At 33.5% G+C, this 72,089-nt stretch overlaps 2 protein-coding genes across 3 annotated transcripts; both read left to right on the forward strand.

Annotated features, from left to right (window-relative positions):
* Positions 1-19,166: 19,166 nt before the first annotated feature.
* LOC149184599 (3-oxoacyl-[acyl-carrier-protein] synthase I, chloroplastic-like) lies at positions 19,167-54,142 on the forward strand. 2 transcript variants are annotated; one of them, XM_089418949.1, is made up of 8 exons: positions 19,167-19,310; positions 28,337-28,686; positions 36,936-37,367; positions 37,940-38,113; positions 38,219-38,332; positions 38,654-38,755; positions 38,895-38,961; positions 53,934-54,142. In XM_089418949.1, exons 1-8 carry the CDS (start codon positions 19,280-19,282, stop codon positions 53,999-54,001), a joined length of 1,338 nt encoding a protein of 445 aa, XP_089275075.1. In that variant the 5' UTR covers positions 19,167-19,279; the 3' UTR covers positions 54,002-54,142. The 2 variants fall into 2 exon arrangements, with proteins under 2 accessions (XP_089275075.1, XP_089275074.1); XM_089418948.1 differs by lacking the exon at positions 19,167-19,310 and adding an exon at positions 28,062-28,246.
* Positions 54,143-66,507: 12,365 nt separating this feature from the next.
* LOC149184600 (wax ester synthase/diacylglycerol acyltransferase 11-like) lies at positions 66,508-71,725 on the forward strand. Its single transcript, XM_089415392.1, has 2 exons — positions 66,508-66,552; positions 71,144-71,725. Exons 1-2 carry the CDS (start codon positions 66,508-66,510, stop codon positions 71,723-71,725), a joined length of 627 nt encoding a protein of 208 aa, XP_089271518.1.
* Positions 71,726-72,089: the final 364 nt, after the last annotated feature.

The following is a 72,089-nucleotide window of genomic DNA, read 5'->3' on the forward strand; positions in this document are numbered from 1 at the left end:
TATTCATAATTGTACACCTACTATAAGGTTATTCTCAAGCTAAATAGTTCTCATAAGAAGAGTTGGATTGGTAAGCCATCTTTAAGCATCAATATCATGACTAACATTGTCATCATAGTAAGGATGTAACTTGACAAGATCTTTCCTATACAAGAGAATAATGCGGGGAGGCTTTACGTGAGATACCACACTACCTCTACAAGGTAAATACCCCATTCGGATGTTCACTAGGTATGCCCTTTTAGGAATTTTCTTATCTTGGATTCCCAATCCTCAAAGAATATCAATGCTCTTCAACCACTCTTGTCTTGGATACGTGTCCAATCCTCAAAGAGTGTCAGTCCATTTCCTATATTGTATTTTTTTATCCTCAAGGGAATCACAGATTCTTATCCAATCCTCCATTCTCCTTCCATGGCCTTCACTTAGACGTACGTGTTGACACCTAATCCTCTGAGATTGGGTGAATTTGGAATGTGAACAGTCATCAAGAAGATGAACTGATCAGTCACATTCATGTATATAACAATAGCTACCTAATGAAATAAACGAATCAGTTTTTCTACCAAGTCTGGAGTTACTCCTGGCCTGACATGGTATCAGAGCCAGTTCTTAAAATAGTTGTAACTCCCTTCATTTCTGTTGTTGTCCTCTGTCGTTCTGACCTGAGCTCTGTCCTCAAACGCCTCTGTCATTCTGCCACACCTGCGCTGCCCTGAATTCACTCAGAATCCAAAACCGTTCCAGCGCCTCTGTGCTCTGTCCATTAACGCATCTGTCCACTGAGCTTTCGATGCCAAAGATCTGTTTTGGCGGTTGAAGGGAAAACGACTGTTGTTTGAGGGGACTCGAAAATATGGTGTTGAGAGTGGGATAGAGCCATTGTAACCTGGAATCCATTGTTATCACTGTATTGCCTGTATTGACAGTGATTCCGTTCCGCGGACGTTTGGGCAGACCCATGAGCTAGGCCGGTGTATTACCCGCCATCCTTACTAGATGCTATATTCTTCCGAGTGACCGCACGATGAACTTGCAGTTCGCGCAACGCCATGAAGTAGTACCTTCCGCCATTCAGATCGATCCTTTTGACGGCAACACGCTCATTATTGGAAGTGTCCTGAGCCATGCAGACAGTTCCAAATCCGCCATATCCCAGAACTTCAATAACCTCGTACTTCTCATCTAATTCGAACAATTTCACTTGCGTCGGACGTATATCTTCTCCACGATATTCCACTTGTACTATGAATTTTCTCTTGCCTGGAGACAAATTCATAAATTGTTCTGTAATTGTTGTGTAAATTTTTTCTGAGAGGACCCTCCTTGGGAAATGCAAGCTTCTGAAGGGCTGCTTCAAAGACAGGCTGCAATACGTGGAAGACATTCCTCTGTCTGTAGGAGTTTTCGGCGTAACATGCATCGCCATTGCCGGAGTACATGTGAAGAACTCCCTGCAGATTAATGCCGCCTCTGTGAACGATTTTCACATGTTGTAGAGTGCCCTCATCCATTGCCATTTTTGCAACTTCATTTGAATTGGGTAGCGTTTAACACAAACGCTCAATTTTTATGTGATATATATATGCGGTTATATATGTTACAGTAGCAGCGTTTAACACAAGCGCTCATTTTTTATGTGATATATGGTACGGTGATAGCGTTAAACACAGTGCTCATATTTTACAGTGGCGGCATTTAACACAAGGGCTCAAATTGTTTATGCGGTGATATATATATGTGGTGATATATGTTACAGTGGTAGCATGTTATCAACATTTGTTTCAATAGTCAATAATATATAAATGGCGTAGCAGAATCAGAATCATTCTTTTAGCAGCAAAAGTTTTTTTTCTCCACAAAAGCACATTCTTTTTGCCATTAGAAGTATTATTCTATCAGCAGAAGTTATTTTTTTTTCACAGAATGCATTCAATCATCTCTATGGTAGGAATAGTTCTCACTGGCAAGGAGAACTATCCTGAATGGTCCCGGATGATAAAACACACCCTCATCTTCAATGAGTTGTGGAAAGGAGTCTGTGTCGGAGAAGGAGAAAATGACCCAGTGCAGCCTACATCAGACAAAGAGCTCGTCATTTGGGAAAACAAGAATAGCAAAGCCTATGCATTAATCGCAGCATCTGTAAATGAAGAAGTAAGTCGCCATATTTCATCATATTCAACTGCCTTTGAAGCTTTACAAAAGTTGAAAGAACTCTATGACTCACATTCTGCACTTGAAGTTGTTCAGCTCATGATTAAACTCTTCACTCTTGAACTGAAAAATAATGATCCTCTTGCTCTTGCATCTGAAGTAAAGTCTGTAATGCATGATATTAAATCCACTAAGGTTGAGCTGGATATCCCTCTTATTGCTTTTCTCAAGGCACTCTATCCTACCTACTCCAATTATCTTGAGTCTTTACAAGCAAATGGAAATCTTAAAGATATAACCTTTGACTCTCTTGTGAAAAAGTTTGCTGAAAGAGAGAAAGCCTTTGGAAAGAAGACAGTCCCTGAATCTTCTGAAGAGACTGTTTTCCTTGCTCATAAAGAAAAGCATCCTGCTCAAGATTCTACAAGTGGAAGAGGTGGACGAAGAGGAAGAGGAAGATACTTCAGAGGCAGGGGGGGCAGACATTCTCAAGCAGAAAAAGCAGATCTGCATTGCATTCGCTGCAAACGAAATGGATCACATGATGCTTCTACATGCAAGCTACCATGGGACAAAATTGAGCAGAAAAGAAACCAGCAGAAAGGTAAAACTGATGATACAGACAAAGGTAAAGCACCTGAATCCGCTCACTATATTGAGGCACAATGTAACATTGGAGTAAATGAAGATTTGTTTAATGCTTCACTTGCTTCTTCGAAAAATCATTGGTTGCTTGATTCAGGAGCAACCTGTCATATGACTCATAGGAAAGATTTTTTTGAAGATTTCACTGACAATGTTGATGGAGCAGTATACTTTGCAGATCAGTCAAAAATCAAGCCATCAGGGCTTGGCACAATCAGGCTTAAACTGCCTGGTCTTCCAGACTTTCTTCTGGATCATGTTCTATATCTCCCACAACTCAAGAGAAACTTGTTGTCCTTGGTCCACATCCGCCAGCAAGGTCACTCCATTCATATGTTTGATGGCAAGCTTGAGGTAAGAAAAGCATCTGACCACTCACTTGTCATGAGGGAAATAGAAGAAGAAAGGCTTCTCAAACTGCAAGGAACCTCTGCTCATGCACAACATTTCTCATATATTTCTCATCATGAAGAAGATACACTTCCATCAAGTTTATTATGGCATGCTAGATTTGGACATTTAAACTATGACAGTCTCCGCTTATTGAAGAAAAATGGTGTTGCTGGTTTGCCTACAATTCCTAGGAAACATAAGCAATGTGATGCTTGCATTCTAGGAAAGCATAGCAAACAGTCTTTTCATGACTCACATTCAAGAGCACATAGGAAGCTTGAACTTATTCATTCAGATTTATGTGGTCCAATGCCTGTTTCTTCTGCAAATGGAAATAAATATATCATGACATTTATTGATGATTACACCAGAATGTGTTGGGTTTATTTATTGAAGAACAAATCTGATGCTTTTCAAACATTCAAGAATTTTCATAAATGGATTGAAAATGATGCACAATCTCATATTGGGTCTATTCGCACTGATAATGGAAAAGAATATACATCAAATGAATTTGAAAACTATCTTCGCCAACATGGGATTAAACATCAAACAACTGTGCCTTATAATCCCCAACATAATGGTGTAGCTGAAAGAATGAATAGAACAATCTTGAATATGGTACGATCCATGCTCTTTTTCAAAAATGTAAAGATAATGTTTTGGGCTGATGTTGTTCTATGTGCTGCATATATAAAGAATAGATGTCCATCTAATGCTATAAGAAACAAGACTCCTTATGAATTGTGGTATGGACATGTTCCTTCGGTAAAACATCTCAGGATCTTTGGTTCCAACTGTTATGCTTTGATACCAAAGGTACATAGAAACAAACTTGGTGCTAGAAGTCGTAAGTGTATCTTCCTGGGGTATTCAAACACCTCTAAAGCATATCGCCTCTATGATGAAGTAAATAAAAAGTTTTTTGTATCTAGAGATGTCATTTTTCTGGAATCATCCAAATCTGACAATGTTGTTGAGCGGCAACTTGATCGCTTGGATAGATTCACAAAAACAAAATCATTTCAAGAATTTGATAATCAGATTCCACATCTTGAAGGGGGGATTCCTATACTAGATCAACATGTGGAATCTTCTTCTGAAGAACAATCTCCCCTGCATGAAACTCCAACAACGGATGATGCTTTAAGTGATGTAATTGATAGAATTGGGAGACTCAATCTTGATTCAGTCACAACTCAATCAACAGAGCAGCCTGGACCATCTCAGAAAGGTCCCCCAAAGTGGCTGACAAAGACACTTGAAAGTGTTCATCCTGATGAAATTGGAAAAACGAGAACCAGAAATTCAAACCGACAAAATGGAGGTGATGTAGATGACTCTAATTCACCTGTTGATATGGATGTTACTTATGATTGTGAATTGAACTTGTCTACAGATTTTGAACCAACTTCCTTCAAAGAAGCTGCTTCTCATAATGAATGGAAAGAAGCGATGAAAAATGAGTATGATGCCCTCATAAAGAATGGCACTTGGAAGCTGGTTGATCCTCCATTTGGAACCAAACCAATTGGTTGCAAGTGGGTCTACAAGAACAAATACAAAGCTGATGGCTCACTTGACAAGCACAAAGCTAGGCTTGTGGCAAAAGGCTTTGCACAGAAGGAAGGGGTCGATTATGAGGAAACTTTTGCCCCCACAGCAAAATGGGCCACCATCCGGACACTCTTTGCACTAGCTGCTCAGAACGGTTGGAAAGTCCATCAAATGGATGTAAAAACTACATTCTTGAATGGAGATCTAAAAGAGAATGTTTTTATGTCCCGGCCTGAAGGATTTGCTGGGAAAGGACATGAACATAAAGTATGCAAACTTGTGAAGTCCTTGTATGGCCTCAAACAAGCACCACGAGCCTGGTATGAAAAACTAACTGAGCATCTTCTGAAACTCAACTTCAGTCATTTTGATCTTGATGATGCAACTTTATTTGTCAAGAAAGTTGGAAAAACAGTTGTATATCTTGTGGTATATGTAGATGATCTTTTAATGACAGGGAACAATGAAAGCTATATTGCATCCATAAAGAAAGAATTAGGAAAAAGTTTTGAAATGAATGATTTGGGCTATGTTCATTACTATCTTGGCATTGAAGTAATCCAACATCCAAAATCCATATTTCTTTCTCAAAAGAAATACATTGGAGATTTGTTAAACAGATTTGGCATGACAGAGTGCAATCCTATTTCTACTCCAATGGAACAAAACTTAAAGCTCACATCTATTGAAGGAAAAGAATTTGAGGATGCAACAAAGTATAGACAGCTTGTAGGAAGTCTCATCTACCTCACTACTACCAGACCAGACATTTCATTTACTGTTGGAATCCTCTCCAGGTTCATGCAAAAGCCTTGTGAGGGACATTGGTCTGCTGCAAAAAGAGTTCTAAGGTACTTGAAGGGAACTCAAGACCTTGGAATCAAGTATACACAGGTGGACGACTTCAGCTTGATTGGATACTCTGATTCAGACTTCGATGGAGACAAAGAAACTGGAGTATCTACTTCAGGATATGCTATGAGTCTTGGATCAGGAGCTATCTCTTGGAGATCACGCAAATAATCAGTTCCAGCAGATTCCACAACAGAAGCAGAATACGTGGCAGCAGCTGAAGCAACGAAAGAAATTGTGTGGCTTAGGAAAATTCTTGAAGATTTGCAGGTAAAACAAGTACAATCAACTCCACTCATGATTGACAACACCTCTGCAATAAAGTTGGCCAAGAACCCAAAGTTCCATGATCGTACAAAGCACATCAATACTAAATATCATCTGATCCGACATCATATTGAGGCCAAAACAATCCATCTCCGTCATTGTTCCACAAATGAGAAAATTGCAGACATCTTCACCAAAGCGCTTGGAAGAGAAAAGCTTGAAAGATTCAGAACGATGCTTGGACTCACCAACATCCCTTCAGATTAAGGGGGGGAATGTTGACACCTAATCCTCTGCGATTGGGTGAATTTGGAATGTGAACAGTCATCAAGAAGATGAACTGATCAGTCACATTCATGTATATAACAATAGCTACCTAATGAAATAAACGAATCAGTTTTTCTGCCAAGTCTGGAGTTACTCCTGCCCTGACAGTACGACTACTAGTCTTGGCCTAGCGCATGGCACATGAAGAAGACAATACAAATGTGAGGTTTATAATCACTCCCTATCAACTAGAGAGGAGATCCCTATTCCCACTTGATTTAGGGAATAGATCCTTGCTCCTTCAAAAATATTAAGGAGACTTCATACTCGCTCTAAAGCATATAGAGGAGATTCTTTCACTTCCTTTCAATTTGGAAGTAATAATCACAAGCCTTATATCTTGTCTTCATAAATGTATCAAGTAACAATTATTCATGGGGATAGTTGCATGGCTCCCTCTTTCCTTTGCATCTCATCATGTTGAGCTTCTTTCTTCTAAGATTTTTTGGAACCATTCTTCCTTCAATATTGTGATAGGGTTTAGGCCATCAATCTTGCATATCAATTTCCTCTATATATCATCAATGGAGGCATTATATTGAGCCTTTCAGAAATATAGTTAACCATAACTTCCCTTAAACATGAAAGTGACATTCATGAACATCAGGTTATCCTCTTATATTGCTACCTTTAAATCCCAAGGTGATGATGTGAACACCTTGACTATAAAATTTCCAAAACTATATTCAATCCATATGTTCTCTGAATTGATTTCAACATCCATAGTTGAATTTGCATCATTTGTCATAATGTATTCCTGCAATATCCTTCTAGATAGAAAACTATGTTGTTAAATAGATAACCAATATCAAAATATTAATATCATAATTACCTTATCATGATGGACTTCCCATTAAAGCATCAACTTACTTGAGTTCTTTGATATCAACATCCTTTCACATGGTTCATATACACATGAATATTTCTTCATGCATTCATTTTAGTCAGAGTATCGATGGATCGAACTATATTACCAAGCTACAATATCTTCATTGGAGTTGTTATTGTTAACTCCCTTTCTTTCTTTTGAAGACTATCTGATGTTGATCAATGTCCTATGCAATGTTGTGAGAGAGTCTTGATCTCTATCCATTCCAAAGTATGTCAAATTCCTTCTTTCAAGCATCATGTAACCATATGGAAGACTTTCCAAGAAAATTCTCACAACCAACTCTTCTTGTATGATTCTTGTAGATATGAACCTTACCCTAGAGAAGATTCAAAATATGCATACCTTTGCTTCCAAACAACCATCTAGCCATCCTTTCTTGAATGAGCCTGCTTCTTATACTTGTTGAAGATAGTTTCTTTATCTAGGATTAGAAAGAATTTCATTATGCCCTTCATACTGCGACTTGACCATATTCATTCCTTCATCATTCAAGAGTATTGTTTCCATACTAGATGGAATATATACTAGTCATGTCATAATGCACCTTTAAGAACCTTCCAAAAATGATGGTTCTTATAGGATCTTGATGATCCTTCTTAGCAAAATGACTACCTCTAACATTATGTTAGAAATTACTTGGATGAATAATATGAAACATGGCCCCAATATTCTCATTCTTTGACAGTTAGATGACTCTTCAAAGCAGCTCTAATTATTATACCATCACATGCTTCTATCTATGATGCCATGCTTTTACAAAAATTGAGACTTTTCTATAGTATACAACAATGCATGCTACTCAACTTTGTAAATACGAGGAAATACAAATAAAGAAACTTGTAGGGATGAAGCTTCCTTCAATAGTAAATATCCTTGGGATCTTCTCCTTTCAACTTCTTCTCAGGTTCTCCCTTCTCTTTAGCTATGTGAGCTTCACTTCTTTCCTTTCTTTTGTTGTTCTGCTTGTTTAGATAACCCCTCTTAAAGTGGCCATACTCGTTGCATCCAAAACATTGAACCATGGACACATTAGTTTTCTTCTTGGAATTTCCAAACTTCCCCTTCTTCAGCTTCTTGGTCCTAGTAATAAAGGCTTGAGACCTTTCATTTGATTCAGTTTCATCCTTTGCCTTGATCCTATATTCTTCCAAGATACATTGAGCCCATAATTCATCAAAATGTTTAGTATCCTTCGTAGAGTAGATACTAGTTAAAATTGCTTAATACACAAATGGTCATTTCAAAGTTGGAAACATTCTCCCCAAGCCCTTGCAACTAATCTCTTATTTTTTAGATATCCATAACATAGGTCTCCATGTCTTCATCATTTGATTTCATTATTCTATATAGTTGATTCCTCAAGGAAATATTTTGACCTAATGTATAACATTACCAACTTATCATACATAGCCTTCTATGTCTTCAAATCAGCAACAAAGGGAACAAGATGATATTTTATGGATTCAACATTGATCCTTTGTGCTCTTACTTTTTTATTTTATTTTTCAAACTCTTGAGTCTCCTCTTTATCTAGTACAACTACATCACGAAGGACATATTCCATGAGCTCATTTTCTGTGAGTGCCAAGTCAATCCTCTTCTTCCATGCTAGGAAGTTTTTTGATCTAACAATCTTGTTACTTTCCTTGAAAAATGCAGCCATATGATCTGAAGATTGAGATAGAGAAGAAAAAATAATACTTGTTTTTTAACCAAGAGTCCTTCTCCCTAATGATGTCTCCAACTATCTTCATGTTTTCAAGACCTTCAAGGAGACTTCAAAAATGCCCTAGAATGATGACTTCTAGGATGCCATTCAATAATGGTGTCCTTGAATAGCTTCAAAGAGTGAATGATGATCCCAAGATTCTTTGATGCTTCTTATTCTTCAAGATGATGGAGTGTACTACAAGAATTTCAACGAGAACTTGTCCTTCGTCCCTTCAATGATAACTTGAACCTTCTTGAGATGATAAAACCATTGATGTAGTGTCCTTCCTTCAAGGTAAATAAGACTTCTTCTTCTTTCTTTGTGTCCTTTTGAAAATGATTCCCTTAGCAAGAAAACCCTTTGACATGATCTTCCCAGCTGCCTTCTCTTGTTCACCTTATCTTTCCTACCATGTTGGAGAATGCAGTGGGGAAACTATTAATTCAAATTCTAATTAACCTTAATAATTTCTTGGGAAATTTACTTATCTTCTTATGTTTCTTTATTAAATCTTTTCATTAAACAAATATCAAGAACAAAAAACAATAAAGACAATGGACACAATTATTAGGCTCCAAGACAGGGTAAAAACCCCTCCACGGGGAAAACATCTCCTCTTCTTATAGAATTTTTTTCAAATGAGAAAACCAAGACCCAAACCCCTAGAACAAATCCTCTTCGAGGCACTAAGTTAGTCCTCCTACAAAACCCTTCCAAGATGACAAAAATCAACTTCTAGTCAACCCTCTTCAAACCTGCTTCAATCACAGGTTTCGACCCTCTATCTTAGAAATTCGGACCTGCAGTAACTTCATAATTTTAGCCTGCAATTTTTGACATCCTTTTTGTAGAACAAAAACCATAATTCATCCATTTGGGAGAGCATTAGCCCAAAATCAAAGTCTTCCTCCTTTGCTTGGTTTTTCCTCTTCTTTTCCTCGTCTCTTTGCTCTTATTTCGTCCTCCTTCTATTATAGATCAAACTTGTTGTGTGTGTACCAAATGAGGTCGAAGTTCCTTCAATATATATATATATATAGCCTTTACAAGAGGCTGAATAGCCCTCTCTAGTTTGACTTGTCCTTGACTAAGTCGACTTGTGCTTGGAGGACCATCTAGACTCAAAATCATTAACTTTTACATGTTACAACTTGCCCAATAGGGTCTTATAAAATATAACGACTCTCTTTACTCAAGAAAAATATTCTTTTGACATGACAAACTCGGAAGCATAAAGAACATGCTTTACCTAGATGGTCATCAAAATGAAGCATGAAACCCATGATTTAAATAATATTTTTCATTCTTATTTTTCTTGTAACATAAAATACACGTAATGATTTGAGTACATTAAAAATTATGAAGATGGCTCTAGTTACATTTTCCAACAGCTAAAAAGCTGCTTCTGGCCCCCCATACCCCCTCGCAGCAGTAGTAGGGGGCAAGCCCCCCCACACAACCCGTTATGGATTTAGATCCAAATGAAGCTAAAACAAGACCTCTGAATTAGGAAGATAAGCAAGCTCCACACCCAACAGAAAAATGTTTTCCTAAAGTTATCTACCCAAGTGTAACTCATAATAAATAAGTATTTCATCTTATTAATTATATTTTGATAAGCTTATTCTTGTGGTTGTTATTGTGAATGAGTAATATACTCTTATTTCATAAAATTACAAGGTCGAAAATTAATATTGGCCCAAGAATACGATTTTGTGTTATTTGGTAGTTATTTATATATTGACGAGAGAGATTGTTACAACCGTACATGTCATTTAGAGGGCATAATTATGGCTCGATTTTGTAAATTAATCTTTAAATATGTAAAATTAATATAATTAGCTTTCAAGTACATTGACGTAATTATCCATGTATCAACTATAATAATTCACATATCATAAAAAACTAGGTTTCAAGTTCATGGGTAATCGAGTAGATAATTTTAATTCCAATATTATATTTTTAATTACCTATGTAATTATGTTCATTACAACTTATTTAGGTTACTAGGTATATTATATCCAAGATTTTGAAATAATTGTTCTATATCCTAACTAAAGAGGGTTGACTAGTCCTTAGTAAAAGTTGGCTTTGGCTAGGTTGATTGATAATTTAATGGTGTTACTTATTATAGAGTTAATAATTTCACCTTATATTGAATTTCCTCTTAATTGTCATTCGGTTGAACTAATCAAATCAATGTCCTATCATTTAACTTCATTTTTCTTAATCTCTCTATTAAAATAGATATTTTTATTAATACCTATATTAGTTAAGAATTATTATGAACTTAATATCACTTGGCTATATTTTTCTTCAAACATATAGTTTCTATTTTGGATTGTATAATAACATTAATATCTTTTTATTCAGTTAGATATTGTCATTAATCCTTTTATTAACTGAAAACCATTATGAACTATAAATCACATTATATTTTTTTTGTAAGCTTGGTAGTATTACATATTCATCGTGTCCAACTTCTCACCCCAATCGGGAGATAGCACAAGATTTGAACCTAAGACTTTTGGTTTGGTGAGACTTCATTTCCATGGCCATTGCCAATTAAACTACCCCAGGTGGACCACATTACAATATTTGAATTCAAACATTATACATTTTATTTTAACTTACATTATTTTATTATTAAATGACTTCATTTAAATTAAAATTATATTTAGTGATTTCAAAATTACTTATATTTTAAGATATATTTACATTAATTTTATTTAAATTATAGAATTTATATTAGCATAACTTTATAAATTAAATGATAGACATCAATAGGCATGCCATCCATAGTTCCCCTGATGGGTGTATTATGATGGAGGGAGTGGGGTTTGGGGCAAGTGCCACCACCCTTCAGTTAGTACTTGTGCATTGATGAGGAAAGGATGCACATGGCATCTCACATGTAAGCGCCTACAATGCTTCAGCTCGCAGAGGTTCTATGAAATGGTAGGGTTGGGTGGTAAATCCTTTTGCGAAGGTTAAGTTTGAAGAGGGGAAAGTCCTACGATGCCATGGAATTGTTTGAATTCAAGCTCTAGTTGTGGTGAGGTTTTGGTGCAATGGGACACATCGATATGGCATGAAGGAAGGAAAGGGAATTCATCAAATTGCTCCAATTTGGGAACTGTTAATGATATTTTTTCCTCTTGGCATGGTTTGGCTAGAAGACGGTGGCTTTTGATCGGAGGTATTTGTTGACATCTGAACTTGGTAATCTCTATGAGATTTTATTGATCTTATCTTGGTTATATTCAAATTCCTTACCAAGTCGTTTCAAAAGTGTTTGTTTTCTCCGGTTCAATGTCTTAGTCTCTAGGTGTGGGTTTTGTTCTTGGGGTTGGGGAAATCGTTGGGTTTGTGAAAGTGGTTCCGTGTCAAGCGTTGGGTTAGCCTCTTCTCTTGGGAGTGGGTAGCTAGTTTTCTTTATGAAGTGTGGATTGGGTAGTTTTAATTGTGAGGTTGTTCAAGTACAATGGGTTGGGTTTGGTTAATATTTTGTGGGTTCTAGAATGCAAAGGCTTCTAGGGTTTGGGGTGGTGTCATGTGTGCTCAATAGTTAAGGGATAGAGTCTTTGGTAGAGGAATTGTTGTCCTCATTTCTCTCTGATGGTTCTTCATCAAAATTAGGTCATTTTCCTAGTGCTTCTATGACGAGGTTATTTGTTGGTATCTTGGTTTTGTAGTGGAAAGGTCGAGTTGTTCCCTTTTGCAAGAAGAGGCAACCCATGTAGAGAAATTGAGGAACCCTACTGTGACTCTACGATGTCGCCAAGGCAGAGGGAGAGGAGCAGGAGGGGAGGAGGAGACAGATCCCATCACAGGCAGCAAGGGGAAAATATCTTTTACGGTTTACCATGACTCTATGGTGACTTATTTTAATGTTATTCCATTTGAGACTCATGAGAAGATCTGTGAGCTTGAGATAAAAGTTGGGGAAGATAGACAATCCCCATCAGACTCAGAACTACTGGAATACATGTCTAGTTGGGTGCCATACCCTGGGCACACTAGGGGAAGGCATAAACAATATCTAAATTCAGTAGTGTTCCACTGGGAGATGAAGGTGTCACTGGGTTTGGTTTTGAGAGATAAGCAGGTGGAAGAGTATAGTATTTTTGCCTCCTTAGAGGACGTGAAGAGAATGCTAAGGAACCTGAGGTTTGGAGTGGATAAAATTGAGGCCCGACTGATGCATGTGGAGAGTTGCATAGCATGTGACTCGGATGGTGGGAAGCAATTTGATAAGATTAGCTCTACTACAAGGGTTCTAGCCAATATTTCCTCCTTCAATGTACTCTATTTTTTTTTTGAAGTAATATAAAGTATTTTAATTCACAAAAAAGGGCATGAATCCATAGTATGCATCAAGACACTTAATTCATTTCATGATGCATCTCACATTGTTAAATTTAAATTAAAAAATAAATCATAAAAATTAACTAAATTATAAACTTATTCTAAATCTTTATTATTGTTCTTATTATTTATTATAAAAAGAATTAACACGAGTTAAACTGATATACATTTAGAAAAAAATTATGTAAAAAGAAAAATATAGCAAAGCTAAAATAAATAACAAACATTACTAGATGTAGTGTAGTCTCTATCAATCACACACACACATATAGCCTGTGAAACACGATCTTCAATATTTTTGTACATATAATTTTCATATTTGCAACAATAAATCAACTAAATCATAATACTAAATCCTTATACTAGAGAGAAAATAAACAACTATCTATAATAAATCAACTAAATCATAACGCTAAATCCTTATACTAGAGAGAAAATAAACAATTACATATAAATATAATACAAATAAAAATAAAAAATTACGATTTAGAAAATGACATTGGATATGTATGTAGTGTTAGGTTGTTAGTTCTGTCGAATCATGTTATTTGTTGCGAGCACTTTTTCTGTGGCAAGAATTGTCAAACAAATAGATACAATACCATTTCCTATAATACAAATAAAAATAAAAAATTACTATTTAGAAGTTGACATTGGATATGTATGTAGTGTTAGGTTTTCATTTATGGTGAATCATGTTATTTGTTGCGAGCACTTTTTATGTGGCAAGAATTGTCAAACAAATAGATACAAGACCATTGAAAAGGTAGTTCAAAGCCCACTTGGAACCCATCTCCTTTGCAACAGTTGTCATGAATTAGTGTTTGTCTGTATAATTCAAAGCAGAATAAGTAGAAGTCAAATCTTCCTATGTTGTACACCCAATAAAAAAAACAATACAAAATAATCTTGTAGAACACTTCACTTGCATTATTTCTACTAACTTAAAATCATAGTCTCCATTTTGGTGCTCAATAATGAATGAAATCCAATTATTTTGGGCGCGAGGGTAGAGGTGAACTACAATATTCATCTCATATTGGCAAGGAAACCTAAGAAAAAAGAAAGTTATTCTAGAAAATTGTTTTTTAGGATTTTATCAAATTCCAAAATATTTTCAAAATTTAAAATGAAATGAAATTTATTCAAATTTATCATAATTTTTTGGTATCAAATCTCATAAGTGGTATTCTGGTAAATGAATACTATTGGGATAAAAGAGATACATCTCTAGAGTTTTGTAGAGCATCATCTTTACTAGGAGCTACAGTTGCTAATGGTAAGGCCATTGAGATCAATGGGTGGTTTTCTAGGTTCACAAATCCTAACTGGGCACAAATCTGTAATAGTTAGAGTCACACATTGGGCTACACAAATTCTTCCTTGTGCACTTTACCTACTTATACATGACTTATAAGCCTCTGTGTGTTCTTGGCCTAATGGAAAAGAACAATGGTATTCTAACTTGAGGTTATTCCCATGTAGTTAGGTCAATTATGAGATAGTCGATAAAATGTTAGAAAAAAATCAGTTTGGGGAGAAATGCATCAAATAGCTAGGCTAGTAACAAATTTGTAGTGAGTGAATTGATGGATGATGACCAATATTGTTTAATGATACATATTAATTAGAAGTATTAACATGTCAAAATCTAGGTCAATTATGAGATAGTCGATAGAACCTTGGAAAAAAATCAGTTCCATCTTTTCATGGAGAGAAATGCATCAAATAGCCAGGGGAGTAAACAAATTTGTACTGAGTGAATTTATGGTTGAGGATCAATATTGTTTAATGATACATATTAATTGGAAGTATTAACATGTCAAAATGTAAAGCATGATGGTATACATTGGCCTTGAATAGCACCAACATTTCAGAGTTAGGAGAGTTTATTGATAAGATTGAGACAGATAGAGTTAAGGGCTGTAATATGACATCAATTTTTTTGTCAAATAAAATGTTTACAAATTAATTTTTGTAATTATAATGAAAAATGCATTATTTATTTTTAAAGTTTAATATTAAGTTTTGCATAAGTTAAAATTAAACTAATAACAATCAAATTGCTAGTGAATTGCTAAAATTTGCATTACCAAACACTAATAAAAATTTAATGTTATAAATAAAAGCTAAATAAAAACTAAATCTAATAAAAAAAAATTGCATAACTAACTTTATAAAAATCTCAACCTTATATTTTTTATTACTATTATTGAATTAAATCCTACACTTTAATTAATAATTATTAATAATTAAAATAAAATTATAAAAATATTATTTTAAAATAAACAAATTTATCAACCTAATTATATATATTTATAAAACCTAAAGCATGGAGAACCATATCCTTATTTATATATATTTATAAAACATAAAGAATTGAGAACCATACCCTTATTGGCTATTTGGGGCATATGGAAATGGAGAAATGGAAAAAATTTCAGCTCAAAGGTGGAAACATGCTCTTTTGTAACTGCTTCTATAATAGCTCTATACAGTGCCCTCGACATATCCGGGAAGAACAGCAACGGTAATGGAAGGAATTATGACTCAACAATCTACAGGTATGAGAGTGGAAGAAGAACCATGAAAATGACTGCTTCGGCAACACCATGTGCATATTTCGGCAGTGCAGCTCGACAAGGAATTTGTGCATGTGGTGTTTACATCAGAACATCAAATACACAAGCTATAGAAATCTATTGGAATGCTGTTCCGGGGACAAACAACAGAGCTGAAGCAGTGGCTTTAGCGGGTCTTCTCTCCTTCAGCAATTTTCTTGATATTTCGAACTTGCAAATCTATGGAGATTCCAAGGTAATTACGGACCATGTTTTGTCAAAGCAACACATAAAAAACATTCATCTTGCTGGATGGTTGGACAGGATTGCAACGTTATGGAACAACAGGTGGGACTATTCTATTTCTCATATTGACAGGAACAGAAACAAAAAGGCTGATGCTTTATCTAAAATGGGTCTAACCTCGCCCCAAGGTTTATGGAGAATGCAGATACAGATGGACAACAATATCTACCAGATCCAGGATTTTCATTTTCAGGGCATATAGCATTAAAGAATGGTAGAAAATTTAGGTTTTTTTATAAATGTCTTATCCATACATGATATTTCTAGCAGTGTAGGTACTTCTTCCTTATTTGCAACATACATTGCAGATTCTGAAAACTTTTTTCTTGATCCCTATCACATTTGATATCTGCTCAGTTTCTGGGTATGTATCCTGGAAAATTTTCATTATTTTGTCAGTTTCAAAGTGGGATATGTTTTTAATCTACTGTTTATCATCAAGTAGTAACATAGACATTATATGTATATCAATCATGAATTATAATACAAATATATAGTTTTTTTTCGTGTTGAACATTATATGTATATCAATCATGAATTATAATACAAATATATAGTTTTTTTTCGTGGTGGAAAAACAACATCTATATTATAGATCAATTATAAATCTATTTATAAAAACACTAAACCATTTATAGATCCTTATAATCTTTATGGTTGTGGAGAGAGCTTGCATCATTTAATTTCAATGCATATTAAACATACAAAATGAAGCATTCCTTGACCGCTTTGATCCAGATGTAAACTGTACATGTTTTTTCTTTTTATTATATTGAGTTTCAAGGTTGCAAAACTTGAAACTTAAAAGTTAATACTATATATATAATTCATTTGTGTGAAGTTAGATATTCGTCTTTGAGTTTCTCAATCTTGGATTAGTGAATATTAACAAACATGTTCAATGCTCATTTAAACACAATTTATTAATATATATAAATAAATAAACACATCATATAATTATATTTAAATAAATATTAATCACTATGCGATAAATTAATTATTGAGGTAAATATTAATCACTATGTGATAAATTAATTATTGAGTTATTGTTTTTTTTTTAATAAGATGGATGATAGATAAATGGAATGAAGATAAATAAAATGAAAAAGCAGTCAGCTCGTAATTAATTGAGTAAGATTTGCTCAACTATTTAATATTTGCATTTAATTTAAAGGATGTCAACTAATAAAACTAATTATTTATTGGAAATAATGAGTCCGTGTCATATGTGAGTTATTATTATGAATTTTTAATTTTAAATTTAGAAATAGTCAGTTTTTTATGTGTGAATTTAGAAATAAGCAGTTTTTATTGTAAACACGGCAAGGGCTAACCAGCTTGCCATAGGCATTAAATGCCCGGTTATCTGTATATTCTATAACAAAATAACACACGGGTGTTCTGGTTAGATAATAAAAAATATGTGCAGTGTATTATTTTGTTATAAAATATGCAGGTATCGAACATTTAATGTCCTATGACAGGCTGCTTAACCCTTGCCTTGTAAACACCATGTCTATTTCTGACATTAAATACGGCTTACTTTTCGAGTATTATTGGACATACTTTTGCTGCTGCCGGTGCTCTGGAAGCAATTACGGGCCCCGAGGCTTGTTGGATTTCAATATAAATAGAGTGCTATTTATTTCTGACTCCTAGGCCTTATGAGCGGAGTTGAAGATTTAAATGCAGCTTGAAGTCCGATGTGGGTTTCACGCCCTAGCTTTTAGTGTAATGAAATTTAAATTTTTTCTAGTTTATGTTCGGATAATGATGTGCGACTTTACTTATCTTTATGGATAAGTTCGAAAGTTAAAGCATTTTCTGTTAAAAGTATGTAATCTTTTGTATTAACCAAGTAGGGGTGTTTCGCTATTAAGAGTAAATAAGAAATTCATTAATGAGTTGTTCAAAGTTTTTTTTCCAACTTTAGTGGATGACGATTGGTTGATATTTATTTTTATTTTTTTAATCGATGGTTTAGATTGATTCTCAAGGGAGTATGCACAATATATGTTTAGTCTTAATTCTTATCAACGATATAGTGTATTAAAGGATTTGTTAGGTTGCATTAATTTTAATAAACCCACCAATTTTTTAGGGATTTGAGATTATTCCAATTCTCATAAGTTCTTCCATGATAAATTTGAAAGTTAAAGCATTTTTTGTTAAAAGTATGTAATCTTTTGTATTAATTAAGTATGGGTGTTTAACTAGTTAGGTTCGCTATTAATGGTTAGATAAGAAATTTGTTAATTAGTTGTCGAAAGTTTCTCATTTCAACTTATCTTTATGGATAACTTTGAATTTACTTATCTTTATAGATAACTTCTAAAGTTAAAGCATTTTTGTTAAAAGTATGTAATCTTTTGTATTAACTAAGTGTGTGTGTTTAGCTAGTTGGGTTTGCTATTAATGGTTAGATAGATATGAAATTTGTTAATTAGTTGCCGAAAGTTTCTTATTTCAACTTTAGGCGGATGAGGATCTGTTTTTTTTTTTGGTTTATTCAATAGAGGGCCTAGATTGATTCTCAAGAGAGTATGCTCAGCATATGCTTAGTCTTAATGCTTATCAATGGTTATAGTGTATTAAAGAGTTTGTTAGGTTCCATTGATTTTAATAAACCTACCAATTTCCTAGGGATTTGAGATTATTCCAATTCTAATAAGTTCCTCCATGATAAGTTCCTCATTATTTATTATAAGATTCATTTATATATAAGCAAATTTTATTTAGCAAAATGGTCCATTAGTTTTAATAAATTTAAAAAATTAGATATGTGCCACACTCCCCACCAAACAATTATTCCAATTCTAATAAGTTCTTTCATGATAATTTTGTCATTATTGTGCTCCATTTAAATGATGGTGCTAAAGTCTTTCTTGGTATGGTGTAACAAACCAAGGTGGATCACTACCAAGGTATCACTAGGGCTCATGTACCGTACCTTTATGACGCTTGAAATGGCTCGTATAGGTTTGGATTGGTGGAACAATCCGTCGTGGACACGTATACCATGCCCATGTGAAGTGCACCAGGGTGTGTGAGTTCCTCCTGCACGAATGATGGGATGAGAGTCTTGTGGATCGACGGTGGTTGTCTCTCTTCAATAACCCTAACAGCCAATTCCTCCTTGCCAGTTTCAATTTCATTCATCTTTTTCATGGATGGTCCGGCCATTTCGCTTGAAACCATGGCACAAGTTTCCCGAAGAATGGCAGTTGAGCCATGGTCTGAGCCATGGCAACCAAATCAATCCCACCACCGCCAGGTATGTTCGCTCCCAGGTGGTTAGTAATGTTATGGTCAACCCTTATTTCACTAATGGAGCGTTAACTACCTTTCTCATTCTTTTAATTTTTGTTCTCATTCTGAAACTCAATTAAGGGTTTTTAATTTCTATGGTTCACTGCTAGAGTGCATCGTTGCAATTTTAAGGGTCTCTGGTGCACCCCACTTTGTTCCTCTGGGTGCGCCATAATTGTTCCAACGACTTCATCAGTTCACAAATAGTATGATTGTTCCAGGTATGTTTTATGGCAGTTCTACCGTAGTCGAATGTGACCCCTAGCAAATTCATGTTGTCTTTCTTTTGTTCCCGGTTCTAAATTTTTTTGCCTAATTGTCATATGTTTTTTGTTATAGTCCTAGGTTTTCATCACCATTCTCTATAAACTTAGGCCCATTTCGATGTACGAGGGATTTTGACATTCATATGTTACGGTTTACAGTTATACTTCTCCCTTCAACACGTGAGGCTATGAAATTCTTCCTAATTAAATTTACTTTCCTTGTACATAATCTTTTATGCGTTTTTCCCTGTATCAACATATTGTGGCTTGTTGACTCCCTAACACTTCCTCCTTGGTGTTCTAGTGTTCGAATGGTCAAGGAAGCCTATTTTCTTTTTTCTCAAATTGTCTCAAATACAAGTAAACTCTTCTTACCTTTAACATTGGGTTATTACAATTTGTCGAGTGTCTTCTCTTAGATATCCTCCTTACCTAATATTTGTGGTTGACATGTCCTATATGTATTTTCACTCTCTATTCCTGTGTACAAACATTTCTACTTCGCGTTCGCTACAGGAAGTTGGTTCCCTCTTTCCTAGTTGCCATATAATTTGCTGCCTACCACGGGATATGGGGTCTCGATACCAAGCCTAACTCACCAAATCGCTGTGTAGTGTGGTGACTCAAGAAATCTCCTTCTGAAAATGTAGAGTTTGAACATAACTTATTTTTCTCTGTGGATGAGTGAAATCAATTCACCATTGACTTGTAGCATTGATTGAGGAGGATCCTGGAGGATTAATCCAGGTGGATCTTCAGAAAAGTACCAGTGGCATGGTAAAAGACTCAAAACTCAAAGTGGAAGAATCTGAATAAACTTAGCATTGGATCGAAGTGCCTGTTACTCTGATTCCAACAGTGTGAACGACACTCAAATCCGAGTTCATATGAAGAAGTTAGATAAAGTCAAAGTTCAAGTTTGACTTGTCCAGGTGGCAGGAGGAGATGATGTGACAAAAGTCTCATGGAATGGGGGAGCGCGAAATGGCACGCTGCCATTAGCCCCACATATCACATATCGCAGCAAGGAGATGAAGCGGCTTAAGGGAAAATCAGCCCTAGGTAAATTGCGATGCGATAATCGCATATCGCACTCGCAAAAAAATAAAGTGGTTAAGAATCGGCCCCGATAGGATCCCGGTTGTGATTTCGACATCTCACATCACGGATCGGAGGAACAGGTGTTAAGGATCAGCACTCGACAGAGCCTATTTGCGATGCGATATATCGCATATCGCAATCGCATAAGGGCAAGTGGATGCAAAGCAGCCTAGTTAGTGATCGTCGATTGCGATAGGACTACAGGATGCGATGTTTTATACATTGAGATTTATAATCCCGACGGGTCTGTGTTATCGCAGAACTTAAGTTGGGTTGATATGCCGATGGTTTAAGCGCCGATTGCGATTACGATGGTGTCCCCGGATGCGATATGTTATATATTATGTTGTATAAGCCTGACGGGTCCGCTATATCGCAGGTTGCGTGATATAAGGGCTAGTCTGTACGCTGATGGAACGCCGATTGCGAAGAACCATTGATAGCATCAACCGCCAAGTTCAACATGCAATCAAAGAGGTTTCATGCCATATTTAAAAAGGGTTTCAACATACTTGTAAAGGTTTGTTGCATGTATCATTAAGGGCCGAGATCCCTGGTCTTAAGACAATCTCGCATGCCTAACTTGGCCTATGGTTAGAACTGTCCGGGAGTTGAGGAATTGCGCCATGTTTGTATAAAAGACCTTTTTGTGTCGAAAGAAGGCGGGGAGGACTGATCGATTAATTTACAATCCATTGTATAATAGACCCTAACCCTCGCAGCAAGTCAGGACCTCGTCTTGAGTAGTAGGGAGGTTCCGAGAAGTTGCAAAAAGCCCGATTATCCAAATTAGGAGCTTGGATAGGTGTTTTTGCATGATTTTTCGCTAGGAGTTCAGTGGTACTGTCTGTTTATGAAGTTGGGCTCTCTATTATTTGTCCATCTTCCAGCGTGAAGGTATAAGGATTGTAAAGACTCTTTCTTGTACTTTTATCTCTTTTTTTATGTCACTTAATGAATGAAGGCCTCCCCACTATTGAGCAGGGCTCGGAGACGTAGTCCAAATTGGATGAACTTCGTAATAAAATCTTTGTGTCATGGTTTTCATGTTCTTCTAGTTATTTTTGCATTGTTTATGTGTTTTTAAGTTCTATAGTTAAGAAGCTTTGTTTTATGTAATTCTGATGCATCTGTAAGTACAAGTTCTTGGATCAAGTTTGGTATTAGAGCAGGTCTTTGTAGATGTGAATTGCAGGATTTTATGCTAACCCGAAACAATCTGTGAAAAGGAGAAGGAACACTTCAGTCCTTTGATCCTGAAGCAGGATGTGCATAACGAACAAGAAACATGGCCAATGAAGAATCTCGTTGGGAAGAGAAAAATTCCCACAAGGTATTCTACAATATGGCAGGAAAAGTGGACAAGCTATTCGCAGAGTATGAGGAGGACAGTGCAATTATCGATGGTCTCTGTTAAACAAAGGAGATGATCGAGGCAAGGAAGCGAGATTATTTTCCAGGTTTAATTATCTACCTGGGCTAAGAAAAGGAGGAAGATTGCAGGAAGCCAACAATCTAACACAAGAAATGCTTGTTAATTGATGCCTAACCGATTTTGTTATGGCTCGATTACTAATGGATATTGTAAGCAAGAAAAAACATGTTGCCATCAACGTTACAAAATGATTTAGAATTTTGGGCCTTACTCTAGAATCCTTATTTATCATGGTAGAGCTTTTGGTATTTTGGATAAAACACCATTTGATGGAGTACCTCTTAGATCATTTCAAATTCAAGTCCACTTATTAGGAATAATCAGGGGTTGCAATACATTATGTCCAAGGAAATGACTCTATAAATATGAGAACAAGATCCTTCCCAATGTGATTTGCAAAGGCTGGTTGAGGATGCTTAAATTGAAATGAAAACACTGCCATTAATGTTTGAACAAAGGTAGATGTTGGTAGTTCTTTCAGGATTTTTTGTGAACATTTTGAAGCTTGGGAAAAACCCTGAAGAGGCCACATGCTTTAACAACACTATGGGAAAAAAAAAGACTGTAAAGGGGTCCAAATTCATATCTTTCTTTTAGTCAATTTATTTTGTTTTAATATCATATTTTAGTCAATTTATTTTGTTTTAATATCATATTTTTAGTCAATTTATTTTGTTTTAATATCATTCTTTGTTTGTAAATATGTATGACCGATGTGTGTTTCTTACCTGTAGAAGGAAGGGAGTGAGAAATTTGACCATATGGAGGGAGCTAGGGTTTCTCAAAGAAGTTGCAAGATGGAAAGATGGTTCCATGCAAGTTTTAGGAACTAGTTAGCGATATCAAAGGAACAACATCAAAAGGTTGATGGATGCAATTAAAGCGCAATATCTCATGTAAAAGCCCCATTGTGTGTGTAGGAACTAGTTAGCCATATCAAAGGAACAACATCAAAAGGTTGATGGATGCAAGTAAAGTGCAATATCTCCTCTAAGAGCCCCATCCTGTATGTAGGCGCGACTACCATCATGTTGGTTTTCACTCTTCATTTTCAAATGAGGAGATGTCATGTTGGTTTTCGCTCCTTGTTGTCAAACGAGGAGATGTCTGTTGGTTTTCACTCCTAGTTGTTAAATGAGGAGATGTTAAAGTCACACTTACATATAGGATGGGGCTCTTATCCCTATCAATGTGAGCTCTAATTGGGTCTTCACATCGGGGAGACCCCCTAATTGTTGGTGGCATCTAATGCCATCAACAGAATGGTAATATTTTTATTCAATTTTATATATTTAAAGATCAACTAAGATATATCTTCACCAAACAATTGAGAGTAATTATTTTATAGTTTCAAAAACAATGTTTAGACATTGTCAATACTAAAGAATATAAAATTTAAATAAACTTATTAAACCATATAACCTGGGGTGTTAAAGAAAATTTAATTAATTAATTATTTTACTGTTAGTAATTAGTTAATATTAATATTAATAATTAACCTATCAAAAATTTGTTATTATCATTTATCTTTATTTAATACATAGGGAAAAAAATTTAAATCCTAATATTAATAATTAACCTATCAAAAATTTGTTATTATTATTTATCTTTATTTAATAGATGGAAAAAAATTAAACCCTCATACAAAATTAAAAGAACAAACTAAACCCACATTTAATTACCATTCTCTCTTTTAATTTATATAGTCAAACATTAAACTAGCTCGAATCCTTTTAATTTCCACCATCAAACATTAAACTCTCACAAACTCCGCCGTCAAACATTTAACTCCCACAAGCTGTATCACTTGAAGAGTTGCGGATATTGCTTACAGAAAAAGGCAAACAAACAGGAACCTACGATTGCGTCCGAGTGCTTCATAAAGTTTGGTGGGCTTTGTTTATCATTGGGAATATCAAAAACTTTTAAATTACTCTAAATTTTATAATTTAATAATTATCATTTGAATTTTTAAATTAGAAATAAAATTAACATTATCAAAAATTTCTAAAACATTATAAATGGAATTATTTTTAGTGTTATTTTTGGAAGTTTTTCAGCTGGATTTTCGATATATTTTTCAGATTGCTTCCGAATGCTTCATAAAGTTTGGTGGGCTTTGTTTATCATTGGGAATATCAAAAACTTTTAAATTACTCTAAATTTCTGGTATATTTTTCAGGTTTAATTTCTCTAAAATATGGCCGGAATTCATTGAAATCACAAGATTGATGGGTAAACCCTGTACAATAGAAGTGCCCTAGCGGTGTTTAATGTTGTCTTTAGTGCGACTTTTTGGAATATTTTCGGGTGGATTTCTGGTTTAATTGCTCTAAAATCCAACCGAAATTCATTGAAATCACGATATTGATGGGTAAATCCTGCACAAGAGAAGTACGCTAGAGGTTTTCAATATTGCTGAATCCATATATATACGGTGAAAAAATTATTATAAATAATACAAATAAAAATTTCACCTCAAATTTTTCAACCTAATTCCAAAACCAAAAACTCTAAAAAATCATTATAAACAACTCCATTACAAATTCCATAACTTAATAACTATAACCCAAATTTTTTAAAAATTCGACTAAAAACCAACATTTTCCCACCAAAATTATCCACTGTTAAATTACTGAATTTTTCTTGATTACTAATTTCAAAAGTATCCCAGAAATTGATAGAAATACTTTTCCCCACCGAAAATCCTACTTTGCTTTGGAAGCCATAACTTTGGAAACGTCTAAACGATGGAAGAACCATCTGATGGGGTAAGAGGACGCCCTTTCAACTCCGCCAAATCAAGCCGAGATTGCATATATTCTTCCCTCACTTGTCTATTGCCTTCGTTAACCAATTTCACGGTGTAAGGCGACGGGCGGTCAGTGAGATCCTGGGCTGTTGTCTTAGCGTAGGCAGAATCAAGTGCAGTGCCATGGTAGCCGAATTTTTTATTTTTTATTTTTTTTTAAGTCATGGTGGTAACTGTTAGTTTTAATTTGTTTTTTTATCTAACACCATAGCAGGTCAGTGTACTCAATGAGATTTAAATTTCGGTCTTTTAAGTTTATACTTTGGCCTAAGTGTACTTATCATCAAACCACACATCACTATTCTTGAAATCTTTTATTATGAACATTTAACAGGGAAATTTAAAATCAATTCTTGTTCCACGGGGATATTTAAAACCTTTGTTCCCGATTCCTGCGAATGGGTTAGAAACCCTAATCCCTTCTACCTCTCTTTTCAACACTCCAGATTCTCTTGAACCAGAGCATAATCTTTTCAACCCCATTTCTCCTGGTGCATCAGTGGGCATTGTTCTTTCTTGATATTTATAGTTATATAGATGTAAATATTTACCATATGCATGATGAGTAAAAAAGAAAATATTATTGTTATAGTCATATAAATTAAATATTAGTAAATAGTTATATTAAAATATTTAATCTTTTGAAGCCCATTTCTCCTGCTGCATCAGTGGGCATTGTTTTTTCTTTAAAGCGATAGTAATTATATTGATATTTGTATAAATATAAATATTTATAATAATGTAGGATGAATAAAAATAAAATATAATTGTTATAATTATATAAATTAAATATTTAGTAAATAGTTATATTAAAATATTTACTACAAGATATAAACATTAAAAGATTTATTATATAATACATGTTATATTAGTAAAATTAGAAAAAAAATTGTTTAGAACAAATAACTAAATTATAATTTAATCTAAATTATTATTATTAAAAGGAATTATTATGTAATTAAAATTAAGGAACAATATTTTTAATTATTTTATTTTGTAAATAGATTTTATTAGAATATCATGGCTTATTAATACCACATGTCTAAACAACCATAATTTAATCTATCAATTTAATTAAAACAATGAATAATTATATAATTAAAATTATGGAGCAAGATTCTTAACCATTTTAGTGGAGATTTTTAATTTGTAAATAGATTTTATTAGAATATCATGACTTATTAATACCACACGTCTAAAAAAACCATAATTCAGTTTATCAATTTAATTAAAAAACAAAAACAAAAAATACTTAACTACTTTGAAAATAAATGTCAACTTTTCATATAAATACTACTACTAAATTAAATATCTACAATCATAATTAAATTGAAATTCTGAAAAATTTATTTTATAATAAACATACCTATAAACATAAAAATAATAATCATATTATTAACCCCACAATAAAATAAAATATAATAAAAAATTAATTTAAAAAATTTACTAAAATAATCATGGAAATCAATTTACCATCATGAAAATCAATTTACCATTATCTCAGGAAAATATTTATTCTTCCAAAAACTACAATCAAATATGTTAATCTGGTTACTTACCATAATCCATAAATATTATATATGTGATTTCAGAATTTTGTAAATTGTTTGTCTAGTATTTAAATTTAATCATTTAAATATAGTGTATTTTATTAAATTTTTAATGGTAAATATAACAATATGGGTATATTTTTAATAAAAATATGAAAGCATTTAATGATTAAAAATTTGCTTACAAATTCAATTTCAAAATAATAAAATAAATATAACTTTTTCAAACTTTGAAATAATTTCATATTTATCCTTATCCTTTTTCTCTTTTTTTCTATTATATCTTTTATTTTAATGGCCAATCCCAACAAATCCTACTCCATTCATATCTCACATGCCGGGAACGACAGAAAGATGCATTACCAATTCCAACAAAACCCTATAAATTCAAAGGTGTTTAAAAATTTAAACTCCATTTATCATCTCACATGCATCGCTGTCAGGCATCAAATCATTTATTGAAATTAGTGAAGTGATCAAATATCAAACAATGTCAACGACCACAATTTTATTATCAATGCTCCATGTATCAAACTTCAATGAAGTTATTAAATATTTTCGTTTAAAAAATAATGGAAACTTTGACATTATTTTAATAAAGTAGAGTGGAAATTTTTGAGATTTGAATTACCATTATTAATTTTGAAGATTTCGTATTCCTTAAGTTTCTATGGTATTAATCTATTTCCATAGTTTAAAAATAAATAAATTATTCAAACATTTTTAATTTTTTATTCTAACTAAAATTCATTCAAATACTAATAAAATAAAATAAACTAAATTCCAACGAAAACCCAAATTAAAGTATCAAACAATGTTAATGACAACATTTTTGAAGACATTCTGTACTTTACCATCATAAGTATATGAGTGTCATGAAGAAAACAACTAGGATCAGGCCGCATTTAAACTCCATTGATCATCTAGTATGCTATGATCAGCAAAATGTGAACAATTTGTCCGTAAGGGTGGTGTTGTCTAATTAGGTTTTGAGTTTTTTAACCAATTGTAAGAATTTTTTTTTTAAATATTTTTAAAATTAGTTAGAAATTTATTCATATTATAAGTTTGATAGTAATCTTTGTACAATCGAAGTATTTTTGGGTTTTTCAAGGCGCCGAATTTATATATAGTAAAAAAATCAGTTTAAATAACACAAATCAAAATTTCACCTCAATTTTTTAGTACATTAAAAAAATCCAAAAAATCACACAAAAAATAACTTGGTTTTTTAAAATAGTCTTGTGTAAAATGTATTGAAATCATCCACATAAAAAACCTAAAAGAATAACTGCATAATAAAAATAAGAAAAACCTAAAAGAATAACTGCTTATAAAAATAATTTTTTTTATTAAAAATATACCCCAAAAAAAACCTGCAAAACTCAGGATAGTTAGAGTACTGCCAAACCTCCAACCCTCCAATAACTCGTTGAAGTTATAAATGCTCGACTTCAATGAGATAGGTGAGGGATTAAATGTACAGTTTTATTGCTACAACGAAAACCCACCGTAAGTAAAACCAATAGGATTCTCCTCTGTATATGTTTGATGCAATTTGTCCTTAAAAAGGCCAAACTACGTTGTTATAGCGGAGTTTCAACATGACAACGCTGCGCGCTGCACCGTTCTCGAATGAAGTGAAGTCCTTCACAAGGACCTCTTTTTCGCAATATGAAGGCTTGAGAGGGATAGAACCGGTGGAGCGTTATCGACGATATTTTCATAAGCTGAGAGGTGGAACGTTAATTATACTCGCAATTTGTTATGATTTCGTTTGTGGGTGATCAATACAATGGAATTGAAATTGTGGGTTCTCGTCTGCAGGTGGTAGAAATGGCAAAACAAAGGCCATAATGGCGTCGGCTCCCAAACGAGAAAATGATCCGAAGAAGCGGATCGTTATAACGGGAATGGGACTCGTCTCTGTTTTTGGAAGCGACGTCGATACGTTTTATGATAAGCTTTTGGAGGGAGAGAGCGGTATTGGGTTCATCGATCGATTCGATGCCTCGAGTTGTAATGTTAGATTTGCAGGCCAAATACGTGGGTTTTCTGCAAATGGGTACATTGATGGCAAGAACGACCGCCGGCTTGACGATTGCTGGAGATACGGTTTGGTCAGTGGGAAGATGGCTCTTGAAAACGCTCATCTAGGCCCGCAACAGTTGGAGAAGGTATTTATTTATTTTTCACAAAACTTTACATCCTGAAAATTTCTTATTAATACTGAATAGTGATTTTTTCACTCTATTCACAATATTTATTCTCTTAATCCGAGTAAATTAAATCATAGATTTAGACTCCAAGAAAAATTCTCCCATAAACTCAATACTGATATTTCTCCACTGAATGTACTGATCTATCTATATAAACTTAGTGTCATATTCTAGGTTTTGTTGGGACTCTGGACACCCCATACCCTTCTCCCCTCTCTACCAACCAGGCCAATGCGTTGGAAGCACACGCCCCTGTCTCGAGAGCTTGCTCCATCCCAGGTCAACTCCTCTTCACCGTATCTTTGTAGCTTGCTCCATCCCAGGTCAACTCCTCTTCACCGTATCTTTGTTTCGGCATTCCGAGGATTCATCCACTTGGGTAACCTATACCACTTGTCGAGGATTCATCCACTTGGGTAACCTATACCACTTGTTGGGACTCTGGACACCCCATATCTCCACAATGGTATGATATTGTCCACTTTGGGCCTAAGCCCTCATGGGTTTGTTTTTGGGTTTTACCCCAAAAGGCCTCATACCAATGGAGATATTTGTTCATCCTTATATACCCATGATCCTTCCCACTTCTACTACTTCTAATCAATGTGGGACTTTGTTCGTATACCCAACAGGTTTATCATAAATGTCAGAGCTATCAGGGATAGAGAGATCAACCATTTTGAAGTCATATTCTAGGTTTATCATAAATGTCAGAGCTATCAGGGATAGAGAGATCAACCGTTTTGAAGTCATATTCTAGGTTTATCATAAATATCAGAGCTATGAGTCATAGAGAGATCAACCATTTTGAAGTTAATTTTGCTAATGTAAAATTTTGAAGTTAATTTTGCTAGTGTAAAATAGGTTTGTGTTTTTTAGATGTTCAATTTTAAAATTTATTTGTTGGAATATTTTTTTTTAAGAATCTTTTATTTTTTTAAGAGCTAGAGTGAGGCTGTCACTGTTAGCACTACTTCAATTTATAAATATAACATTAGAAACTAGTACAATAATATTTAGATATTATAGTTTAATATGTTATTAACTGAGATTGAGATTAAAACTTGGATAACACCAATTCACAAGTATTTTTCAGGTATATAAATATTTTAACTGAATTTAATTTATTTTTAGATTGATTAAATATTAGATATAATTTAAAAAGTATTATTTAAAAAATCATTGTAAAAATTATATAAATAAAAAAATGAATAATTATAAAGTAGTAATGTTTAATAATAAACCATATGGATGGTAATTAAAGTAATAATATGTATATTATAACTAATAAATAATTACACTAAGATATTTTTAATTTGTTTTTTATTGATTTTCATTATAGTAGTACATGTTAATTTTTTCATTACAACGGGCATTTATATATAATAAAGGATATTAGTGTCTAGATCTTAAAATCAATTGAGAGTGGCCAGCATAAGGAATACATATATAAAAATTAAGGAATTTCAGACAATAACAACTCTAGTAACCAACTCTTGTACATTTATATATAATAAAGGATATTAGTGTCTCACTCATAAAATCAATTGAGAGTGGCCAACATAAGGAATGCATATATAAAAATTAAGGAAATTTCAAACAATAACAACTCTAGTAACCAAAGCTTGGGATTCTGGGACATTGCCTTTGCCTTTGGATTTTGACTTCATTAACTTAGAATTTCAACTTCACCTTTTGCTAAGGATTGTTATGCACCCAATCTGATGAAAGAAAAATGGGATTTATATGAATTTTTGGTTTGAATTCTTACCATCTAGCGTCCAAACTATCATGTGAAATTTCAATTTGATATTCCAATTTTATTAAACCATGATTTTGATCTCATATGATCCTTTATTTTTAATTTTTTTTTATATAATTATGATTTTAGAAAATCTAATTCATTAGTTATTGGTTGTCTCAAAACTAAATTCGTTTACTATGTAATGACTTCTCGTAATTCTATTAGTCAATCATTTCAAAGTAATGAGAAAATATTTTTCATGTATCCTTTATCCTCAATTGTAAATCCTTTTTGGTGATTCACATTAATGTTGGTGAATGCTTTATTCATTGTTCAAATATTGAAATCAATAAAATATAGTAATAGCATCAATGCAATGTTCCCACGACAATTATGGATGGACCCAACACCATATCGTCCATAGCATATACATTTAGTATAATAGATATGCAACATAAGCCACTAATTTTAACATCCCTAAATATCACATTCCTAGTATTTTTGGAATTATATTAATGACATTTCTATGATTGGGTGGATATATTATTTTTTATTTTTATTATTGGATGGATATATTATCTTTTAATATAGTTCAGTCTTATTGATATATAGTTTCCTCGTCCTCATTTGATAAATATGTAGATTTATATTCATCTTAATGTGTCATATTATCCATCATATTTTATTTCTTTTTATCTCCTCTAGCCAAAAGAAATTATAACAATCACCATGACATGTGACAATACAATCCACATGAGATCTCTTCTCATTGATGCAAATATTCCATGTCATAAATGTTATGCACAATATAGAATAGTGAAATTTATCTATTGTACAATGGATAGTTGTAGTTGCAAGTTATATGTTTGACAACTTCCACATAAGATAGAGAGTATAAATCTGCACAAAGAAAAGACCTTTGGCTTTGAAATGTCCATATTGTGCTTTAGAAAAATCATATGAGGTAGTTACATAAATGTAACTATGTGTCATCAAGTATTGCAATGTTGGCTCCATGGTAAAATGGGAAAATTATAAAAATCTATGAAAATGAAATTTCTCTTCAATTGATAGAAGTTAAAATTGATAAATATTGCGCATAGCATTCATTAAGGGTTTAATTTTTGGAGGCTGAATTGAAAGTTGACAAATTTAGATCAACAATTGAGATCATCACTAGATTTGAGTTTGTCAAGGATTTGAAATTTTGGTGATGTTGTGAATTGACAAGGATTAATCATATGAGTGAGATCAACAATTGATACAATCACACATGATTCAAGTTCTATGTGGACTCACATTTTTGAAAATGTCATAAATGGTGGATTTTCTTTCACTAGATGAGATCAATAATCATGGTTTTACCATAAGTTTAGAGTTTATTGGGGATTTAAGAATTCGAAATGTCGTGAACAATTAAGATATTTTTGAATAGATCAATATACAATGGATATATTTTCAGGGGGGTTTGTAAAGTGTTGAGTTGATGGACATAAATTTGTTGGGAAATTCTCGATCATTTTAATGGTCCACATCTCATTATAGCATTGGGAGACGTTAGAAAATGAATAAAATAAAATGGCAGAAATAGATATCTAATTGGAGAGTGCCATGAACAACCTAAATCTCATCATGATTAATGGGAAAAATGTATATACGAGATAAAATCAAGTGTTGTAAGTGGCCACGATTACAATAGGAAATGAGATCCATATTACAAAACATATCACAAAAAATGGGAAGAGCCATATATGCAAGAGAATGACATGGTAGAATCAATGGGTATGTTGATTCAACTCCATAATTCCAAAAAAGGCAATTAATGGTTTTTGAAGAGAGAGGGTAATCACTGATAGGAGCTCAATCGGGTAAGAAATTTGGACAATGAAGAATAGAAGAAGACACAAAGAAGCCTAGTTGGATTTTTGGTTAGATTCCAAGGGGTTTGAAGTGCAAGTGGAAAAATATGTCAAATTCCATTATTCTAAGAGTGAATGGAGTATTAGATCACTAAGAAGAAGCTATTTGAGTGTTCATAATAAGAATTACTATCTGCACTGATACAATTTTTTTCTTAGTTCTTGCTAAATTTTCTTTTATAGATGGAATAAGTAGCTCTTACAACTTAATTGCATTAGTGAGAAAAATGGCGAAAATGGCGAAAATGATAATTTTTTAGAGTTATAATTTTTAGCTTAGAGCTTGGAATTTATCATGTTTATAGTCATTAGATAAGTAATATATAGGAGAATGTAATAAAGGGTTATGATCTCCAAAACATGTTTCTAATTATTTCAAAAAGTTAGCAGAATAAAGCATTTGGGCTTGAGTGGACATTATAATTATAAATATGCATAATTTCCAAGGTACCCTAAATATTGAGAAACAGTTATATAGTGCTATAGTAGTGTCCCAGAGATGAAGTTGACTAAGAGATGGTTGCATATAATTCATGATGGTGCTTTCACAATAGAGTGGAGGAACAACTAGATGATTAAAACATGGTAGAGGTGCATATTTCCAATTAGGGTGAATTATTAGGCCTATATAGTTGTATTTATGAATAATAGTGCATCTCATGAAATTATTATGATCCATGTGTGTAATTTGAATTGCAAAGAAGAGCCATGGAAATTCTTGGTTATTGTTTTCCATAAAAATATTTAGTGAAGGCATGGAAGACAACAACATAATGTTGTGAGGTTTCAATTGTTGAAGCTAGTTATTATATATAGCCAAGAAAAAATTATAGGTATAGGGAATATGGAATAGACTAGCTAATGAGGATGACACCAATATGCATGAAAACAGAAATGAAATTATTATCCTAGTGGAGATATTTTAAACCATCAATGTGATGGAGGTTATAGTGCTTGCATGATAAAGGAGAATTTCCAAGGAAAGAGAATATGTGTATGAAGTAATGTATGAACTATGTAATATGTGGACCATCTCTATGGGAAGGATTTGTGAATGCCTAGAAGAGTTGCAAGATATGAACCAATGATCTATGTGTGATGAGAAGAAAAATGGTGAACTTCAAGTCATTGGAAGGATGTTGACAGTGGAATAAAGAACTCCATGTCTCGATTGGTATTGGTGGATGGACTTAGACCCCACAAATAATTGTTCAATTAAAATAGGAAATTTTAGAGCCTTACGAAGTCTAAATATGACTCGATATTAGGGCATCAAATGTCATACAATGAATGTTAAGGTTGTTCAAAAACATTACAAAATTGAGGAAATGACCCCAATAGTAAATGCCAATTGGTGGATGAGATAAGGATGAGAAATGTTGAGTGCATCCTAAGTGTATAAAGGGTAGCAAATCAAAGCATGATATGGTAGTTTTAACTATAAAATTTCAGATGAGAAGGATAAGGATGCATATAGAGTATAAAACTGTATTTAAACTTGGATGGTTTGTGAAAGAAAATGGACTTTCAAAGGAGTACATATGAAGATGAAACAATGATTGCAACACTATGAAGTGTTATAAGGTCCATTTAACATTAAAGTTGGAGAAAGAAGTGTTAAATTACAATGCGATGGAACTACTCAAGAAAAGTCAACAAGTCGTATAGAGGTGAATAGAATGAAGAGGAAACACTAAAGAGAATAACAAGATGATTTCTCTAATCAAATGGAACTTGAAGGCAACTTAGGACAAAAATGAAGCTACAACAATGTTAAGAAAGGCTACAAATTTCTAAGGAATTTGTTGTAATAGAAAAAGTAGAAAAAGACAACAACATAGGCTATGAGTTAAATCAATTATGCTTTGGCAACCCATGCAATATAGAGTAGAAAAGTATAATTCCTTGACACTTATATATTGTTTTTGTACCATTTAACAGCTAAGAATGAGAGTGAATAAGTATTTATACTCATATCCTATAATGAATACCATATGAGATAGCCGTATGTTAGACCATAATTTTGTTGGTTATGGACAATTTATAGCATGGTAAATGTGTCCAGTGGTCTTCATACTAGTGTTGGTGTCCTAGATAGTAACCTTCGTCCAAACATATAGACAACACTACAGGGAAAGGTTTCATGGGGCCACCGGGTCTCCACTTATTTGACCAATGTCATAACAATACTTTCACGGGATACTAAAGAATACTTCTACTCTCACTAGATATTGATAAAAGACTCCCAAAATATTTTTTTGAACCCCTCTCCGAATACATATTTTTAATAAAAATAGTCGCTATATTTTTGTAGATACCCCTTGTTTTAACGAAATGCCCTTTTATATCCGAAATTGTAAATACAAATAAAAATCTCCTACCCCAAGTTGCCCCCCACCAAATAATTACAATATATTGATTCTATTTTTCACAATTTTAAAACCCCATTTATAAATGAATGTGATAAGATATTGGTCAACAAGGTGAAACCCCTTGTGCTCGGGGTACTACTAGGAAAACAAAGAAAATACCTTCTAGTATGCTTCAAGAGATTGTCTAACATAGAAAGGTTATATTCTTGGTGTTGTGTTGGGATAAAAATTAAAGTATTTGAATAAAATTGAGCAAAATTGAGGAAGAAGTTGGATAATATGTCAAGTTGTTTACTAGAGCTTTCAACTCATCATGGTGAGATGCATGATATGAAGCCATGATATTCTTGAATCAATGCAATGATGTGTTATGTGAATGAACACAATAATATTATGTAAGTATGAAAGTTGTGGTTATCCACATGTCTTTCGATGCATTGTGTGAATGCATGCATGTTCTACTTTTCATTACAATTAATATGTTAATTATTGAAATGATGGAACTACTAGTAATTCGTAATTAGAAATCATTTCATAAGGTTGTTGTGGATGTAGTGGAAAGAATTATATGAAAAAACAATCATGTTTTGATCGAATACAAGAAAGATGATTGAAAAAACTGAGTCGGAGAAGGATATGACGGTAAAATTAAGCCATATAATGAAGTGAATGACTATCACCTACAAAATTGAAAACTAAGTATATGTGAAACTTCCTAAGTTCATATAAATCCAAATTTATTAATATTTTTTTCAAAATTGGTTCAAAGAGAGAGATAATTCGTAATATTTGTATATCAATGTTTATGATATAGGTGATTGGTGAATTTACCTCGTAAATGAAAATAATAACTAATGTAAGATAGAAAGCTCGAGAAGAAGGCCAATATGACAACACCAAAATCCTATGATTTTTGTAAGTTATTGATTTAGTAGAGGCTACTAGTGGGATTTCTAACAATGACACATCACACGCTAACACTCTTCCTACAGGAAAGCCTTGTTAAGATGAATCCCCCAAAGAATTATTGAGTAGAGAAGGGGATGCGTGAGCCTAACAGGCCGAGTGTGGAAGGAAAGAGACAACTTAAATGAATCTATGATGAAATAGTCATGTGGAATCTTTGCCAGGATCAAGGATGGGTGTGTTAGAAAACATGATAAGACGAACTTTTGCCCTTGACAAAATTGTGAAGTAGATAAATATACATTCATATAAGTATTAGATTAGTATTGCATATTTATTTTTATGTTATGAATATACGTGTATACATTATGTATTAAAAAATTGTTGTGACTGGGTTAATAGATACATAAAAATGGATATAACATGCATATTTAAAATTGGAGTTATATTTCCCTAGGAGCAAGCCAATGAGAGAGGAAATAGGGATGAGTTCAATAAGTTTCTTTATTTGAATTGACAAGTGTTTAATTTGGTAAGCCTTCCCTTTAGTATGTATTATATGCCTATATGTTTTATTTCTCAAATTTATATATAAACATATATTTTCCTTGCAAATTTAAAGTGCATGCAAGTCTTGAGAAGGTATTTTGCTAGTCTTAATTAAAAATATATATATAATAAAACAACTCTAAATAATAAGAAAAGTTCATTTTCATAACAAAACTCATAAAAAATGAAAAACAAAAAATACATAACCATTTTTAAAAAATCTCATCCTTATATTCTTTATATTCCTTACTACTGCTATAAATATATTCTTTATATTCTTTACTACTGCTATAAATATTTAGTAAATTAAATTCCCACCCTCTACTTAATAGTTAAAACAAAATTATAAAAATATTATTCCAAACAAAACTCTATATATATATTAAATTAACACCAACCTATCCTATTTTAAATTAACATGCAACATTTACTTAACAGCATCCATATTATAGATAAATTATAAATCCTTTTGTCAAAACACTAAACCCTTGATCTATGCTTATGGAGAGATCTCATTACGATGCATCATTTAAATTCAAATTAAATACAATTTATAAATGCTGGTGGAAAGTGCCCATTACAATGCATCATTTAATTTCTGGGAAATTTAAACGCACAAAATGAAGCATTCAGTGCCCACTTAGACCCAGATTGTAAAATGTCCCTGAGCTGGGATAAAACTAAATATCAACTTTCTGACACTTCCACTCTGCACAGGTAGACAAGAGCCGTGTAGGGGTGCTGTTGGGAAGCGGGATTGGTGGTGTTACAACCTACTCTGCTGGAATGGAAGCTCTACTGCGGAAGGGCCACGAGAGGATCACGCCATTTTTCATTCCTTATACAATTTCAAACATGGGATCTGCATTGTTGGCAATTGATACGGGATTTATGGGTCCAACCTACTCAATTTCGACAGCGTGTGCAACGGCAAATTACTGCTTATATGCTGCTGCAAACCATATTCGCAGAGGTGAAGCAGACATCATGCTTGCAGGTGGCGCAGATGCTGCGATTGTGCCGGCAATAGTTGGTGGGTTTATTTCCCTTAGGGCTCTTTCACAGAGGAATGATGACCCACAGACAGCATCAAGACCGTGGGACAAAGATCGTGATGGATTTGTCATGGGTGAAGGTGCTGGCGTGCTGGTGAGGTTAACCTGAACTTAACAGCTATGTATTTTTCTTCTATGTTACTGATTGCAAAAAATATAACATAAACAATACTAATCACAGTGGAGCCTCAGATTTACAATGAACTGCTACCCTGATCATTGATCCCATTGACTAATCTGAATGGTTTAGCCTGTTGGGTTAAAATTGTTAGCTTGATTTCAGTTTCAAGGGACTGTGTATCTGAATTGCATCGCCTATTTTATGAAATAACTTTTTCAAATATCATTTCTTATGGCGAATTTGAGTTTGATTTAGATACAAATGATATTTAAAATATCGTTTCAGACTTTGAACCGTTTAGACTATAAGAACATTGGCTCTCTCTTTTCATCCTCAGATGCTATATATTTTGATTATCAGTTTTCTGTCAGATGATTCATGCTACAAATCCATCAGATCAACAGATCTTCTATGTCTGTCTCTCTTTTCAGATGATCATCCATCGATCTTTTCAGATCTATCATGTCCATTTTGTATATATTCCCTCAATATAATATAAAGCTTTTTCTTCTGAAAAAAGAACATTGGCTTTTCTCCAAAAGCAGGTAATGGAAAGTCTTGAACATGCAATAAAGCGAGGGGCTCCCATAGTAGCCGAGTACCTTGGCGGGGCTGTCACTTGTGATGCTTATCACATGACCGATCCACGCTCTGATGGGCTTGGAGTTTCAATGTGCATTCGGAAAGCTCTGGAAGATGCAGGAATTTCACCAGAGGAGGTAAGTGGTTTTTATTTTTTATTTAAGGTTTATCAGTGGTGTAGAATTACTACAGTTTCAATATTGGCTTAATTACAAATTATCGTATGCTCAATAACAATGCAGGTCAACTATATCAATGCTCATGCAACCTCAACTCGGGTAGGAGATCTGGCAGAGATTAATGCTATCAAAAAGGTTTTCAAGGATACTTCTAGCATCAAAATAAATGGAACAAAGGTGAAGAATTCATTGGAGATTAGATCCTTGGGTTAACTGTTATGTTTCGTTTGTCATCTGTACATATAATGTGTGCTGATTAGTATTGATTAGTTATTAAGAATTAAAACATGTTACCTCCAACCAAGATTTTACGATGCTGTTCAATTTGCAAGTATCTTGAATTCACCAAAATGATTCTCAACCAGTGCTTTCTGATCTTAGCCGAATGCATTTAGCCTATAGTTCAATAATTTGCTGCGCTTCAGAATGTTCTTGTGCCATTCTTCGATTGCAAACACTATCTCTGTTTCCGACATTAAATATGGCTTACTTTTCCAGTCTATGATTGGGCATAGTTTTGGTGCTGCCGGTGCACTAGAAGCAATTGCCACCATAAAGGCTATCACTACCGGGTGGCTTCACCCCACAATAAATCAGTTTGTAAGTTGCTTACATGCATTGCAGATTTTTTTTGCTAATAACTAGATGGAAACGACCAACTCGTTGCCCTTTGATGTACGAATAACATTTTAGCTATCGTTTTATCAAAAAACAATTTACATGTGGAGACTCTTGGCAGGATACCGAGCCTGATGTTACTATCGACACAGTGCCAAATATAAAGAAGCAGCATGAAGTACACGTTGGTAAGTAAATTTCATTAAATTTAGGGTACAGCATCAATTCTCGTGAAGAATTTAATGAACAACGATATGAGAATGATCTTGGTTCCCTTGATAACATAGCTTGTGGTTAATCTCAGTGAATTCCTTGTCAGAATCACACGCTGCAATGCTTATATGTGATATAAATGTTGGTTTCTCTTACATGTGTTCACCTTTCGTTATTAAAGCCAGCGTTGTTATTTGGAATTTATTGTTCCTAGGCATTACATTACTATCTGACAATTTGCATAAATGTGGCACGCTGTTGATCTATGAGGTGTATCTAGGACTGCGAGTCCTATTTCCACCTCCATAGCAAAGTTAATGCTATGGAGGTACCCCTCTGACAGCCGCATACAGCATCATCGACCATGCATCATAAATGGTATTCGTCTCTGGCATCCCTCTCCGGCTGTCCATCGACGCCCCCGGCGACCCTGCCCGCAGCCACGGGTGGCCTCCACTCAGATCGTATTGATGACGGACGGGAGAGCGTGGCCTCCACTCAGATCGTATTGATGACCGATGGGAGAGCTCATTTACGTCATGTACGAACCGGACCAACTTCCTCCAGGCCATTCAAAGTCCCGGCAACCCTATCTGCAAAACCATTCCGCCACAATTCACCTTTTGGACTCCGGCGAACAGAGAGGGAGGTGAGCACTCCGCGGCGAACAGAACAGAGGAGACGTTCAATAGACAGAGGAGCTGGCCATTGGTTATCGAGATTTGCGGTTGGCAAGGTTAGTACATCTGAAGCCTGCGAATTCTCGGTGAATTTTAACATCTATTTGGACTCGCCTAACATTCTAATTTGAGCTGCAAATCACTTCATTGAAGTGCAAAATTTTAATCTGGTGTAATAATTTCCGTCATCACTGTCTTTGCGTAAAAGACCATTTATCTCCTCTGCGAATTTATGTCCGTTCGTCAATCTGTGGATAAAATTGCTGTTTTTGAATTTATTGCTCAGTTATGTCCGTTCATCCATCTCGTGATAAAATTGCTGTTTTTGAATTTACTTTCATTTTGTTCAAATTCGAGGGTTCATAATTTATGGTAAATAGTCGATCACCCTAAGATATTGTTTTTTACAAGATGGGTTGCGATCATATACCATTATTGCTTCGTTTTGTACAAACTGGTTGCGATCATACACCATTGTTGCTTCGTTTACCGAGTTACGGTATTAAGAGTTTTGGCCCAAACCTTTAGTGTGGATTAGACTGTCTTGTCTTTTTTTTTCATATAGCAGTCTGCTAAATTTAAATGCATAGTTGTAATTGTTTTGTTGTGTCATTTTCATTTTTTCAAATATTTTTACCAAAATCTCGTTTGTCGTCGTATAAATTTTTGCAATTCTAATGCTTAAAAGATTTCTCAGAAATAGTTTCTTTACAAAAAAAACTTCAAAACATAAAATTTCAGTAACAATTAAATTACATTCCACTTTATAAATTTACAATTTAAATAATAAAATACAATTTAATTTTATGAACTCAAATGATAGATATTTGAACCAATAACCCTTTTTTGGAAAATGTAATTTAACAATATACTCATTTACTATCAATTCAAAGCTTATATAATCCATAAACTTAAATTACTTTCAAATATTAATAATAAATTATAACTTAAATTACTTTAAAATATTAATCACAATTAACAAATATTTTAGTGACGCCCAAAATTCTAAGCCTATCATTATTGAGCTCTGCTGGAACTGAATTCCAAAAAATGTATTAAACAGTTCGAGGGTTTGCATGATTATCGGATGGATCAAACCCTTGATTGGGCCTCTTGACGCATTTCCCTCCGCTTCGGTTGCCTCATAAATGGATTTAGATTTTGTAGTGTCTTTGACTAATTCTACTTTTAGTTGCTGCATACAAATCAAATGCGTTCAGAAGTCAAATTTTAGTCAAATATCATATCAGAGCTTACTGGGTAGTCCAAGTACCAGTGGTAATTAGGCTGGGACTTGTATGACTGGTAACAATAAAGGTTCAAAATTATAATGTATTGTAACAATAGTGACAGCAATTAAAGTTTGGCATTCTCATCAATTGTATATAGTTGTATAACTAAAACCAGAAATAATGTGAGCCTGTTAATTCCATCTAATTGATTGCGTTTAGAAACTCTCTATACTTTGAAACACGATTTCATTGAGTATACTATTCTACTTTAGTTTGCTTGAAATCCTGGTCACTTTTTCTTTTTAAGATTTGTTTTATGTAAGAATTTTTCAACAGAGTTCATCATTCTCATACTTGTCTCACTACTTATGGAGAGCTTGCCATAATCATTCTGGAATTCGTTAGATTTCTGTAACAATTCTCACCATAACATTAAAACTTGTGATTAATAAATATTCGTGTTGCCTGCAAAATCTAACAACAAATCATCTGTCCTCATTTCATTCAATTTTATATTATACAAATGAATTATGAATACTGTAGATATATTATACGCAGTCGTATAAAAGATTATGAGCTGTTGAGGTGTGCAAAAGTGGAGCTGCAACAGTTTAAGATAACTACTTTTGATTATTTCAACTACTATTATCTTACTCTTCATTATCTTAACTATGAAATTATAAATTAATTACTTTAGAATTCAACCATCATTCGCATAATTTTGTATCAAGCACCGGCATAATTTTGAAACAAGGGTTGCGCCTATAGCAACCATAGTCTATAACCTTTTTTTAATTACTAATGATAATGATATCGTCAACATCCATAGACTCTATCCATCCATAGACTCTATCAACGTAAATATGTACACAGAAAAGTTCATTTTTAATTAAATACTAAAAATGATGTCATCACCATCCACAAAAAAACTCGAACAAAACAAAACTGTATAAAGAAAAGTCCATTTTATTAGGTTGGTTTTTGAAATCTGATGCGTGATATGAGTATGTTTTTCCTTCATAGATTAATATCTACTTCTGCAATAGAATGTCTTCTATATTGTATGAACTCATATCACGCAACCAACATTAAATAATCCCCTGTTTACATCTTAATTACAGGGTACCCATTTAAACGTGTATGTCGGTAGATGAAACTGGTGTCATCTGTTTGGATGGAGAAATGGAAAACGATAGTAAAAAATTACAAGACAATTGCATAGTCTAATAAATGTGGAATATTGTTGTTAAGGAATCTGTTTAGTTATTAACACTGTGAGTATATATGCACAGTGGAAACACTAGATAAATTTGATCTAATAAGTATAAATGGAGAAATAAAGAAATGAGGTACACATGGAAATAAGAAGAAATGAGAGTTGACATTATTTACATTAAATATTAACACTTTAGATATTCAGACTAAAATCAGTTGATGAAAGCACTTACAGACTTTGTCCTTGGTGGATGTGCAACAATAATGTGCTCAGAATTTAAGTGCCAACAGACCAACCACCGTATATTTAGCTTATATCTATTCACTTTGTTAACTGGAAAAATATATATTTATGTGTTGACATTATTTAACTCTTTTCATTATTTATGTGTTGAGTTTTTATCATCTACATAAAAAGTTGAGTTGCAACAAATAGATATGTTTTTTGTCCAGTAACGTATTATATATAGCTTTTTAAATATATCAAGGATTTAAGAACATTTTATTCTATTCCAGTTTTCAAAATTTTAGTGTTTAAAATGGATTTTAGTGTTTATTCTATTATTATGTTGTTCTTTTTAGATTATGGTATATGGCGAGCATTAGTGTCTTTACTCTCCTCGTTATGTTTGCAGGGAAAAAATATGTCCTGTAAAAAAATGGCATCCTATTTTGCCTTTGTTGAAGAATCCATAGAGCCCTCCCCCATGGAGTGTGCGGGTTACGAGCAGTATGTGCATCTCCCCGAGCTCAGTGCCATGTGGAAATTCAAGGAATGGCCTGGTTGGTCTAGAGAGGGGTTGGTAAAGGCTGCCTTACAATCATTGGAGATTACTCTTCAGTTTGTTTCGTCTGTCCTCTGTGACACAAGGACTTACATTGACAAAGAGGAATGGAAGAGAAGGCTTGAATCCTTAATTAGTTCCCAGATTGAGTTGATTTCAATGATTTGTGAAAATGACAAGCAGGTTCCCACTCTTCAGTTGTCAGTAAGTAGTGGTGTTCTCTCATGGAAAGTTTTCCGTGAGGTATGGCAGAGACCTGGTGCTTTACCTGTGGTTAGCAGAACAAGTGAAGAGAGCTTACTTCCTCGTTTGGGTACATGGAAAAGTGCTGAAGCTATGGTTTCTAGAATATGGCTTGCCATTGAAGGCCATATGCAGAGGACTCCCTTCACTTTAGGTCTGGGGGAACCAAATATGTTAGGTAAGCCTCTTCTTGAATATGATAGAATCTGCAAGCCAAGATATTTGCACTCTTTAAAACAACATAAACAGTTCCATAATCTAGAAGATGCCAAACTTTGCAATGTCCTCCAGATCTTTGAGGCCTGGGTATTTGTAGGCCAAGAATTGTTGCAGAGAGTATATGAAAGAATAGACTCTGGGGATTTCGTAGGAGCATCCACAGACTGTTGGATGGTTGAAAGGATGTGGAACATGCTCACAGAAATTGTGAATTTGCTTCTAGTGATGGACCCAGATGATTTCCTTTGCCTTAAACACCAGTTGGCAATTAGCAGCACTAGTACGCTTGCAAGCGCATATTGCCTTCGGTCTGCCCCCCTTAGAGACCTTACAAATGCATGCAAGGAACTAAGGCATCTGGTGCCCAAAGTCATCGGTGTTGAGGCTGATCCAAAGGGTGGACCAAGGCTCTAGGAGGCACTTATGCATTTGTTTCATTCACATGGACTGCGCTCACATAACACTTCAGGTGCTTACCATGTTGCAATAATACATGTTTTGTTGGCCTTCCAGGCAATAGAAGCCGCGGTGAAAAGGTTTTTCTTCTCATATCAGCAGCTGGTAGTAACAACCATTGGTAGCACTGAAATGAAGGGTCCATCATATCTAGGTGCTTGTGATGCCCTACGTCAGATATATTTTGAACCACCTTATTTCCCTAGTGTGGATGGTGCAAAGACATTTTTGGGTTACTATTGGCACTAAAAGTTACAACTATGGTGGATGGTACACTGGAAGATCTACAGACAAATCAAGTGAAGTTTACAAGAGAAAGAACAGTGCCTTCAGTTTTTCAATGTATTACCCCAAATTCATACATACACTTTTTACATTGACAGTTTTGAGTACTATACATAGAATTATATTGGATATAGGATTAGACTCATTTTTGTTCATCCCCATCAGTAGGACCAATCAATAGAACAGTGCTAGAAATTTGGGATTTTTTTTTTTTTTTTTCCCTCTCCAACATGGACCTCTCCCCAACATGGGATTGGACTCATTTTTGTTCATCCCAAATTTCTAGCACTGTTCTATTGATTGGTCCTACTGATGGGGATGAACAAAAATGAGTCTAATCCTATATCCAATATAATTCTATGTATAGTACTCAAAACTGTCAATGTAAAAAGTGTATGTATGAATTTGGGGTAATACATTGAAAAACTGAAGGCACTGTTCTTTCTCTTGTAAACTTCACTTGATTTGTCTGTAGATCTTCCAGTGTACCATCCACCATAGTTGTAACTTTTAGTGCCAATAGTAACCCAAAAATGTCTTTGCACCATCCACACTAGGGAAATAAGGTGGTTCAAAATATATCTGACGTAGGGCATCACAAGCACGTAGATATGATGGACCCTTCATTTCAGTGCTACCCATGGTTGTTACTACCAGCTGCTGATATGAGAAGAAAAACCTTTTCACCGCGGCTTCTATTGTCTGGAAGGCCAACAGAACATGTATTGTTGCAACATGGTAAGCACCTGAAGTGTTATGTGAGCGCAGTCCATGTGAATGAAACAAATGCATAAGTGCCTCCTAGAGCCTTGGTCCACCCTTTGGATCAGCCTCAACACCGATGACTTTGGGCACCAGATGCCTTAGTTCCTTGCATGCATTTGTAAGGTCTCTAAGGGGGGCAGACCGAAGGAAATATGCGCTTGCAAGCGTACTAGTGCTGCTAATTGCCAACTGGTGTTTAAGGCAAAGGAAATCATCTGGGTCCATCACTAGAAGCAAATTCACAATTTCTGTGAGCATGTTCCACATCCTTTCAACCATCCAACAGTCTGTGGATGCTCCTACGAAATCCCCAGAGTCTATTCTTTCATATACTCTCTGCAACAATTCTTGGCCTACAAATACCCAGGCCTCAAAGATCTGGAGGACATTGCAAAGTTTGGCATCTTCTAGATTATGGAACTGTTTATGTTGTTTTAAAGAGTGCAAATATCTTGGCTTGCAGATTCTATCATATTCAAGAAGAGGCTTACCTGACATATTTGGTTCCCCCAGACCTAAAGTGAAGGGAGTCCTTGCATATGGCCTTCAATGGCAAGCCATATTCTAGAAACCATAGCTTCAGCGCTTTTCCATGTACCCAAACGAGGAAGTAAGCTCTCTTCACTTGTTCTGCTAACCACAGGTAAAGCACCAGGTCTCTGCCATACCTCACGGAAAACTTTCCATGAGAGAACACCACTACTTACTGACAACTGAAGAGTGGGAACCTGCTTGTCATTTTCACAAATCATTGAAATCAACTCAATCTGGGAACTAATTAGGGATTCAAGCCTTCTCTTCCATTCCTCTTTGTCAATGTAAGTCCTTGTGTCACAGAGGACAGACGAAACAAACTGAAAAGTAATCTCCAATGATTGTAAGGCAGTCTTTACCAACCCCTCTCTAGACCAACCAGGCCATTCCTTGAATTTCCACATGGCACTGAGCTCGGGGAGATGCACATACTGCTCGTAACCCGCACACTCCATGGGGGAGGGCTCTATGGATTCTTCAACAAAGGCAAAATAGGATGCCATTTTTTTACAGGACATATTTTTTCCCTGCAAACATAACGAGGAGAGTAAAGACACTAATGCTCTCCATATACCATAATCTAAAAAGAACAACATAATAATAGAATAAACACTAAAATCCATTTTAAACACTAAAATTTTGAAAACTGGAATAGAATAAAATGTTCTTAAATCCTTGATATATTTAAAAAGCTATATATAATACGTTACTGGACAAAAAACATATCTATTTGTTGCAACTCAACTTTTTATGTAGATGATAAAAACTCAACACATAAATAATGAAAAGAGTTAAATAATGTCAACACATAAATATATATTTTTCCAGTTAACAAAGTGAATAGATATAAGCTAAATATACGGTGGTTGGTCTGTTGGCACTTAAATTCCGAGCACATTACTGTTGCACATCCACCAAGGACAAAGTCTGTAAGTGCTTTCATCAACTGATTTTAGTCTGAATATCTAAAGTGTTAATATTTAATGTAAATAATGTCAACTCTCATTTCTTCCTATTTCCATGTGTACCTCATTTCTTTATTTCTCCATTTATACTTATTAGATCAAATTTATCTACTGTTTCCACTGTGCATATATACTCACAGTGTTAATAACTAAACAGATTCCTTAACAACAATATTCCACATTTATTAGATTATGCAATTGTCTTGTAATTTTTTACTATCGTTTTCCATTTCTCCATCCAAACAGATGACACCAGTTTCATCTACCGACATACACGTTTAAATGGGTACCCTGTAATTAAGATGTAAATAGGGGATTATTTAATGTTGGTTGCGTGAAATGAGTTCATACAATATAGAAGACATTCTATTGCATAAGTAGATATTAATCTATGAAGGAAAAACATACTCATATCACGCATCAGATTTCAGAAACCAACCTAATAAAATGGACTTTTCTTTATACAGTTTTGTTTTGTTCGAGTTTTTTTGTGGATGGTGATGACATCATTTTTAGTATTTAATTAAAAATGAACTTTTCTGTGTACGTATTTGCGTTGATAGAGTCTATGGATGGATAGAGTCTATGGATGTTGAAGATATCAATATCATTAGTAATTAAAAAAAGGTTATAGACTATGGTTGCTATAGGCGCAACCCTTGTTTCAAAATTATGCCGGTGCTTGATACAAAATTATGCGAATGATGGTTGAATTCTAAAGTAATTAATTTATAATTTCATAGTTAAGATAATGAAGAGTAAGATAATAGTAGTTGAGATAATCAAAAGTAGTTATCTTAAACCGTTGCAGCTCCACTTTTGCACACCTCAACAGCTCATAATCTTTTATACGACTGCGTATAATATATCTACAGTATTCATAATTCATTTGTATAATATAAAATTGAATGAAATGAGGACAGATGATTTGCTGTTAGATTTTGCAGGCAACACGAATATTTATTAATCACAAGTTTTAATGTTATGGTGAGAATTGTTACACAAATCTAACGAATTCCAGAATGATTATGGCAAGCTCTCCATAAGTAGTGAGACAAGTATGAGAATGATGAACTCTGTTGAAAAATTCTTACATAAAACAAATCTTAAAAAGAAAAAGTGACCAGGATTTCAAGCAAACTAAAGTAGAATAGTATACTCAATGAAATCGTGTTTCAAAGTATAGAGAGTTTCTAAACGCAATCAATTAGATGGAATTAACAGGCTCACATTATTTCTGGTTTTAGTTATACAACTATATACAATTGATGAGAATGCCAAACTTTAATTGCTGTCACCATTGTTACAATACATTATAATTTTGAACTTTCATTGTTACCAGTCATACAAGTCCTAGCCTAATTACCACTGGTACTTGGACTGCCCAGTAAGCTCTGATATGATATTTGACTAAAATTTGACTTCTGAACGCATTTGATTTGTAGAATTAGTCAAAGACACTACAAAATCTAAATCCATTTATGAGGCAACCGAAGCAGAGGGAAATGCGTCAAGAGGCCCAATCAAGGGTTTGATCCATCCGATAATCATGCAAACCCTCGAACTGTTTAATACATTTTTTGGAATTCAGTTCCAGCGGAGCTCAATAATGATAGGCTTAGAATTTTGGGCGTCACTAAAATATTTGTTAATTCTGATTAATATTTTAAAGTAATTTAAGTTATATTTTATTATTAATATTTGAAAGTAATTTAAGTTTATGGATTATATAAGCTTTGAATTGATAGTAAATGAGTATATTGTTAAATTACATTTTCCAAAAAAAAGGTTATTGGTTCAAATATCTATCATTTCAGTTCATAAAATTAAATTGTATTTTATTATTTAAATTGTAAATTTATAAAGTGGAATGTAATTTAATTGTTACTGAAATTTTATGTTTTGAAGTTTTTTTGTAAAGAAACTATTTCTGAGAAATCTTTTAGGCATTAGAATTGCAAAAATTTATACGACGACAAACGAGATTTTGGTAAAAATATTTGAAAAAATGAAAATGACACAACAAAACAATTACAACTATGCATTTAAATTTAGCAGACTGCTATATGAAAAAAAAAAGACAAGACAGTCTAATCCACACTAAAGGTTTGGGCCAAAACTCTTAATACCGTAACTCGGTAAACGAAGCAACAATGGTGTATGATCACAACCCAGTTTGTACAAAACGAAGCAATAATGGTATATGATCGCAACCCATCTTGTAAAAAACAATATCTTAGGGTGATCGACTATTTACCATAAATTATGAACCCTCGAATTTGAACAAAATGAAAGTAAATTCAAAAACAGCAATTTTATCACGAGATGGATGAACGGACATAACTGAGCAATAAATTCAAAAACAGCAATTTTATCAACAGATTGACGAACGGACATAAATTCGCAGAGGAGATAAATGGTCTTTTACGCAGAGACAGTGATGACGAAAATTATTACACCAGATTAAATTTTGCACTTCAATGAAGTGATTTGCAGCTCAAATTAGAATGTTAGGCGAGTCCAAATAGATGTTAAAATTCACCGAGAATTCGCAGGCTTCAAATGTACTAACCTTGCCAACCGCAAATCTCGATAACCAATGGCCAGCTCCTCTGTCTATTGAACGTCTCCTCTGTTCTGTTCGCCGCGGAGTGCTCACCTCCCTCTCTGTTCGCCGGAGTCCAGAAGGTGAATTGTGGCGGAATGGTTTTGCAGATAGGATTGCCGGGACTTTGAATGGCCTGGAGGAAGTTGGTCCGGTTCGTACATGACGTAAATGAGCTCTCCCGTCGGTCATCAATACGATCTGAGTGGAGGCCACGCTCTCCCGTCGGTCATCAATACGATCTGAGTGGAGGCCACACTCTCCCGTCCGTCATCAATACGATCTGAGTGGAGGCCACCAGTGGCTGTGGGCAGGTTCGCCGGGGGCGTCGATGGGCAGCGGGAGAGGGATGCCGGAGACGGATACCGTTTATGATGCATGGTCGATGATGCTGTATGTGGCTGTCAGAGGGGTACCTCCATAGCATTAACTTTGCTATGGAGGTGGAAATAGGACTTGCCATCTAGGACACCAAGCACTTTTTACTAAATGGCTATTGCTAGCGTATCTTTAATGATATCTAGATAATTTGGATAGATTTTTGGATATATTATTTTTATGTTGTAAGATCCTAACATTATTTATGATGCAGGTTGAGAATGTAAAGTTTTATTGATCAAAGAAAGTTACAATTATCTGTCTTTTCCATTTATTTGCCATCACTGTTTTGGTAGATGTCTTTTCCATCTTCTTTGCCATCACTATGTGGGTATTGAGTTATATCATTTTATTAGGTTTGGTTTTGTAATATTTTCTTGTTTATTATATCACTTTATTAGGTTTGGTTTGGTCATATTTTCGTGTTTACGCCATTTAGATTAAGTTTAGTCTTTGCATTGAGTTTAAAGTGAAAGGAAAACTGTGAGAAGGAAAACTATTAAAATACCCATAGGTAATTTGTCTAACAATTATTTTTAAATTATTATTCATAAAATTTATTTATTTTTAATCTAAAATTTACCCAAAAAAAAAAATCTAAAATAAACTAAATAATAAAGATGCAACAAACTAATAACAGACTCTCAAATATTTTAATTAAGTGGCCATTATGAATCAGGATGAATTAGGCTTTGCATCTTTAATTGTATAACAGGAGTATAAGGGACTAGGGACTAATTTAATTGGGTAGGAAATAGATTTCATTTAATTAGCCAAAATTAGAAGGCTAATTTGATATTTAATTGATATTTCCCTAATCAAATTTTTATGTATTATAAAACTATGAAATTTTTGAATATATTAAATATTAAAATTTATTAATAAATAAAAAAATAATTTAATAAATTATTAAATTTTATATTAATAAATTTTGAATTTATAAATTATATCATTATTTTTTTAAAATTTAAAACTTATATCTGTATGTATGTGAAATTATGTTTATTTATTTGTGAATTTTGTAAATAAATCTAATTAATTATATATTTAAGATTAACGAATTATATATTTAAGATTAACGTTTAGTTTTTTTTTTTTTTATGAATTTTGTAAATTCATATTTATAATTAATAGGTGTGATTTTAAATTTTTATTAATTAATAACACAAAATTATGTTGATAGATATGTTTATTCTGGAATTAAGATTTTAGAATTTTTATTTAATTATAAATAATTATTAAATGAATGGTAGGGATTTAATCTTTAGAATATTTTCAAATAATTTTATTACTAATTTTAATTTCAGATAAAATTTTGAGATTTATCTCAAAAGTAGTTATGTTCTTTTAGTTTTTATAATTAAATTGATTAATTAAAAAAAAAATCGTGTATATGAGTTATGGTTTTTGGCATGTGTTATTAGTAAGCCATGGTATTGCAACAAAACTTATTTATAAGTTAAGAATATATTAAATTGATTTATTAAAAAAATTCATGTGCATATGAGTTATGGTTTTTTGGCATGTGTCATTAGTAAGCCATGGTATTGCAACAAAACTTATTTATAAGTTAAGAATCTTCATGGTAAAGTGAGAGTGAATCTTCACAATTGAGAATCTTGTTGCATGTTTTGTGATTTTTCAATCTTGGAAATGTGGGATGTGTTATGAGGAAACTCTTTGATGAATGGTGTTACATGTTTTATGATTTTTTAAATTTTGAAAATATGAGATATATTATGAAGTAAGTATTTTGAGATCTACATATGTTTACCACCATTTACTTTTATACAAATTTTATTTTATTTTAATCGTTTAACTTGTATTAACTTGTTTAACAAATCTTGTTACATGTTTTGTGATTTTTTGAATTTTAAAAATATAAAATATATTATGAAGTAAGCATTTTGAGAACTATATTTATTTACCACCATTTAATTTTATACAAATTTATTTTATTTTAATTACTTTACTTATATTAAATAAATAATAATTAATCATTCATTAGTTATAATATTTATCATTAAAATATTTTTTAATAAACAAAATAATATATTAGAGTGACTACAATATAATTATAATTAAGTAAGTTGTTAATTAACCACAATATTATAATATGAAATTTCCATTTTCCCTATTTAAAATATGAATTCTCCATTTCTTATAGAAGATATTCTAAGTATCTTTAAGCTTAATCACGTGGTAAACCTTATTGTTAAATAAATCTATCTCTAACACTCTAATTCCAAAATAAAAAAACACTTGTAAATATAATTAACTTTTGTGAATTCAATTTTGTAACTTTATTTTTTGGTTAATGAGTTTTATAAGTTTGTAATTGTTAGATAATTTCAATTATGTTGATAGGAGTATCTATTTTGAAATAAGGATTTTTTTTGTAAGTTTGGAAGACACATCTTCAATATGTCCAATATATCACCCTTATGGGCCGGGAATTGAACCAGTGACTTCACATCAAGGAATGCAAGGAGTGCACCATCTATCCAAGACCTCGCAGACTTTGAAATAGGTCTTTTATTAAAGAGAAGCTAAACTTATTTTTAGATTAGTGAGTTTTGAAAGGGAGTTATCTTTTGGACTTTCTGGTACAGGGGAAATATTTGAGGTGAAACCTTGATTTGTCTCACCTAAACTGGTTTTTTAACTGTATCCAGGGGAATTTGTTTAGGCGAAACCTTGATTTGTGTCATTTAAACTGGTTTTTTGATTGTATATATGAATGAATTCAACACCCTAAAACCCCTAGGGCAATTCTATTATGGAGGGGTTGCCCATCAAGTTTGTGATTTCAATAAATTACTGTCGTATTTTAGAGAAATTAGTTTAGCACCGTGAAAAAACCCCTAGGGCACTTTGATTGTGCAGGGGTTACCCCTCAAGCTTGTGCTTTCAATAAATTCCTGTCCTATTTTAGAGAAATTAGACCGGAAAAACCCACTTGAAAAGCTTCCAAAAGGTCTCACTAAAGACAACTAGGTTTTGAAAGTATGTAATCGAAAACTTATCTATCTATTTTGAAATAGAGCTGGATTGAACCTGTATGAAATATTTTGAAATATTTTCATGAAATATTCTGGAATATTTTTAATAATATTCACAAATCAAAGATTCATATTTATTTCAAAGTAATTATGTTATTTATATCTTTTGAATTAAATTGATTAATTAAGATAGAAATGGCATATAGACAAGTCATGTATGAAATAAATGCATGTAACACTCATAGACTATGATATTGGTGTATGATATTTTAACAAATGTAATTCACACATTAATTAAGTTGAAAGTATATATATATATTTTTAATTAATATATTGATTTTTTATAATTAATAATAAGAATAATAATTTAAAATAAATTTATAATTTAAATAGATTATGTATATATATTATTTTAATAATTTAAAATATACCATTAAAAAATGTTTAAATAATTACTATAAATTAATATTTAATATAATTTATTACTCTTTTAATTTATATAAATAAAATAGTTATTAAATTGATAAATTCTAAAACTCCATTTCATAAAATTATGACCTAAAAATATTAATTTACTTTATAATGAGGGTAATCTAAATTATCATGTATAAAGATGTATATTTTGTAAAAATTAAAACGTTTAGCTGAGCGATTTCTGTTTGGGAAGGCCTGCTCGTGGTGTTGCGGTTCCGCACCACGTTCTGGCAACGCAGGTAGGAAAGTTTCTGAAGGTTTTTGTTTATAATGACGATAGGAGACCGCAGGCTCAGACCCTTAGTAATTTGGATGTTATTTCTATCCCACACATTTTAGTGTTGTTATTTTAAAACTTCACATGTGGTTGATATGTTCATTTTATAAATTCGAGATATTAAAAAATATTTTTTATTTTATTAATTATTAATAAATATTTTTAAGGGAAAATAAAATAATTATTAGTATAGACCATTAAAAAAATGTAATTAGAGGATATGCATGCTTAGATTTATTTGTATTTTTTTATATCTAGTATATTTTAACTAGCAGGGCATTCCATGGTCAGGAAAAACTTATTTTTCTCCATCTTTGATTTTATTGTTTTTTGATTTAATAAATTTTATGGACATAATATTTTTTTTTCCCATAAAATAAAACCCATTACTAAACAAATTCAAACCCATTATCACTGTTCTTTAATTTCTATTACTCCATTTCATATTTCTTTTTATTGTCTTAAACTTTCAGATGTTGAGTTTGGATTTTGTTACCCTATTCCAAGTTATATTATTTTTGTAGGTATTTCAAAGTTCTGACTTGTTATGTTAAAGCTAAGCTTCACATCTTGGCCACTGCCAGAGTTTGGTTTTGTTACTTTTCCAACTTATTCCATGAATTATACTTGTTTTTTGTAATTATTTTCAGAGCTCTGATTTTTTGGCCATTTGTCTACCATAAAAATCAAGATAAACACTTGTGACTATTGTGGTCTAGGAATAAATGTTCAAGTTCTAAAAGATCAAGCATTCGGGATGTAATTCTGTTGCAAAAGACAAGTGAAAATTCTTTTAAAGATTCTGACACTAAGTTTACACCGTCAATGGCAGGTATCTCAAACTCTTTTGGATTTGGTGGACACAACTCAGTGGTGGCTTTTGCTCCATTCAATCCTTAAGACAGGCTATCTACTTCATTATTTTAAATCATTGGTGTTTTTCATTGAGTTACCATGAATTGATGCATTGCAGAAAATTCTGATCATGTTAAATTTGGTTCAAAGAATAAGAACTGCTTTCAACAGTGTCATTTTATCCAATATTAATCACTTGCAGAAGAAATGCTTTGAATCGGATTTTTGGTGACTTCTTTAGAAATGAATTTCAAGACTATGGTAGCATTCCCTCTTCAGTGCAATGGGCAAAGGCATTTGAATGCCTGGACTCAACATTGGTGTCATAGGTTAGAAGTAGAATCAAACTTTCAATTTGCTTCTGAGTAGGGTATTTTCATGGAGCTGATAAATTAGTCTTGATGTTCAAGAACATATTGCTGCGTTTCTCCTCTCCTTATGTGATAAAGAATTTAAACACTTGTTTCTTGTGGTAGGGATTCTATCAAACAAATGCAAAGCCTCAGAATATTGAATTTCATTTCTTGTGGTAGGGATTCTATCAAACAAATGCATAGCCTCAGAATATTGAATTTCACATATTTATTGATTATGGCACGTGCTTTTAAATACCTGAACTTTGATTTAATTATAAATTCATGAATCTCGATATTTTTGAAGACATGACATTTACTATAGTAATGGAGGTAACCGCTGAGGCTTTTTGAACTCCAGTGCAGATAAGGTGTTATTTATTTCTCAGACAACTTGCCCCTATGAGCAACGTTCAAGATTTAAAGGCAGCTTAAAATCCGATGTGGATTTCGAGCACTGGCTTTAGTGTGCTGTAGTGTAACGAGATTGTTTTTTTGGTTTCAAAATTCAAAGTTATGGAAATTTTGATCATATTTTGAAAAAATCTGATACTGATTTTTGTAAAATCAAGCAAAAATTTTCAATTTTCATAATTTCAGGTGACCGATAAAATTTTGATGGTACTAAATTTATTTCCACCATTAAAAAATATAATTCAAGTGCTCTCTAAATTTTTTTTGAAAATTTTCAACCCCAATTCTAACAACTTTTCACAGTCCAAACAATTCCTCGACTTCCATAGACTGCGGATACTCCGCTTTAGTGTAATAAAATTGGAAAATTTTCCACCTATGCCCCGACTAATGGTATACGATCTGACTTGTCTATACGGATAACTTTGAAAGTTAAGCATTTTGTTAAAGGTGCGCAATCCTTTGTATTGATTAAGTATGGATGATTAGTTAGTTAGTTTTGCTACTAATGATTAGAAAATAAATCCGTTAATTAGTCACATTGTCGTTAGAAATTTGAAAGTCTTCGTTCATGTTAAGTATTTAATAACGAGAAGGATAAGCGAAAGTTTTAAATCTTTGTTCATGTTATTTATTTAGTAACGAGAAGGACGAACTAGGTTCCAATGTTTTTTGCCATATCTATTTTTGTATGTAATTTAATATGGAATCACATAAGTTTCATAAGAATTTTCCTAGAATAGATGTTAAAATTAGTCACATTGTCGTTAGAAATTTGAAAGTCTTCGTTCATGTTAACTATTTAATAACGAGAAGGATAAGCGAAAGTTTTAAATCTTTGTTCATGTTATTATTTAGTAACGAGAAGGACGAACTAAGTTCCAATGTTTTTTTCCATATCTATTTTTGTATGTAATTTAATATGGAATCACATAAGTTTCATAAGAATTTTCCTAGAATAGATGTTAAAGAGCTAAGGAGTACGATTAATGGGATATGAGTTGAAAATAATGGAGAAACTCTATTTCACGGTCCTTTATTTTAGACTTAGTCCTTAAGGAGATAGTTTTGATATCCCTAAATTGAATGTGAACTTATATATTTTTGATTTGATGATTAATGGAGTAGAGTGGTACTCTTTGGGCAGTCTCCAGGTCTAGCTTGCTCCCCTTTGAGCTGCTAGTTTCAGTTTGTAAGTTTTATTCAAATTTGTCTTTCCATTTTTTAACATGGTATAAGAGCACAAAGAAGGAGCTCTTTGTGAGTTGGGTTTGTGGTGACTTAAGCCTTTGTGGCTGAGATCCCTGGTGGCTGAGATTGGAGAGCGAGTAAGCCTCCTTTGTTGGTGAGTGCACGTGAAGCTGTTGTTGGAGGCGATAGAGGATTGCACAGGGAGAGGTATGTTGGTACAATTTTTTTCGTGACAGAGCGTTGATCTTTCTGGATAAACCTAATCAACGTGACCCTAAAAAAGAGAGGTTGTGTTGATCAGCGCTGGCAGTTCATAGGGAAAGAATGTTGATCAACGTTGATGGTCAGTTCTACGCCCACACTGATGCTAAAAACTTATAGTAAATTTACTCAGCGTGACCTGCAGCAAGGTGGAATGGCGTTGATATTTTATTCATGTTAGAGGCGGCCTGAGACTAGATGTACCTGTATTGGTGGTCATGTCCAATGTTTTTTGTATATTGGAGGATCTGGAGTTCGATTCATAGATCGACTATTGGAGGATCTGGAGTTCGATCTCGAGATCAACTATTGGAGGATTTGGTGTTCGATCTGTAGATTGACTATTGGAGGATTTGGAGTTTGATCCCTAGATTGCTTGGTGGAGGATCTCGTGTTGCATCCGTAGATTAGTTGCTAGATTACTGGATCTATGGATTCGACCAGTGGATTTGTTATTGGAGCTGTGCATCTATTTGATCAGACAAGCTACTAGTGGTGCTTGTGAATTAAACGCTAGGCACTGTTGAAATTGTTCTGTCACAATGAATAATCACATTGCAGAGACATACCTTAATGAGAGAAATAAGCTCGATGTGTCAAATTATGCCAACTGGAAGTTCAAGTTGCAAACATTTCTTGAGGGTTCCTATGCATGGAAAATTGCAAACGAAAATTAAGCAAAGCCGACTACCGCTGGTGGTGCCATAATCGCATCAGTTCGAGATTGAGAAAAGAGGGAAAATAAAGCGAAGTTGTTGTTGAATATGTCGCTAAAAGACATCGTAATTCCTCATATCAAAGAATGAAAAATCACTACTGATATTTGGGTGACACTCGAGGATTTGTATGAAACGAAAAATACAAAATGTGTGTTGTTTTTTAAGTGTAATATTATCTCCATTAGAATGGAGGAGAATGAATATGTTGATGCATTCATCTCACGGATTAAAGAACTAAGAGACAAGTTGGGTGACATAGGGGAGAAAGTGTCTAACACTGATCTCATCACGGTTACCTTATAGCATGACAGAGGATTATCAAACGTTCATTACAGGGTTTGCAGAAAGGGAGAAAGCTCCCACCTTTGAAGAGTTGACATGGATTTTGGTTCAGGAAGAAGAGAGACGTAAGGATCTGAAGCCACAGAATGCAGATCTGGCGTTGGTGGCAAAGAAAAAGTTATTTAAAGGGAAACCAGGAGGATGACATAAAAGTGGTAGTCCATCTCAGAAAAATCCATTTTAAGGTATGTCATTCGCGAAAACTGATTTAAGAATTAGGTGTTTTTATTATGGCAGAACTGGTAATATTGCTAGAGACTATTATAAAAAGAATAATGATGAAAACATGCATAGACACAAGAGACATACAGGGCATTTTGTTGGCAAAGGTCTGAATCATGATCTTAAATTATTTGTGTCTGATGCTTCTATTTCTGCTGAGACCGATGAGGTCGGAACTTCGTTTGTAGATTCTGGAGCATCCACTCATATGACATGTAATAAACACTGGTATGAAAATTTCAAGGAGACAAACAATGGTGCGAACATCTAACTGGGAGATGACAGAGCATATCAGATTAAAGGGTATGGAGATATTCTTGTAATACTACCTAATGGTATTAGGCACAATGGTATTATCAGGGACATCTAAAATGTCATGTATGTGCCTGGTACTAAAAATAATTTGATCTTTGTCTCCATGATTACATATCATAATTTAAAGGTAGAATTTGTCAAAACTTACTGTGTTGTAAATGATTTTTTGGATCATCGAAAGATGGTTGCATCAAGAGTATGAGTTGGAGGCCTATATAAGTTGAATGTTACAAGCATGTCACATCAAGCTTTAACTTCAATGACTAAGACAACAGATAACCTTTGGCATGAAAGGTTTGGTCACATCAACCTTCATGACTTATTGCTGCTACAGAAACAAGGTATAGTTGACGAACTTCTTATTTTAATAAATGAACATATTGATTGTGAAGGATGTGCACTTGGAAAATGCACAAGGATGAATTTATCTCTAGCTTAAATTGGAGAAAGAAAGATATACTTGAACTTGTGCATACTGATATTTATGGACCTATGCAGACAAGGTCCTTAGGTGGAGCTTACTATTTCTTGTTATTTATTGATGACTGCACAAGGTATACCCGGGTATACTTTCTTAGAAGGAAAAGTGATGCTTTCGAGTATTTTAAAGAATTTAGAAATATGGTGGAAAATAAAACAGGGAAAGTCATTAAAATTCTCTTCTCATATCAAGGGGGAGAATAAAGGCTTGGAAACTTCATCAAATATTGTAGAGATCATGGAATACTACCACTGTTTACAGTACCTCGCACTCCACAACATAATGGAGTTCCGAGAGAAAGAACAAAACTCTGGTGGAGTGTGCACGTACCATGATGAATGGTAAGAACCTATCCAAAGGTTTTTGGGCAGAAGCAATTAGTACTGCAGTTTATTTAAAAAACAGAAGTCCAACTATGTGTCTTGATCTCAAGACTCCATTTGAGGCTTTGTATGGTTTTAAACTTGTAGTCCATCACTTGAGAGTATTTGGTTCTAGAGCTTTTGGAAGTGGATGCTAAAGCCATAAAATGCATATTTGTAGGGTATTGTTCTCATTTCAAAGCATATAAGATGTTTAATCCATCTACTCACAAGGTATTTGTGAGTAGAGATGTTATCTTCCATGAACATGTTCATGAAGGGAATATTAAGGACAAAATTTATGAGGAGTGGCAGATGATTTTACTGATTGATGATAGCAATGATGAAGCCAAAGAGAGACATTTACAGCAACAACAACAAAAAAGAGGAATCTAGTGATGTGGATACATTCAGTAGTCGAAGTCCATTCAGAGGAGAGCAAGAAATCACATAGGACAAAAATGCTACATCTCTTGAGTTCGTAAAAACCAATGGATCTTGAGCTCATACAAACAAATAAATGATATATCAAATACTGTAACTTTGGTATGCAACCTAAAGGTGCATATCAAATCCATGATTAGATGGCTTTAAGCTACATTAGTTCCCTGTCCTACTTTAGAATCTAGATTCCTGAAGTGGAACAGTAACTCCTACACAAAGTTTTTTTTTTTTTTTTTTGAGCTGACTCAGCTCAGGGCTCAAACACAACTCATGGTTATTAAGCAGCCACATTCTTACCATAGCTTGAGAGGTCCACATCTACAGTTTAATAAGAGATCTTAAAAAAGGCATTAAAGTATAGATCTCAAATTAATCAACAAATACAAAGGTGCAATCTTTAAAACTCCAATTCAGTTTTCTGGGGATTGAACATGAGTTGTTTAAAAAACTGGCCCACAATTTCTGATCAAACAAACTCCATATTTTGAAAGCCTGGATGTGAGGGAATTCAAATCTCTTTTAAAGATTCAAAAACCAAAAGTTTTGGAAGAAAACCAATTGAATGAAATAAACGTTGTTAAATCCGCAAGAATATTCACCTTTCAACGATTGAAGGGTGAAATTTAAATCCATATTAAAGATTAAAAATACCAAAATTAATAAACATGTTGGAGGAACACAACTTCCATGCAATCTAGATTCTCTACTATTAAATTCATAAGCACATTCACCATTCATGGATTCAAGGGTGAAATTCAAATCCATATTAAGGATTAAAAAACCCAAAATGAATAAACATATTGGAAGAAAACAAATGACATGCAAGAAATGTTGTTAAAGTCACAATCATATTCACCCTTCAGCATGAGAAAGTACAATAAAATAGTAGAATAGGAGAGGAACAAAAACATGTCACTAAAAAAAACCCTGATTTGGATCCTTTTCATTATATGCACTGAAGATAAATATACAATGCACTTGTACAAAAATAAATCATCCCAATAGATGAACATTGAATACAATATAGATATATTTACATATTGGTTGAAGCAACCATAGACCTTTAGTTGCAATGCTAATGATAATTTTTTTTTTTACAAGAAGGAAAGTTGCCTCTTCTTTTGGAGGAATAATAAGGGAGTTTGTGGTTGAGATAGAAAATATCATCTATCATGAGACTTAACATATTCCAACATCTCAGTTGGAGCACTGGTAAGGTTCAATTCCAACAATTGTCTGGGCTCTGAACATAGGAGTAGGTGTAGGATTCGAACTGTCCCACTGAAGCGGACACTTGAAATCAACCTTCCTGTAAACATAGTACATGATATTGTCCATGGATTTTAGCTTGAACATACTCCATCCAGTGCCCTCCATGACTCTTGCAGGAACAAATCCCATCATTGAAAACATGGAAGCGATGAGTATCCCTCACAATTAGCTCCCTCCCAACAATCTTCGAAATGAACTTGATGCTACTATGGGAATGATCACAAACACAAAGGTTCTTTTTTATTCGGATGGTTGCTCTAAGAGGTGAGGTAATAAGCCCAAAATCAAGGGCCAACTTTTCACTATGGTGTTGGAGGATGCGCTCCTTCTACTCCTCCACAACATCTTATAGCACACAGTTAGTGTCACATGAATACCCTACATCCTTCATTTGTTGAGTTAATGTTTACAACATTGCATAGATCCATTCTAACTCTGGGTGCAATGAGTCACCAACAACAAATGCATGGACTGTATTCCTTACCTCAATCCAACTGACTATAGTCTCCTTTTTCTTTCCACTATCTTTCATCAATTTCCACACCCTTGCCACATCATCCCACCTACTAGCTTCAGCATAAATGTTCGAGAGAAGGACATGAGTTCCAACACATTGTGGTTCCAACTTAAGAAGGTTTTTAGCTGCTCTTTTTCCTAGTTCCATGTCACCATGGACTTCGCAGGCACCCAGCAATGCCCCCCCAGACAGAAGCGCTAGGCTTAACAGGCATCTTGTTAATGAATTCTTCAGCTTCCTTGATTCTCCCACGACCAAGAAGGTCCACCATGTAGGCATAGTGCTCAGACGTGGGCATTATGCCATGATCACAAAACATAACATTGAAGTAATGATGACCTCCATCTTCTAAGTCAACATGGCTGCAAGTAGACAATACAAAAAAAAGGTAATTTTATTTGGCTTTACTCCTCCCTGTTGCATTTGTTCAAAAACTTGAAGGGCTCCACTGCCATCCCCATATTGTGCATACCCTGCAACTATGGCAGCCCATGAGACCACATCCTTTGCTAGCATCAAATCATGTATTTGTTGGGCATCCTTCAGGAATCCACTCTTCGAATACATTTTGATAAGAGAATCCCTCGCACATTTCTGTGATTCAAATCCAATTTTCACAATGTGGGCATGTATTTGCATTCCCTGTTCCAAGGCTGAAAGACTGGCACATGCACTGAGAATGCCGGAGTACACAAACTCATCAGGTTTCATGCCATGAAATGGTAGTTGGCAATAAATCTTCAGAGCCTCCTTGTATGGCGCCAAGAAATCACCACGAGCCTGGTATGAGAAGTTGATTGGGCATCTTCTGAAACTCAATCTCAAACATTATGATCTTGATGATGCAACTTTGTTAAGTTGGAAAAATAGTTGTGTACCTTTTGGTGTATGTAGATGATCTTTTGATGATAGGGAACAATAAGAACGATATTGCATCGATAAACAAAGAACCGAGGAAAGGTTTTCAAATGACAAATTTGAGCTATGTTCACTACTATCTTGGTAATGAAGTAAACCAACATTCGAAGTTTGTATTCATACCTCAGAAGAAGTAAATTGGAGATCTGTTGAACATGTTTGGCATGGTTGAGTGCAATCCTTTAACTACTCCAATGGAACAAGATGTAAAAGCTCACATCCATTGAAGGAAAATAATTTGAGGTTGCGACAAAGTATAGGCAGATCGTAGGAAGTCTCAACTACCTAACTACTACCAGACCATGCATTTAATTTGCTATTGGAATCCTCTCTAAGTTTATGCAAAAGCCTTGTGAGGGTCATTAGTCTGCTGTAAAAGGAGTTCCAAAGTAATTGAAGGGAACTCAAGACTTTGGACTCAAGTATACACAGGTGGGTGACTTCAGCTTGATTGGATACTCTTATTCAGACTTTGATAGAGATAAAGAAATCGAAGTATCTACTTTAGGTTATGTTATGAGTCTTGGATCAGGAGTTGTCTCCTGGAGGTCACATAAACAATCAATTCTAGCAGATTCCAAAACTGAGGTATAATATGTGGCAACAGTTGAAGCAACCAAAGAAATTGTGTGGCTAAGGAAAATTCTGGAGTATTTGTATGAGAAACTAGTACATTCAACTCCTCTTTTGATTGACAATAGTTCTACAATAAAGTTGGCCAAGAACCCAAGGTTCCATGATCAAACGAAGCACATCTATACAAAATACCATCTTATTCGACATCATGTTGAGGCTAAAACAATCCACCTACGACATTGTTCCGCAAATGAGCAAATTGTAGACATCTTCACCAAAGTCCTTAGAAGGGAAAATTTTGAAAGATTCAGAATGATTCTTGGACACACCAACATCCCTTCAGATAAGGAGGGGAATGTTGAAACCTATTCTTTAGGATTAGGGAAACTTATGTAAATAACAAAAAATAAAGGAAGTTAGAAGACAAAGATACATTGGGAGATGAAACCCAATAATGACCCTCTCTTTGTATATATTCATATTATCTCTTAATATAAAACACAATTTGATTCAGATTTACAAACTTGGCTTGACAGGAAAGACACTTAGAATAATCATATTAGGTAAATGAAAGTAGTAAGCACATGATGAAATGACAACAAGCACAATACTTAGACATTTGTTTTCCTGTTTATGGCATGTGAAGCATCAAGGGGCTCTAGTTTCTACTTATGGATCGATGGATGCAAACTTCGATCTGTGGGATACTCACAATAGCCAAGGCTCTTAGTGGAAGTAGCTCATGACCTTCTTAACTCCTTTAGTTATTTGAAACCTTGCTAAACCTTGCTCTGATACCACTTGTTATTTAGAGGCAGATATAAACATGTAAACATAAGACAAATAAGTACTCAAGCTTCTGCTTGAATAAAGAAGTTCTATTCATTAATTATTCTCTCATATACATCCACTGAGTTGTTGTTATTATCTCTTCTTACTTCCCATTCCAATGATCCACCCATGAGTATATAAGCACTAAAATTTCTAAAATGGAATCATGCAAACTTTAGATTTCTTTTCCTCATGCAAAATATGGCTTGACACTTTAACTAAACTTTTCTAACTTCACTTAAACATAATTCAACATTTTTCTTTTCCTTTTCTTTTGCTGACAATGCATTAACTTTTTAACCCTAACCTTGACTCGCTTGGCTTCTAATATTAGACTTAACTTGCTTTCCTTCACTTAACTTAACTCTTCATACATTGCATGCATACGAGAGTACTTACTATTTCTACCAAGTGAAATGTTTTTGATCTATGACAAAGTTGCGATCAACGACAGTAAATCAAATAAGAAATTTAGGGATAGGTTTGTATGAATTTTATAATCTTATAATTTTTAAATTACTATAGGAGACTAGAGTTCACTTAGTTGTAACATATTTGAATATTTGACAACTTTTAGGCCAGTTGGGTTGTTGATTCTATAAGATTACTTTCATTCATATCATTTTTATATTGGTTATGATAAGGCATAATTGTATGGAATGATTATCTACATACTTCAATAAGTGTTAAACTTATGAATTTTAATAATCGTGAAATATAAAAAGTGAGATGTAGTATGAAATCACGTAGTTTGAGATTGATAAAATCGATGAGATAAAATGAGTCAGGATGCACCACAAACCTATAGTGATGGACCATGTAGGTGCACTAAGTGAGTCTCCGATGTGGGTGACTATAGGGGCATGAAAATGACTTTTTAGGTTAAATTAAAGTTAATGCTAGAGGTACTCTTTCAACCTCATTAATAATTTATTTCCCCGGTTTCAAATGATATCAATTACTAATATTACTTATTTAGAGGAAGTCCTTCAATTCTTCGAGGAGGAGTTAGTTGGAGTTAGTTTCTAGTTTCTTGCAAATTTATATCAAAGTTTTAGTTGAAGTAATTAAAAAAATTTCATATATTAAAAAAAAATAGCTAAGTGTAACTCAATTGACAATCACCTTGTTATGAAGTATTATGTAAAAGCATGAGATTCAAAGTTCAAATCCTCCTGAGTTAGGTCAACCAAAAAATAATAATTTTTATCTATTTATTTATTATATTTTTAGAATGTGCTATGTATATTGTAATTGTTTTGAAATCAAAATATCTTTAATTTATTATTTTTATATAACTTTCAAATAAATATACATTAAATTAAATACTTAAAAATTGGCTAAAAATATTCTAGCTTTTCAAAATGTTATATTTTAATTTTATAATTAACTAAAAAAATAATATAATTAACCTATTCTAATTTTATATTTAATTTAAAAGGATTAATGAAAAAAGAAAAATATAACATAAAATAAAGAAAATGATATGGTTAAATTTCATGTGGTTTGAATATCTATTTTCAAAAATAAGAAATATAATTATCTTCTATTCACTCATGGAATTTCTGTGGAAACTTTCTAGATGCAATGAGAGAGAAGTTGTCTCTAATCGTATTAGCAAATATCAAAGGGACATAAGAGGAATTGATGTCCTATAAATCTTGTCAGAAAAAGTTGTCACGTTCTTTAGAGTCAGCTATCCCCACAAAACAAAGACCCCGAAAAATTGTTGTCTTTATATAAGATAGCATGAATGGTAAGTGAAATAGCAGCTTCAATATAGTAGTCTGAAGCTTTCAGACTTAGGGTAGACTATCAGAGTCATAATATTGTGTTAAATTGACATGGTTTCGTTTTAATTGTTAACTGTCTTAAATGAGCTTCGTCTTAATAATTGATGTGGTTTGTCTTAATTATTTACTGTCTTAAATGAGTTTAATCTTAATTGTCTTAAGTGACCATTGTCTTAAATATAAAATTTTTCCTTAAATATTTTTGTCTCAATTATTTTTGTCTCAATTGACATCATCTTAAATATCAAACAATTTTAAACACAACGATTTTGAAAATATTTTGTACTAAAACCCACCACAAGTTTCCAATGTCAAGAAGAATACCACTCAGATCATGTCACATCTAAACTCCATTGATCATTTCACACGCTGTGAATCAGGAAAATGTGCACAATATGTAAGGGCGGGCGTTGTCGAAAATCTGCACAATATGTAAGGAAGGGCGTGGTCAAACCATTCCAGGCTTGAGTTTTTTAAGGCCATGTTACCATAAATGGCATAAATAAATTCAGCCATATGAAAAATCTAAAAAACATAAATATATATATATAAACTGAAATAACCCAGTTGTTATAGCGGAGTTTCAACATGTCAACCCTGTGCGCTGCTGCCTTCTCGAATGAAGTAAACTCCTTCGCAAGAAGTCTATTTGGCAATAAATTTTAACAAAATATTTACGAAATTTCAAACAAACTTATATATACCCAAACAAAATGCAGAATAAACTTAAATATACCAGAACAAACAAAATGCAGAATAGTTAGAATGCGGTGTATCAAACTTAAATATACCAAAACAAAATGCAGAATAAACTAAGTATCCCAAAACAAATAGCATGCAGAATGGTTAGAATTAAGAGTATCTGGCAATAATTCCAACCCTCCACACACTGACTGAAGTATTAAATGCCGAAACTGGTGAGGGGGTTAAATGTCAAACAGTTTTAATGCTACAACTAAAGCCCCACCGTAAGGACAATCGATAATATTGTCCTCTGCAGAAGTCGGATGCAATTTGTTCGAAAATAGGTCAAACTAGGTTGTTATGGCGAGTCTCAATATGTCACTCCTGCTCTCTGCTCCGTACTCGAATGAAGTAAACTCCTTCACAATGACCTCTTTTAGGCCATACGAAGGCTTGCCTCGAATCGATCCAGCCGAATTCTCGACGATTTTTTCATAAACTGAGAGCTGGAACGTTACTTATACTTTGCAATTTGTTATGATTTGGTTTGTGGGTGATCAATACAGTGGAATTGAAATCTTGGGTCTTGTCTGCAGGTGCGTCAGCTCACAAACGAGAAACGGATCTGGAGAAGCAGATCGTTGTAACGGGAATGGGACTCATCTCTGTATTCGGGAACGACGTCGATACGTTTTATGATAAACTTTTGGAGGGAGAGAACGGTATTGGGTTTATAGATCGATTCGATGCCTCGAGTTATAGTGTTAGATTTGCAGGGCAAATACGTGGGTTTTCTGCAAATGGGTACATTGATGGGAAGAACGATTGCTAGAGATATGGTTTGGTCAGTGGGAAGATGGCTCTTGAAAACGCTCATCTCTGCCAGAAACAGCTGGAGAAGGTATTTATTTGTTTTTCATAAAACTTCTTATTAATTCTGAACAGGTTTTTGTCTTTTCTTAACGATTACATTTTTCTTCATATTTTCAATAATAAAAAGTAGTTACATTTTCTGGAATCTCGGATTCTTGTGCTCACATCTATAATCTTCATATATAGTTCTTCAGCAAAGGAAGAAGCTAAAGAAACTCTGTTTTCAAACAAAAACTTTTCATCTTTCTGTATTCTATTTTATATATATATATATTATTACATATACATATATATATTAAATGTTTTTGTTTTTTTTAATCTAAAATATTTGTACAAGCAAGTGATTGATTAAAATGGAAGAGAACAAAATGTTGAGAGGACTTGCTTTGCTTATTATTACAAATCACTTAAATAAGATTACATTGGAAACATTAGTAATAAATAACTGAAGTTAAACTCAGACTTAAACTCAAACTAAACTGTGACACTTGGAGTGACAGTTTTGACACCTAACAGGTGGCTGGAATTAGATTCTCCAACACTCCCCCTTAATTACAATCAAATAAAAATTCAATTAAGATACTTGCTGGTCTATGTCTCAGTTAGGTTTACAATTTAAAAATTGATTTCAACTTTTCTTCTTTTCTTTTTCCAAATCCTATAGCCTCTAAATTTTTTAGCTTTTTCTCTTTGTTCTATCCTTCAAACCTCAGTGTCTTCAATTGCTAGTGCAGGTCTTCCATTTTTCCAGGTTGCCTGAGCATACCATGGGCTTCTTCAAAAACTAACTTGTATGTGGGTTGCTGCCACATATTATCTTTTGTAGTGCGCTTTTCATCTTCAATCTGCTGCAACATTAGACTATAATATAATTTCATCTCTTCACGACTCCAATACCTGAAAATTTCATTAATTTGTTCATCATGCATGTTGTCTTCAAGGTTCATTTCTGAACCTTCTATGTAGACTTCATCAAGGCATGGTGTTGCACATTTCAAATCAATGGGTAAGTTTAAAAACATCTACATAACCACATTGGCTCTAATTTTTCTTCTCTGCAATGAGAGCGTTTTCCTGTTGTACTTCTAGTTGTTGCACTTCCCGTTGTGCTTCTGCATCTGTCTTTGTTTTCTCTTTCTCGGCGTCCTCCTTTGCTTTTGCCTCTATCTTTGTGTTTTGACTTCTGTACTAACCTGTGGTCATCTTCAACTGTCTCACCAAATAACATCCTGTCAATATGATGTTTTTGTTGCATCACTTGCAACCATTCATCATTAGCCAAATTCTCTTCATCAAATTTTACATGAGCAATATTAATTGCTTGATTCACCTTAGCTAGACTTCTCCAATGGCACATATTGGGAGGACAAATAAGAAGTATTTTGCTACTTTGTTGACTTCAAAAAAGCATTTGACACAGTTCCTAGGGATAAGTTGTGGCATAGAATGGAAGAACTTGAAATTCATGTGCATTATAGAGCCACTGTCCATGGACTTTACGAAGAAGTGAAAGTTAAAATTAGAACCTCAGCAAGTATTTCAGAAAGCTTTAGAAGTGACATTGGAGTCAAGTAAGGTTTTCATCTATCCTCTGCTATTTTTGGTCTATATATTGATAAATTGGAAGAGTGCCTGATCTGCGAAGTGGATATGGTGTTCGGTTGGAGGAGTTTGTGATAAAGTTTTTTTATTTGCTGATGATATTGTATTGATTTCTAAATCGGCCCATGGATTGCAAATGCACTTATATGCCCTTGAGCATTTTTGTAGCGCAGTGGGGATGCAAGTCAATACTAGCAAGACCATAATAATAATTTTTTCTAATAAAAGGAAGGAGAGATAGCATACTTTTTTCTTTGAAGACAACATTCTTGAAGAAGTAAATGAGTAAAAGTACCTTGGTATTGATTTCAACAACAAACTCAATTGGGAGGACTGCAGAAAGAAGAGAATTTTAGGAGGGTGGAAAGCATTATATGCTCTTCAAAACAGATGTAGAGAGGTAGAGTTATGGGATTGGAAAATGATTAAAGTGATTTTTGGACTCCCAGCTTGTCCAGTGATGCTATATGGGTGTGAATTGTGGGCTATCAGCAATCCCGTCTCAAAATGGAAACAAATTGAGAAAATCCAAAACCACTTAATCATGAGCAAGTTCAAAATAAAAAATTCAGTACCTTATGAGATAATGTTGAGTGAAACAAGAGCAATTTCCATTGAAGCAATTGCTATGGTGCAGCTCATAGGATATCTAAAAAGAATTGAACAAATGAGAGTAGATAGATGGCCTAATGTTATCTTCAATGAAGGCATGAGTGAAAGAAAGAAAACATGGATGAAACAAAACTACACATGGATGCAAAAATGGAATATCTACCTCAATGCCTGTCCCACAAATAGCAAGGAGCTAAAGGATTTTGTTATGGATAAGTTTCATAAAATGGTATGGGGAAAAGAGTTGGGTAGAAAGAAGAAATACTACATTGAGGAATTCAACCCTACGTGTGATTTACAACAAAAAGAGTTCATTGGAGCTAGCATTTCTTGGAGGGCAAAGGTTCTTATTGCTCAATTAAGGACTAACTCACATCAACTTCGGTGTGAAACATGACAGTGGAAAAGGCCTAAAGAAGCTTGGGAAGAACGAGTGTGTACATTTTTCATATGTGGGGCTGTGAAATCGGAAAAACATTTCATTGTGGAATGTGATGCATTCAAAGACATCAGAGAAAGTTATGAGAACATATTAGCATCAATTTCTTGGCATTGTCTTTTTAGCGAGGGTATTGTTGGAAGGTTTGATCACCTCATCATCAATTTGAATCAGAAAATGATTGAAGCAAAAAACGAAAAACAAGGAACTAATGTTCACATAGACTATTTTTAGTCTCATGGACCTTAAAATATCATTTCATTTCATATATTCAACAATGTTAGTTGATGATTCTCTAAGACAAATTTTATGTGTATACCATATGCATATAAAACTCAAAGATTTAAACATTAATTACAACCATATTTAAAGTAAGCAATGGATTTTATAAAGGAGTGTCAAATGTTCCAAAATTAATTTAAAAAAGAAAAAAGAAAAAAAAAAGACCACTGTATGTTACAATAATCTAGTATGAGGGTGATGTGTTATTTCATCATGGAGTTGGCACTTCTTGCTCAAGAAAAACAAAAGAATCTCTGAATAGAAAAATAATATCCTCTATAATAAGAAACAAAAAATGAATATACATGTCTAGTTACTTTTAATTAAAAGCATTATAAAAGATCAATAATTCCAAGGTCACTATGGTCGCTTGACTTGTGTGAGTAAGAAGTTTAAAACTTATACTTTTCAAGAATATTTCAACATATGATTTAAATAAACTATATGAAGATCTATGCTAACTAATTTATAATATTTTAATATAGGATTTAAATAAACTATTTTAAAAGCTCTGTTATTAATTTATGTAGATATCAACTCCATCTATGTCTATATATAAAAAGAAAATGTTAAAAATAAAATATTTTAATATTGTATATAATAAAACATTCAATGTCCAAAGCAAAAAAGTAATTGAAAATTCAATATACATTCAAAAATACAATTTAAACAATGAAAATTAGACATCGTACATATTTGGAGAGAAAGCTAAACCTTACAAATTCATTGAAATCTACAAAAGATTAAAAAATTATAATGATTTTTTAAAAATTTTACATTTTAAAAGAGATTTACAACTGAAAATAGATTTGATGCCTACCCATCCATAATAGAACTGTGCTTAAAATGGATTTATAATAATTTATTTTCAATATAAAATAAATTAAAATAGGAGAGAATTAAAAAAATATTTTAAAAGTGACAAAGAAAAGCGAGGAATTTTTTTTTCACATTACAATGAGCTAGGAATAATAAGATAAAAAGAAGCGTAAAAATCCTAAACTCCAAATCATTGAATTGTACTTTTTACACTTATCTTATCTTAGTATGAAAATGCTTCCATTTAAGTTTATTTCCATTTAAATTTATTTTGCAGGAAGCTTTTCGAGGCGTTCTCACTGTTCACTTAAACAGGCGTGTACAAATTTAATATTTTTTTATAATTACGTTTTCAAATTAATCCATGTTTAATGTTTTTGATAATGCAAGTTTGAGATTTTTTTTTTAACTATAATTATAATATTTTTTAATTAAAGTATATTGAAATTTCAAAGTGAAATACATAAGGAAATATTGTAAATTAAAATAATATTTCATAATGACGCCATAAGGCGTTCCCCTCTGAAATCCATTTCCCTTTTTGCCTATCTGTCATCTTTGGACGCCATATGATTAGATGTTAGACGATTACAAAAACTTCAACTGTCCGATCAAAACAGTTACAAATTCATTGGAAATAGTTACAAATTGGTTACAGAGTGGTATGCATTGGTTGCTTGTAACGATTAGCGAACTTCTTTTTTAAACTAAATGCTTTGCGTCTTCCATTTAGCATTGTGGTTGGTCCTCTCATCTTCAATATGAATTCATTCAATTCTTTTACTTGTTATATATGGCTTACATGCGCGCTGTGTCTAGTATTTTCTTTAGGCTAACATGTAACTGATTATTTATATGATTGCAGAAGGAAGACAAAAGCGGGGTTTTGAAATGGTTTCCTGTCCATGTCAATATTTCTTATCATGTTATAGTCTCGTTTATCAAGCCGGCCGACAATTGCAGTCTGGATTTTGTGAAGAAATATGTAGCTAAGTTGGCGACAGCCCCTCCCCTGGTTCCCTCTAGGCCGCTCTGGCAGATTCATTTTCTGCGTATTAGATCGGAGGATGCAGAGTCCAACGCCTTCTTTAGAATACATCATTCTTTAGGGGACGAAATGTCTCTCATGTCACTTTTCTTGGCCTATACCAAAAAGGCCGCTGATCCTCAATCCCTTCCCACAATCCCATGCAAAACTCCAAAATCTAACACAAGGCCGATTAACGGCGAACGCCGGAGAATATTGAATGTGTGGCCTTTGATCATGACCGTCTACAATCTTTTCCTTGTAATCTGGTACACTATTGTGGACATGATGTACTTTTTAGCGACAATTATCTCTATTAAGGACAACGATACACAAATAAAGGGATATCCAGGCGTAGAAACGAGCCCTAAGCAGATTGAATACGCGACCCAGAGTCTAGGATATTTCAAGATTATCTAGACTGCTGTAAACGGGATAAGTATGGCGCCTCACTGTCTCTCTATCCTAGAATTTATTTGTGCTAACTAGCATTTATATTGTCTAAGGTGAAATCTTTATAAGAATCTACGGTTAAATAACATTTATAATTGACTCTGTAAATAATGAGAAATCTCCTGACAAAAGTTACAGCGACTAAGCATTTAAAAATAGAACCAGAGGATTATTTAGAGATAGAAAATATTGATTTCATAATAATGATAATAAAAGAAACCATAATGATGGAAAAACAAGTCGATAGAAGGAAATTATCATATAGAAGAATGGAAGAAAAACACTGTCAGTGATATATAGCAAACCCTTGAAATTTTTCTCATTGCGCAAA

This window comes from Pinus tabuliformis, chromosome 3_2 (genome assembly GCF_031772625.1).
Source record: "Pinus tabuliformis cultivar Carrire ecotype Pingquan chromosome 3_2, CPIR1, whole genome shotgun sequence".
Classification (NCBI taxonomy): domain Eukaryota; kingdom Viridiplantae; phylum Streptophyta; class Pinopsida; order Pinales; family Pinaceae; genus Pinus; species Pinus tabuliformis.

Coding starts and splice junctions, on each gene's coding strand:
- LOC149184599 (XM_089418948.1), top strand. CDS start 28,114: ATGACAACGCTGCGCGCTGCACCGTTCTCGAATGAAGTGAAGTCCTTC. Junction 28,687..36,935: donor GCCCGCAACAGTTGGAGAAG/GTATTTATTTAT, acceptor CACTCTGCACAG/GTAGACAAGAGCCGTGTAGG. Junction 38,962..53,933: donor GCAGCATGAAGTACACGTTG/GTAAGTAAATTT, acceptor CGTCAATGGCAG/GTATCTCAAACTCTTTTGGA.
- LOC149184600 (XM_089415392.1), top strand. CDS start 66,508: ATGGCTCTTGAAAACGCTCATCTCTGCCAGAAACAGCTGGAGAAG. Junction 66,553..71,143: donor GCCAGAAACAGCTGGAGAAG/GTATTTATTTGT, acceptor ATATGATTGCAG/AAGGAAGACAAAAGCGGGGT.